Raw genomic sequence first — 53,381 nt, 5'->3', positions numbered from 1 at the left:
TTAAAGAGGCAGATTGGCAAAATGTGTCAGGAAGCTTTCTTAAAATGGCCTTGCTATGAGTTAGAGTACAGCCCCAAACTAACCTGAAGGTGAGCCTATATGAACTGATGTTTGGGAGATCACATTCTGCTGCAGCTTTCTCTGCATCTGAGGAACAAATTGGGACTTGGGAAATAGAACAATATTTAATTTTATAGGGAAACCCTTGAATGAACAAAAAAGGTTTGTCATTCTCTCAGAACCTCTTACCCTAGAAACCCCAGTTCACTCATTTCAGCCTGGGGATCACATACCCATGCAGATCTGGAAACCTGAGCCACTTCAGGAGCAGTGGAAAGGATCTTCTCTGGTTCTGTTGACTACAAGACCAGCTGTGAAAGTGAAAGGAAGTAACTCCTGGATACATTACTCCCAAATTAAGAGGACTCCTGACTCAGACTAAATTGTGGAAAACACCGGAGCCTTGCAGCTGAAAATGTTGAAGACATCTGTAAAGGAGCAGCAAAATGTATAGACTAATATTTATGGGAATTATTTTATCTTTAGGTGGAGATAAAAGAATTTTAAAATTATTTTTAAATGATTTTTAAATTATTTTAAATTTTTAAATAAAAAAATAAATTATTATGATTTTTTTTCTGAAGAAAATTTGAAGAAAATTTAGTTTGAAAGAAAATGAAGAAGAAAATTTAATATTGACTTGAATCCAAGGGTTTGGTAAGATGCACAATCTGTCCAGCATTACAGCCTGCCTCCCTATACCCAGTTCAGCAGGGGAACCTATTCCTTGGGGAATTATCCCTGTAAATCTGTCAATGGTGATTCAATATGATAATCTGACATTACAAAACAGAATGCCCTTAGATTTATTGCTGGTCAAAGAACAAGGGGGTTGTGGATATTTAAAATTGGGTAGAGAACATTGTGTGTACACATCCGAAATGTAACATAAGATCTCCAGAGACCACAAAATGTGGGCAGTTGCTGAGGGTAGCAAAGCTATCCTGAAACTGATTGGTTCAATAAAATTCTTCAAGGAGTAGTGTGATGGTCCCTGAAAGGAGGGCTGGCTGCAATACTGGAAATCAGCATAATTGTAATTGTAGTTGTAATAATTATCAGTACTGCTATTGGCTGTGTTTGCAAAATGATCACTCATATCAGGGGCACTTGTGGGAATATACGTGACTATAGATAGAAATTGAGTTGGAAATTATCAAATGGCCTTGAGAAATTTGAGATGTTTCAAAGGGGGGAATTGATACCAAAAGGGTTAATCCAATTTCTGCTGTGCCTTTGTACTTTTAGCAAAAAGAAACAGGGTATGCAGGAGCTGCTTTCTCAGCAAGGACCAACTGAATTCCTAAAACATCTGGCTTAGGAATGCAGCTACAGCCAAAACAAGGCTATAAAAAAACCTGAACTCTGGGAGCATGGGGAGGGTTTTATGGTAATGGACACTTAAAATATACATGTGGTGATTGTATATAAGCAATGCACTTGTAGAGAATTGTGTGCACATTAGATGGAGCTTATTCTGTAATAAATGATGCCTCTTCTTAACGCTACATTGGTGTTAAGGAGTTTTATTTTACTCAGTTTTCGGTGAGTTTCAATGACAGAACAAGGGGCTGATGGTTCTGCAGCCCAGTGATGTCTCAGTGTGGGGCTGCTTTCCACTTGAAGTTGCCACACACTATTTCAGAATTATGTTCTACTTATTTATATACTCAACAGTCACATCTAATTTGCAGAAGCCAAACTTCTGCACTCCTGTTTTTCATGCAGGTGCACACATGTGCTCTCTTAGTACCTGCAATCTAAAAAAACCAATTTCAGCACAACCTGACAGCTGTGCTCCTGCATCTAATGGCCACTGTGTGGTGACAGCCAGCTTGGAGGCACATAATTGTGGATGAATCCATGGAAAGATGGATGAATTCTGCTGTGGGAATCATTTCCCTGCCTTTGCATACATGTTGTAAAGTCAACGCTGCGCTGTTTGCTCTATGCAAACAATGCTCATGTTGTACCACACAAACTGTTTGCAGAAGAGCTTCCTTTTTGTTTTGTTTTTAAAAGATCTGCAGTAAAAATAAATACCAAGGACATTCATCCAGTCCAGAAACATAAATAAAACACTAGAGCAAACCTAGCCCAAAAATTGAAGCAACTGACTTAACTTTAAACATTTCTTTCCAACTCCACTGCCAGCAAAGGGAACAGCAGATGTGTTGAAATAACTTCTCTGGGAAAGCCACAGTGCAGCACCATCACCCTGTGCCTGGGAAGGGAGGAAAAGTCCTACCTGGCTCCTCCTGAGCAACTCACAAGGGTGTGGGGAAAGCCCCGTGGCTGAGTGGTGCTTCCTATGGACACATCAGGACATGACATGAGCTACTTTCTGCAGATAAGGGGTGCTTGGCAGCAAACAAAAGGATTTTTAGTGAGTGTTTTTCAGACTAGACTAAACTGCTCAGCCACCTCATCATCTCTTAACAACTTCACCCAACCCCAGGTAAATCCCTCCTGCCATGCACTTAGGGAGCACTTTGTCCAAAATGATTAACTGCCTGCCTAATTGCCACAACTCCAAGTCTGGTAGTTACAGAGCACTGCCCCAAACCAATAATCACCCCAGAGCAGGGTGAGGAAGGCTGGCAGCAAACTCACCTGCTGGGCACCTGATTGATGCTCCTGCTTTCAGCCAGCCGAGGGAAGCAGAGCCAAGGCACAGAGGGGCTGTTCCAAAGAGCTGGGACCTGAGGATTCCTGGGAGCTGCACTGCTCCAGGGCTCCCGGGCTGTGCTGGGACAGGAACCTCACCTGGCCATGCTCCTGTGCTTCAGGAGAGTTCCTCCAGGACCATGACAGCCCAGCTCCAGGGCCTTGCTGCTGATCCAGAGCAGCAGTTCTACCAAAGGAAACGGGCTGGGAGTGGATTCTCTGGGATGTGTGCAATGGTTCTCCCTGTTGTAAACCAACAGATTGCCCAGCATTGATCATGGCAGCTGAGATGGCCACAAACAGCAGCCAGAGGCCTGACAATAACCAGAGACCCTGCAGAGCCTGGGACAGAGCCTGGGCAGATCTCAGACTGGAAACCTGCTGTTACAGATTACTAATGCTGGGCACTACCTACCACTAGGAAGGTCATGGGAGCTGAGTGTGCTGAGCCTGCCAGACTGGGAACAGTTTCTTTCTGGAGCCCAGACTTCAAATTTGAGCTAGGCTATATGGAAATAGAGGCTATGCTGCTGGTCTGGTGGGTGAAGGAGGGGGAGAAAACCTCTACTTTCATGGATTATTTAGGATATGTTGGAGTTCCTGAATAGCATCAGCTAAAAGAGGCTTGGGAGAGGGGAAGGAGTAGCTGATATGAATAGAAAGTAATTTTCTCACCCCATAAACCCAGGGGATGCTCCACAATAGGGTGGATACTTGGGAAGAACATTTGGCATATGAGAATTTCTTGTTTCAGGAAGGACGGGGTGATGGAAGTTACACAGAGGAGTAACTTCTTTTTAGTTCACCTAAAGAAATAGCAAGTGCAGATTTTCCAGTACTGTTTGGTGGGACTGCACCCCTTTGGTGTTCAAGTCCCTTTTTAGAGGTGTCCAAATTACCAGGAAGCAAAGTCCCATTGGTTTTCAATTTTAAAGACAAATATTAAAAAATCTTTAAAAATACGGACTCACAGGCAGAAGGACACTTTAGGGGTTCAGTGCTGGGAGATCAGGGAGAGCAAGAGTCTGCAAAACCTGTGTGGATTGGGCTGCAGGGCATGGGATTGCATGGGGGAGGAGTAGCTGTGCCTTCAGCCACAGCCTGCAGAGACAACACAGCCACAGACACTCACTTGCTATATTTATTGCATGCAGAATGACCCAACTGGAAAACACTCTGGCTCTCCCCCCTTTGTGGGCACAGCCACATTTAACCTACTGCCTGTGAAGTTCTCACAATCAACCCCTCTCTGGGCTGATCAGGGAACAGCACCTGGGGGCTGTGGGGACCCCTCCGTGGCAGGCCATGACCACGTTTTCTTCCTTGCACGGCCGAGCTGTGTTGGGAGGCAGGTAGCTAAGAGAGAAGAGTAGGCAGCCCTAAATGCTAGATGCTCCATTGCTGTGAGCCTGCTGCCTCCATGGGGAGAGGTGTTCTGAAGGGATGAACTCCTGAAGGAACCAGCCCCAGTAAGTGCCTTGGTCCATTCAATGCCTGAACCGCGAGAGCCTGGGGGAACGGCTCGCCTGGTGGTACCGCTGATACCCCTCCGACGCGGCTGGAAGCAGCAGCAGGTGGCTCAGAGAATCCTTCTGGCAGAGGGCCATGGCCTCCTTGTAATTTATCTTCTCTTTAGTGACAGGGTCAATGAGATCTTTTTCATAGTTGGACTCATCCTGGAGCCTATTGGCGAGGTTGCTCGTTATCATCCCTGTCTGGACAGCTTCCAGCACAGGGATGCGACCAGTTTTCTTGGGATCAATCAGCCCTCCAGTTAGATGCTGGACTTGCAGGTAGGGGAAAGCACTGTCCTTGGTCATCCAACCCTTCTGAACTGCTTCCCCCACAGACAGCCTTCGCTTGGTCACTGGGTCCTCAATGCCTGTGAAAGCTTTCTGGGCATTGAGGAGTCTCTGCATGTAGGTCCTGTCAATCAGCCCCCTCTCAATCGCCTTATGGACCGAGAACCGGTCCCTGGAAATGAGGTCTATGATTCCCCCTGTGGCAGCCTGGGCTTCCAGGAGCTTCTGAGCTGTCATGGGATCGAGCAGCTTCTTCGCAACGGCAGTCTTGATGTTGTACTTGGTGTTGGTGGTGGTGTCGTACACCCCAGCGATGGGGGATGTGTCATCACATATTCCCTTCTGTGAGGCTGGGGGGAAAAAGGTTTGGGTTTGGTGAGTGGTGGGTGATGTGAGTGGGGATTTGGAGATGATGGAGCCAATTGAGAGAGATGAGGGAGGCTTGGTTTCCCCAGCCACTAGCAAGGCAAATTCAGAGATGGGAATCTTGCCATCCCGGTACAGCTGATACTCCTCCTTTGTGATCCTCCTCAGCCTTAGAGCATCATCGATGGAATACTGCTTTCCACTTTTCTTGTCAAGGAGAAGTGAGATCTCCCCATTTGGGCCCAAGGTGGTGACTTCTTCCCAGTCACACTCCAGCTCTTGCAGCTGGATGTACTGGCCTCTGTCTATGATACCTCGCTTATAGGCTTCGTATGGGGACATGTCCTTCCCCGTGTCAGGGTCCAAGATAGAGATCTTGGTGGAGAGGTTTGTCTCTCTCATCTGGGTCTCATGATTGATTTCTTCACGGTTGACCTTTGACTGGAGATCCCGAATGAACCTCTCCTTGTTGTAGATCTGGTCCTTCTCCCTAAGGATGTCTGCCTCCAGCAGGGAAACCTCATGTTCCAGCTGCTTCTTCTTCTGCCTGTCATTCTCAGTCCGTTGGCTGAGCAGTTTGGATTCCTCCCGAAGGAAGAGAACTTTCTGCTGCTTCTGCCTCTCCAGCTCCCGCAGTTCACTCTCCAAGTTGGCTCTCTCCTGGATGGCCAGGTTCCTGGCTTTCTGCAACTCCGTCTCTTCACGAGCCCAAGTCCTCTTCATGCCTTCAGCTCTCTCGATCTTCTCCCGGAGCCGCCGTACCTCTTCTTCTACCTTTTGCCTGGCTGCCCTCTCCCTGCTCAGCAGCTCCCAGATGCGTGCACGTTCACTCTCCAGAGCTCTGTCCTTTTCCACTCGAATCACCTCCTTGTAGATGGTCTTCTCCTGGGATTTTGTTTTCTGCAGGACATCGACTTGCACCTGCAGGTTCTTGCATTCTCTCTGCAAGTTCAGCACCTCCATCTTCTCCCGGTCCAGCTCCAAGCGCAGGTTGCTGGCAGACTGTTCCAGGACTGGATCCTTCTCCAGCTTGACCACTTCTTCCATAATGATCTTTTCTTGCACTGGGGCTGGGCTCTCCTCCAGCTCCTTTATTCTCAGTGTAATTTGTCTCATCTCTTTCTCCAGTGCAAGCCTCTTGCTTCGATCCTCCTGAAAGTTGAGCAACTTCTCTTGCTCTTCCACCAGCACACGAACCTGCTGCACGTCGCGTTCCAGGCGACGCCTGTTGCTCACCTCTTCATCCAGACTGCGTCTCAGCCTGCTGTGCTCATCTCGGAGCTTTGGATCCTTTTGGGTAAGTATCACCTCTTGAACAACCACTTTCTCCTCTGGCTTCCGCCTCTCCAGCAGCATGTATTTGTTCTGCAGGTCATAGATGGCATCCTCTGCAGCTCTCCTCTTCTGGGACATGTTACGCACCTCCTGACGCAGGCGATCGGCTTCTTTTTCCAAGAGTGGATCATTCTCATATCGGATGACTTCCTTGTTGACCAGCTTGGTTTCCACCTTGGATCTCTCCCTCCTCCATTCATCCCTTTCCCCCTGCAGCCTAATGAGCTGCTCCTGGGTCCTGCCATTGGTGTTCACAAGTTCATTGAGCTGCTCTTTCAGCCTGTCAATTTCTCTGAGAATCTCTGGACTCTTTTCATGTTTCACCACCTCCTCTATGACCTCCTTAAACTCCACCTCTGGTTTTTGTGACCTGAGGACTTTGAGCTCTGCTAAGGCCTCTTCCAACTCACTGTCAATCTTTGTCCTTTTCAGAGTGACTTCCTGCAGCTCCCTTTTCAGGTGTGCAATCTGCCTCTCTGTTTCAGGGTCCACCAGGAAGATCTCGTTGACCCTCTCTTTTACCTCTATCCTGGGCTTTTGCTTCTCTGCGATGCTGTACTGGGTCTGCAGCTCTCCCAGCTCACCTGTCAGCATCAAGTTTTTGCTCCTCTCCTCCTCAATCAGAGTTTTCAGCTTGGAAGTCTCTTTCAATAACTCTGGGTCCTGCTCTACCTGTTTCACCTCCTTAACAATAATTTTGGGTTCTGTTGTTTCAATCAGTCTTTCCACCTCCTCAATCTTGTTCTTCACTTTCACTATCGCTTCTTCTGCAGACTTCCTTTTGAAGGATTCCTCATCGATTTGTAACTGCAGGGTCCTAACAGACTTGAGCATTTCTGGGTTTTTCTCCAGTTTGATGAGCTCCTTCACCACCACTTTCTCTCGGATGTTGGGCTGCTTTCGCTCCAGCATGTGCAGCTCCCTCTTAAGCTGCTCAAGTTCCGAAGCAGCAGCCAAGCTTTCCTCCTGGAGATGCTTGATCTCCTGACGAAGACTGGCTGCTTGGCCATCCAGGCTTGGATCCTTCTCAATTTTTGTGATCTCTTTGGTGAGGAGCTGGGCAGGAGCGACCTTCTTCTCGCTCTCCATCTGGGCAAGCTTACGGTTCATCACATCAATGTCTTCTTGCAGGCTCTGCCTCTTTCTGCCTTCCTCTTCAATCTGCTGTACCATCCTAGACAGGTTGCTCTCCACCTGTGGGTCTCTGTAGTATTCAATCACCTCTTTTTCTTCCACTCTTTCAATGGGCTTCTGAGTTTTCAACATCAGCAGCTTGTTTCTATGTTCCTCCAGGTCCTCTTCAATCCTGGCCACTTTCCTCCTTTCCTCCTCCAGCTGTGATTTCAACCCCTCAGATTCCCTGCTTGTTGTGGCTTTGTTTTCAGCTTTCTGGGCTTGCTCATGAACAGCTTCAATGTCCTCATGCACTTCCTTCTGCAAGGTAAAAAATAAAAAAGAATTTAAAAAAGGCAGGCAAACCAACCCACTCTTTTAAGGTGACTCAGAGGTTTTCTAAATGACATTGCATGGTGGGAGACAAAACTGGCTCAGAATCCTCAGGCAGTCTTCAAATAAGGCTGTTTGTAAATGGAAAGTGAAGACACAATCCCATCACCTCAAGCAACTGAGTTGGTGGTGTGGGAAATTAATTTGTAGAAATTGGGTCTTCTCCTTCAGATGGAGGTGCTGCAGCAGCCCACAGAGGTGCTTTGTGCTGCCTTCCTGTATCTGCAGCCAAGGGAGAGTATCACAGCCAGCCCCCAGCTTAATCTCTCGTGCTTCCTGAACCCAAAGTCACCTGGTCCTGAGATCTTTCCTACAGGTGGTTCAAACCTTAGAAAAGTATAAAAATCCTATTGCTTTGAAGTGCTTTCAGAAGGTTGTGAGCACTAAATTCCAGCCACACCCACAAACAAATCTGAAATTCTCAGCCTGTGATCACTGATTACCTATGGCTAGGAGTACTGGACTTAAAAGCCCTATTTTTTTTTCCAAGCATAAACTACAGCTTCAGTAATGAGCTGAGGGCCACCAGATGTGATGGGAGTCACAACCCAAGATCAGTGTCAGTGAAACTGTGGTTTCTTGTGGTCTTTTACTCAGAGGGGTTTCCATTCCTGTCCTTCCTCACACCTGGATGTGGAGACACAGGGAGGGGTGGGGGAGGCCCAGGTGAGCAGATTTGAACCCCAGTCTAGAGCACCCCAATCTTGCAGTGAGCTCTAAGCTGGTACCTTCTCCACGATCTTCTTGGCAAACTCCAGCCGGCTGAGCTGCTGTTTATTTTCTGCTGCCAGCTCCATGTAGAGCTTGGTGACATCATTTTCCTGCAAAAGAAAGAGTGGTGAGAGCCTTGTGCCCTCATCCAGACACAGCTCTGTTGCATGGCAGACTCTGCCACACCTCTTTTCACCTGGACCACTTTTGTGTATGTCATAGTTCTAGAGATTAGTGTCTTCCCATCTGACTCCGTAGAGAGACAGTGTCTAAGGACTCCTGTAGGAGATCCTGTCCCTGTTATTTGAATGTCTGTTAGATGCCTGCAGGCCTACACAGGGCCCAGTCTTCCAAATTCACAGATGGCAAAAGCCTCAAGGTGATGCAGAGCTGGGGTGTAACTGAGAAGAGCACAGAGGAGCTCTGGCTTCTTTCTCTCCCCCACACGCCTACCCTGTAAGTTTTATCTTCATACACAATGTGGTGAGGAGGCAACATCAGCAATCTCAACCAAAGGTGCCAGGCACAGCCCTAATTCAGGATCTCACATTCAGGATCTGTCCCTGCTGCTTTGGCCCAGGGACAAAGGGATCCCCAAGGACTCTGACTCTGGGATTAGGACCATAATCAGTGGTGGCTGTAAGAGTGGATTAAGGCCTTGCAGAGGACATTGGGGCATGGGTAATGAGCTGGACAATGGTTTCTGTGTCTTCATGTTAACATTTTACCTGGGCCTGGATGCTTTCCTGCAGGGGGGTCACCCGCAGCCTCTTTGCAGCAGAGTCGGTCAGGGAAGGGTCCAGAGAAGAGCTGTATTTGCCAGCTTCAAGCTCATAGTCCTGTTCAGAGCAGACACACAAGAATCAGGTGGGATCTCTTGGGCGAAATGCTAAGGGAGTGACAAATGGGAGAACCCATCCTTACATTGAGTGTGGACTGCACATTCTGGGACAGCCTGATCAGGGCGTTCTTCTCAGGCTCCTTGCTCTGGATCTCCTCCACCAGCCTCTGCAGAAGACACACGTGGTGTTAAGGACACTCTGAAATCCAGCTCCCCAGTAATACTCCTGCAGCCTAGAGAATCAGCTCAGCTGAGGGAATGGTGGCAACAGGAAGACATTTAGGAAGAGTCTACAGGGTTTTAGGGTATCTCAGCTGTGCTATAACTTGCCTAGGACTTCTCACACTGATTTATCACAAATAAGATAAATAACAGCCAACACAGAAACCTCCACAACTCCTTGCCTGAGCTAGTGAGCATACAGTCTGAAAAGAAAAGAGAGAAAAATTAAGGACTTGGATACAACATCTCAGCCTGAGATGCAATGTTTCTGGATCTGAAAGTGTCCTCTCCAGGGAAAAGACTTCAACCTGGTGGTGACTGGCACAGATGAGGACACCAGCACTGTAGATAAACCCAGCAAGGTGAGATCCACCAGGTAACACCATCTGTGAGCTGCAATCCTTCTCTAGGTCATTCACTGTGGTGAGGAGCACAGCTAGGAGCTGGCTGGTACTATTTTGCATGTGCTGTTCACAAGCAAATTGCCCCATCCCTGTAAAGTTACAGGCTGTTCTTGCCCTGGAACACACCTTCTGTGCCTGCAGCTTGTAATTGATCTGGCTTGGCCCATCAGTGGTCTTCACTTGGTGCTTGGGTAGGTTGTTCATCCAGAACATCAGGTTCTCATTGGAGTTTTGGAACTGCTGGTAGGTGAGGCTGATGTTCCTGAGGGTCTTCTCTCTGCACAGCACAAAAGTGGACAGGAACATTAAGGGGAAGGGCAAAGAGTCATGTCCAAGTTCCTAGGAAGGAAGGTGAAAGGTGAAAATGTCACCACAACAAACCCCAAGATAACAAAATCGAGGAGGTGACAGCTGATGCCTGAGTGGGGAGCACAACTCTGGAAGCTCAAAGCCTGTGCTGTGAATAGGAAGGTGGCAACTGCACAGAAGGACACACCTGGTCCTCAGTATTACAGGACTGGGGTCAGGATCAGGGTCCTGCAATGCAGAACATACTCAGGTCTCTGACCCTGCCCCATTGCACCTTAGCCAAAGGAGCAGAGATGCCCCAGGGGTGCTCACCTCTGGTCCAGCTGGTCGGCCACAGCGTGGTAGCGGTCATTGAGGAGCTGCACCTCCCGCTTCTGCCGGGGCAGGTCGGGGCAGTACTCCTGGAAGTTGTTCTGCACAGCACTGCAGCTGTGCTCAGCATCCTTGAGCCCCCTGTTGAGCCTCAGCACACAGTCCTCCTGGGCCACCAGGTCCCGCCTCATCTTCTGCAGGGCAGGAAAAAAGACACCTTGTGTTTGCATCAGTCAGAGCAGCACCCAAACACCCTCCTTAATGTGCCACTGACTGGGTGGCACTGGGGGTTGGCCAGGCTCTCCAAGTGAGGTGGAAGAGGTGGAGCAGTGAGGCTTATTCACCAGGGAAGCTGGGGAGCAAGGTGGCTTGGACAGTGCACTGGGAAGTTTTGGGGAAGGCAAAACATCAGGTCACTGTGGGTGCCAAGGATGGGGCAAGGAGATTGGGAGCAGGAAAGATTAGGGAGAGGTGTGAAGCAGAGCAACAGGGATTGGATGCTAAGGGGGTCATGATGCATTTTAGGGACCACAAAGGGAGGGACAGAGGGACAGAGTGTTTTGCTGTCCAGTGAGAGCAGGTCAGCCTGCAACACCAACATTAAACCTTCAAGGAAAAAGTCCTCAAAAAGGCTTCATTGCTGTGCCTCAAGGTGCTCTATTGAATCCAGCTCCTCCCACTCTGGTCCCTGAGCTCAGGGATCTCCCCCCCTAAGGAGAAGCCTCATGTTCCCCTACCTGCAGGTCATTGGCCCGATCCTGCAGGGCATTGGGGGATGCAGGAATGATGCTGTCCTGAGCCAGCTTGGCCTCAAACGTGCTGACAATCTTGTCTGTGTTCTCAATCTGAGTCTCCAGGTTCAGGGCAGCCTTAGCCCTGGGAAAGGGGAAAATGAAGGACAAGGTTAGTTACAGAAACCCCACTCTTCTTCTCTTCTCCCTTTGATGTTTAACCTTACTTAAAATTAGAGCTTCTGCAGTCAGAGAACAAGCAATGTGCACTGACAGCCCTGTCATGCTGCTCACAAGTCAGATATGTTGCAGTTCACCACAAGCAGAGCTGGGACACACACCCATTGTGGTGGATTTTCCGTGGTGAGGGGATCTCCTCACAAATTACCCACAGGAACTCCTTCAGAGGAGTCCTTTGATGATGATGGGAGGTTTCCAACTTGTGCTGGATCACAACCAACACTCATATAGATCAAAAGCATTTTCTGTCATGCTTCTGTGTTGGCACACCTGTGCAAAGACATTTCCTTCCCTCATCCCCATCACTCACTTCTCGTTGTACAGGCTGGAGAGCATTTTGACATCGCTGTATTTGCTCCTGAGGGCGTTCAGAGTGACAGGGAGCTGGGAAGCTGAGGTGCTGCTGGGTTTCTTGGAAAGGTAGGTCTCACACTCCTTTTGCAAGGCATCCTTGGCTGCCCCCAGGTTCTCAAGTTTCTTTGTTGTTTCCTGGCACACCAGATGGAAGCACAGTCACCCAACACAGCCAGAACAGCGCTGCTGTGAGTGGAAATGTGTTTCCCTCAGGGGCAGATTCGGCTGTGGGGCTCAGGGTGTGGTGCCCCTCCAGTAAGGAGCTGCCCCTTGGGGCACAGCCTCATCCAGACTGTGGCTGTCTGGCAGCAGCAGGGTGTGGGAAAGAGATCCACATAGACAGATGGAAAAAACCTGGAAAAAACCTGCCTGCCTGAGCCCATCCTGCTGCCAGAGCCAGGTAAACACCCACAGATGAAGATGTAACAAGCTGAAATACTGCAAACCCAGACCTTGACCCAGAGGAAAGGAGGGGGCTCCAGGGCACTGCCTCTTTTCCTGTCTCACTGACATTTACAGGTCTGTACTTCCCATCAGGTGAGACAAAGCTGGCCCTTGGATTAATTCCCTTTATCCTTTAGTCTCTTTGTGACAGACCTGAGAGTGTAGGGTGACACCATTCCCGGGACTGCACCTGGACCACAGCTCTGAAATGATTGGACCCTCTTGCTCCAGAGCCAAGGAAAGATCCTGCATTTCCTGAGGGTTTCAGTTGGTCCCATTTCAAGGGTTCAAGCCAGCCTGAAACCCTCAAATCTGCAGCGTGGTTTTCTCCTTTGGAGCACCAGCTGTCCTCTCCAGTGTTATTTCCATGCTGTCCTGCTTTGGGCCAAGGACACAGAGCTACCAAACTGCTCCTGCCCCAGCTCACCTGCTGCTGCTTGATCCTCCTGCCAAGGTCATCTGTAGGGTCACTGTAGTTCACAGGAGACCTCACTCGGTTCAAGACCTCCTTCTCTACCTGGACCAGGTCCTTGCCCACACGATCCAGGCTGCTGAGGAGCTGGTCAGCTTGGGGATCATCCTGGACTGCTGGAGGGCTCCTGGACAGAGCTGCAGTGAGAAATAGCTTAGGTTAATCCCCAGGTTTTAGCTGTGCCATGGTGAGCCACAGCTCCAAAGGAGGGACAAAGCCAAGTGCTGCCATGCAGACACATCCCTTCTCAGCTTTGCCTTTGAACTGCAGCTGTGGGAATAGCACAGATAACCCAGGGCTGGGATTTAGCCACGGCTGCCTGCTCATCCCACAGCCCCCAGCTAGGGAAGAGAACTGCAAGGGACCCAGATTACAAAGCAGGTTTAATTAAAGTTTCTGGATAGGCACATCCCCCTGAAATCCTAAATACCCTCCAGCTGTTGATGGAGCTCAGAGGCTTGAGAAGGGCAGCAGACCTTAAGTGAATTGCTGAGACAGGAGTCAGGTTATCTTTGCCATGGAGGAGAAGGCATCCTCCCACAGGGACCTCTGCAAGTGGCTGTGTGTGAGCTGCAGGTGCTCTGCCCACCCTGGGTGGGTGCTCTGCTTCCAGAGCTGCCTCTGGAGAGCGCTGGACTATCCAGGTGACAAACCTTGCTGGCTGGGCTGCACCTGCTCCTTGTGGCTGCGTCTCAGGGTGCTCTGAACCGCTGCTCGCTTCTGCTTCACCGTGTTCAATTCTCCTTCCAGCCTGTGAGCAGGGAAAGGCATCATCAGCCACTGACAGAGCCCTGCACAGCAGCAGCAGCAGCTCCATGGCTGTGCTGGGGAGGTGTCCCCAAAGGCAAGGCAAGGCGTCCTCAAAGACTGGGAGCCTGCAGCCTGCTGTAACTCAGAGATGTCCCTTAGGAAAGGGAACAGCAGCAAGAGCAGCTGGGTGGTTTGAGCAGCTGAGTTCTCTAAAGGGAGCCAGTGTTTCCAGCTCTCAGCAGAAGCTATCAAAGCTGGAAATGTGTTTGATATGGTTGTAGTGCTTTGCAGCCTTGCAGGAAACAAGGACAAGTGGCTGCTGCACTAGAAATGCCATGTCTCACTTGTAAGGATGGTTCCTGCCTAATGAAACTAGGGCTGGGTTCTGCCAGAGCTGGAAGGACCAAAAAATATTTCTGGGTGAGAAAGGACTCCTGGAAGCAGGAGGAGGGGGAACAGGAAGGACCAGGCTGGTTCTCATCCCTGCTGTGGACTGTTCCAGCTAAACACTGTGTGCTAAAACCAGCAATTCCCAGCTTGCCTGGCTGCTGTCAAATGAGGGCTGTTCAGAGGGACTGAATTTGGGGTTTAAAACACTCATGAAACGCATAAATCCTAAGGACTCAGTAGTCTGGGATGTGTGAAGAGGGGTGCACACAATGAAGCAATCACACCTATGGCACTGGGGACCCAAGCCCCCATTTTGGGCATGCCTGCATAGCTCTGAGTCTGGGCTGTGGCCTTTCCTCAGCACTTGAGCAGCCCTGATTTGCCCAAACACCCGGGGCCATGATTAGAGAGGCAGTGCCAAGCTCCCTGCACCCCACCCCATCCTGTGGGAACGGCAGGAGCTGACAGAGCAGGCAGCAAACCCACAGAGAGGCTCAGGGAGCACTGCTCAGTCTCAGCTGGGGCTGGCTGAGAGCAGATTCCACAGATAACTCTGTCCTGTTTGGCAAGTCCCAAGCTCCAGACTGATTCTGCAATGAATTTAGTCAAACCTATGCAAGTCACATGTTTGGGTGAAGAAATCAAGCCTGATTGCCAGAAAACTCATTGACAGTGAGGTCTGTGCAGTGTGCAGGGATGTTGAGGAATGGTAGACACCTGGATAAGACACTTGGGTGCAGGCAAAAATCCCCCTCCAGGAGGGATTTAGTACTAGATAGTCAAGAGGCCTGTCAGATGCTGTTTCTCTGCAGTCAGGCTGGTTATGACCCAAGAGAGTCCAAAATATCTCTCTGGGTCAGGGTCTCTGCTGCAGACTCACCTATTGACCTTGTCTATGGACTCAGGGTCAGGAGGAGGGATGGAGAAACAAGCAGAAGGTGCCTCCTGGACCACACCAGTGCTGCTCTGGATCACCCACATCTCTGGGTTGCTGTTGTCCTTCAGAGTGTACTTGTCCCCTCTGGTCAGCTGCACCTGGGAGGGGACACAAAACCCGGTGAAAGGCTTGGCTTTCTGGCCCGAGGACAATTCCTCACACCACAGAGCCAAGATCTGGAGCAACCAGAGAAGAATCCAGTTCTCTGTCCTTTCTGAGGGTGCTGCTGGTCCAGCCTCACCTCCCCAGCATCCCAGTCACAGAGGGTGTCCAGGGTGAGGGGCTGAGAGGGACGTGTCCTGCGCAGTTTCAGGGGGCTGATCTCTTTGCTCCTTCTCTTCAGGTCAGTGATGCTCTTCTCTGCCTGCTTCAACACCTTCTCCTCGTTCTAGACAAAACAGGGGAGACAGAGCTTGTGGCCAGGTTTGGGTAAGAAGGAAGGGGAGGGTCCCACTACAGCAGCTATGATGGGAACAATTATATGGGACTCTTTGTGGGGTGGAATTGGGAGTTTCTCCATTCTCAATCCCTCCATGTCCCTCCTACCCCTTTCCATTCCCAACACTCTCCTCAGTTTCCTTTGCTCACAGATCTGCCATTGAGCCTGGGTTAACCTTAGGTGAACCCACACTTGCATATCAAATATCCTGCAGGAGTTTTCCTTTTCAGAAATGGAACACCTGCCAAGAGGTGGCTGCATTCCAGTGTCAGAAAGTACCAAGATTCCAGCATCTCATGAGAGCCAAATGTGTTGCATACTTGGGAAGATACCATGGTGAACGTGTCCCTTCCCTCTCTCCAGGGCAAATCTTCCTTTCCTATCTACATCTCACCCCTGAGGTCAGATCTCTTTATTCCCTCCCTTGCCCTTGGCTGATGAGAGTGCTGAGGAGATGGGAGGATCTTTCCCTGTGGGATGCCAGGCCCTCTAATCCAAGTGTCTTGTGTTAGGGACAGCACATGGCTTCTCCCTGCACTTCTCCTTTACTCTGATGGTGACCTGGGGCCTGGCTGTGTGTCACTGATGGGGACAGTGCCATCTCAGGGCAGTGTGAGCAGCATGGATCCCCTCCCTAGCACAGAGCTGGGCTGAGCTCTCCCTGTAGGATTATTCCCCCACTTCTTCCCCTTCCCCTCTGTCATTTATTGGGGAGTTTTTAACTTTGGATTTAACTGAGGTCTGGCTGGTGCCACCAGCCCTGAAGGCCCCACCTCCAGCTGAAGCAGCAGATCTGACACCACCCCAGGGCTGTCTTTGCTGAATTTGCTGTATTTGGTGTCCAGGTCAGAGCTCATCTTCTTCAGGGAGCGGCTCACAGCCTCAGCATCATCCTGGAACTGGAGGTATGGGTAGGGAAACAGTCAGGCATGGGGGGACATCACTGTCCCCAAGTCCAGCGGGGTCTCTCAGTTCCCAGCACCTCTAAAAGATTCTATTTTGAGGGGCATTTCCCCAAAATACCTTTACTAGGTGCAAGCAAAGGGCCTCCCATCCTCACCCCTCTGCTGTCTCTCCTCCCAGCCTGCCCACTCTGGCCTGACCTGCAGAGCCATGGCCCATGAATTTGCTTTTTACCTTCTTATAACTCTCCACACTTTTCAGTTGGCTCTCCTGGCAAATGCAGAGATTCAGGAAATTTTGCCACTCGTTCTTCAAGGCTTCCTGGTGAGCCTGTGGTGGGACAGAGTACATCTCACTGGGTTCCAGCTGGTCCTGCCTCCCCCATCACAGGTCTCCTTTCCTATCCCAGAGATCAGAGGAAGAGCAGAGACAAAGCTGTGCCCAGGCACTGCCTGATGCTGAGCCTGAGTGAGGACACCTCCTGAGAAGGACCTGGCTCACACAGAGCAGCCATCACTTCTCAAGTGGTCTCAACTCCAGTGGTGTTGGGCACTGAGAGCCCACCACAGCCTGGCACTGCATCTGCAGGCTTGGAAATCCAGCCTTGGAGGATGGGAGCTGCTTTCATGTGGGAGAAGTCACACCATGTCAAAGCTGGAACTTCCCAACGGTGTGAGGGTGGCTGCACTGATGTGTGTGAGCACCTGGGTGAGAGCTGGTCCCAGCACAAGATGTTGGCCACAATCTCCTGGACATTTTGGAAAGGGTGGAGGCCCTGTACTTCCCTCAGCTTCTCTGTAGGGCTGGAGCAGGCAGAAGGATGCTGCAGTGCAGCCAGTGCAGTGTGGAAGGAAGGAGTGACATAGCTGCAGGGAGAGGTGAAGGGGTCTCCTCTGCCCCACCACCTGAGGCACAGAAACACTCTCATTGTCCCACAGGGCTGGGAAGGACCCCCTCTCCCCACCTGGATAGGTTTGATGGCTGGGTGCTTCAGCTCAATCATCCTGTCCCCATCGTCCTGGAGGTGGTTCACAAACTCCTCCTGGCTGAGCAGCTCATTGGACTTGAAATCCTGGAGGGGGAAAGAAACTCTCTGACCTTGGGAGCATGCAGGGAGCACAGAGGGGTCTCCTGGGGCACCAAACATAGCAGAGGTGAGGCTCCCAAAGCACAGACATCCTTGTCTGTTTGTTTGTTTTTTAAAACAGAAGAGGCTAGGCAGAGCTAAAACAAATTAGACACATTTGGGCCTCAGAGAGCATCAGGGCATTCGTTCAAAGCATTTTCCTATGAAATTATCCCTCTCATTTTCAGTGTCCCAGCACATGGCAGCCACTGGGTGTTGTACTGTGGCTACTGAGACTGATGTGGCACTGAGCCCTTCCCTTCTGTCAGACCATGGAAAGCCTCCCTGGCAGCTCTCCAATGACTCCATGTGCCAGCTCAGGAGACAGGAGGGGTCCCACAGAGCGGCTCGTTCCTAATTCCAGCACCCTGGGGGTCTCTTCCCCCTCTGTTTTGGAAAGCCTCATGCTCAGGGCTGGTGGTGGCTGTGCAGGAGGCTGGGATGCAGATCCCCTGTGCCAGGCACCCTGCAGATTCCCTGTGCCAGGCCTGGCCAGCCTTCCATGGGCAGGACATGCTGGCAGCCCTGAGGGCTCACCTCGTACTCACGCCGCACGCTCTGGACATCCATCATTTGGTCACTCCAGTCCTGCTTCAGGATCTTGGTCTGCTGCTCTGTCAGGTAGCCCAGCTCCTTGGTGCAGCCCTGCAGGTGGTGGTAGAGGCTGCCAAGGCTCTGCCCTCGCCAGATGGAAGCTTTCTGCCCACACACAGGACAGAGACAGTGTCAGTGCTCAGCCTGGGGAGTCCCTTTCCCCTCCTCCTCTTCCTCCCCAGGACCACGCTCCCGTTGCACATCCAGCAGAAGATTCCCAGAAACCTTGGTGAGAAATCTGCCACCACTGGCTCTTATCTGATAGGGCTGCTGCTCCCTTTCCCTCCTCACAGACAAGATGTGTTTGTCTAACCAGAATCCCAGGTGTGGGCTGGTGCCTGGGGCAGTCTCAGAGCTGGCCCAGCTCTGCTGAATTTCCCACAAATCCCATTTTCAGCATCAGCTTCATGGGCCCAGCTGGGTAAATCCACAACTTTCTTCCTGGTCACCTCTTTGCCCTGGGTGCTCATTTCCTATCTGGAACCCTTGTTAGGGATCAGGGCAAGCCTCCACATTTGCAATCCTGATTTGGAACAGTGTGTGGGCTGGGCTGCATTTCCTGGTGCCTTCTGGTCCCTGTGCTCATGGACACATAGGAAACTGCAGGTCCGTGACCCACGAAGAGGAGAGACATGGATCTCACCCTCTGCACTGCCCTGAGGACAGAGAGTTCTTTCAATTTACACCTATCCCAAGGAGGGAAGGAAATGGGGAGATGATATGAGGGGCACCACTTTACTGTGCAAGCCCAAGGGTGGCTCCTGCTCTGAACTGGGTGTTCCCTGCCCATCAGGGATGGTGTTACTCTGCTGTAAGACCCCATCTGCTCAGAAAACCACCTAGAACCTTACCAGCAAGTCCTTGTACTGGCTTTTTAAATCTGCCACATCCTGGGTTTCACCACAGCCAAGACCATGGAGGTGAACAAAAAAAAAAAAAGATAAAGAAAAGCTGTTAGCAAAACATGTGGAGAATGCTGATGAACAGATTTATGGAATGTGCTTTAGAAATCATCCAGGAGCCACCTCCCAGGCCCTCTGCAGAACAAGGGTGGACATTCCCTGTGTGGAGGAGCAGATGGGACACAGGGCCAGCAGTGACACAGCCAGCAGGTCCCCAGTGCAGTGACAGGACAGAGGGGACAGAGGGGCCTTACCCCGGAGCGCAGGTTCTTGATCTGGAGCCCGTAGGCCTCGATCTCCTTCTGCAGGATGTTGTGCTCAGCGATTTGCTTCTCCAGCTCCGACATGCCGGGGCCATACTGCCCTGCATTGACTTGTTTCTGTGCAAAGGAGGCAGGGCAGACACTAAAGCCAAGGCTTCATCTCAGGGAGAAACCCCAGGCAGTGCTGGCGGGGCATGGAAAGATCTGGTACCTGATAGGGGCCCAGCAGGAAGGGAGGGGATTTTTTTGTTGTTTCCCATCCTTGCTGTTGGTTGCCATTTCCCCAGCCATACACAGGGGCAAAAATAACCAGACACACAGCCCTGGGCTACAGACCTGAGCTGAGCCTGCCCCCTGCCACGGTGACAGGCATGGGATGCACTTAAAAACCATCCAGCTTTCAGGGGAATACAAACTGCCTCCAGTCTGGGAACTCCACATACCCAAACCTTGCAGTGTGAAACCCTGAAAGGTAGGGCTGTAAAATCCTAGGAGACATCACCTTCTCCATCCCTTCATCCCACAGCAGGACTCTCTACCTGATCTCCCTCTGGTAACTCTTAACCTGGAGAGGTTAATTCAGAGGGTGCTCCAGAGGGTTTTAAGAGGTAGAAGGAGAGTCTGTCTTTCACTTAGAATTATTATTATCTTATTAATTCTATTTATTTATATTATTATTTTTATATTATTATTTTAATATTATATTATTTTGTTGTATTATTACTGAGTTATTACCACCACCTCCAACATCCTTGCATTATGCTGAGCATATATATATTATTTATGTTTATTTTTATTATTTAAATTATTATTTTTATATTATTATATTATTTCTAATATTATTACTGAATTATTCCCACCACCTCCAACATCCCTGCATTATGCTGAGCATGCATATATTATTTATGTTTATTTATATTATTTATATTTATTATTTTTATATTATTACATTATATTTTTCTATTATTACTTAATTATTCCCAGCACCTCCAACATATCTGCATTATGCTGAGCATGCATATATAATTTATGTTTATTTTTATTATTTATATTTATTTTTTACATTATTATTTTTCTATTATTATATTATTTTTATATTATTACTGTATTATTCCCACCACCTCCAACATCCCTGCATTATGCGGAGCATGCATATATAATTTATGTTTATTTATATTATTTCTATTTATTGTTTTATATTATTATTTTTATATCACTATATTAATTTTTATATTATTACTGAATTATTCCCACTACTTCCAATATCCCTGCATTATGCTGAGCATGCATATATTGTTTATATTTTATATTATTTATATTTATTATTTTATATTATTATTTTAATATTATTATAGTATTTTTTATATTATTACTGAATGATTCCCACCACCTCCAACATCCCAGCATTATGCTGAGCATGCAGTGGCTGGCACAGCCCTAGAGACAACAGCACCATTGTCTGGCCTGGCAGGAGATGGAGAGAACACCCAGCCCCAGGTGCTGTTACCATTTTCTGGTCCAGGATTCTGGCCCAGTCCAGCCTGGGCCCCAGCTCGGGGAGGTTCAGCTGCTCGTAGAGGGCGCGGTACTCGGCACAGAGCTGTGTCACTCGCTCGTGGAGCTGCTGGATGCTGCAGGGGAGAGGCAGAGGTCCCCGTGTCACTCAGGGTGCAGGAGAGCCAAGGTGGAGCCCAAATTTCACCCCCAAGGCTCAGGTGCTGTCCCTCTGTGGCACTGGCCTCCTTCAGCATGTCCAGCCCTTGTCCTGCTGTTCTCCATCTCCAGGGATGCCTCAGGAATTGCTGCCCTCAGGATGCTGCAGGGAGCTCAGGGCTGCCCTTCCCAACTGGGGAACTTCCCTCCTGATTTCTGAATAAAGGGCTGGAAGTGAGGGGAACAAAGCACCAGAAGCCAACCAAGTTATTCTCCCACTCCAACACACACCTCTGGCTCTGTGCTTGCCCCAAATTAAAGATATTTATTTTAGGGAAGGCAGAGGAAAAGGGGATTTGCCCTGAGAGTGGGGCCACATTTTAGCTCTGCATTTCTCTAGTATCTTTTATAAGGGCTCCCAAAAGACTGGGGCTTCTTGGGCAATCACTCTGGCATCCACCCTGCATACCAATATCTTTATAATAAACTCGCAGAAAAAAATGATTTCAAGGCTAAACTCTGTGGGAAGAAGAGTGAAACTGCCACTGATGGCAAGGAGTGGAGCTCATTCCATGTCCTGAGGAGGGTCCCAATTGCTCAGTGCCCTCATCACACCTGTCCCTCCACTGTACTCACTCTTTCTCTATCTCAGGAGCCTGTGGGTGTTTCAGCCTCTTGGCACGGTCCACATCCAGGAAGAGATCCTTCAGCAGAGTCTCAGCTTCCTTCAAGTTCCTGGCATTCTCTGTCTGGAACTCAAAAGCCTTGTTCTTCTGGTGATTGCTGGAGTCCTGGAGGCCAGGAAGACAGAGGAGAGAGCCTGGTTGGACCACAGGGACCTCCCCACACTTTCCTTGGCCAGCACAGAGGCTCTGCATCCTCCACAGAGCAGCCACAGAGGAGCCCTGGTGCCTGGGCTCCTGCCCCAGCCTCTCCTGCCAGGGGCTTTGTGGGTCATGCTGGCAGCCCCTGGGGCTGTGCTGCCACAGCTGAGACAGCCCTGGCTGTGCAAAGCCTCAGGCATTGAGCTGAAAGAATCTGAGAAGCCTCAGGATGTTGCCCCAGGGGCTGGGAGGCTCTCTGGGGTGTCTGTTCCTCCCCAGCCTCAAGCCAGCCCCCAAACCTGCAGCAGCACACACAGAGCAGACACCTGACCTGCTGGAGTCCTGCATGCTGAGCGTTTGGGACTTTCTGTGCTGACAGACTCTGACCCCCAGGAGAACGCTGCATTTGACCTGAGGCACTGGAGAAGGCTTCCAAAAATGATTGATAGCACTGGGATTATGGGTGTGGAGTTTGATTAGAGGTGTGCAATATCACAGGGTAGAAAATTTAGAGTTTAAGGTCTTAGAATATAGTAATATATATAAAGCAAGATGGAGGTTTTAGGGTGGAGGCTGGTTCCTTCTTCTCCACCTTCTTCTCAATGGGTTTGTGTGGTGTCCTGCACACTGCATTTCTAGGCAAATCCTTTCACCTCCCACCACCCCCTGCCACGAGTGACCTGCTTGAGTCTGGACTGAGTCTCCAGGATGTCCTTCTCCACCTGGTCAGCATTTGTCTGCATGCGGGAGATGAGCACGGCCAGCTCGTTTGTGGAGGACCTAGAGAGGGAACAGCAAAGCAAAGGGTGGGTAAAGGTTCAGCCCCTCCATCCCTGCCCAGGACCTGCCCCAGGCCTTCCCCCATGCCCCCTGGGTCTCTCAGGAAAGAGCCTGAGCTGTGGCCAAGGGCATGGGCACACACAGGTGTCAGTGCCTGCTGCTGCCCTCAGAGCTGCTGTGCTCAGAGTCTGGGGGTGGGATTTTACCACCACCCATCCCCTCTGCACAACTCCTTGCTGCAGATGCTCCAAACTTTGTGTAGATTCAAAAAAACATCAGAGTGGGGAAAACAATAGGGAAAAAAGGGGAAAAAACCTGCTGTAGGGTTCCCAAAAGCACCAGTATGGGGTTGGAAGACCCAAAGTGACAGAGGGCTGGAGGCCAGGGGAGGACCCTGCAGAGGCAGCACGACATGCTCACCCTCTTTGGGGGTGCTCCCCTGGGTGCCTGCCCTGGGTGCTGCTGGCACAGGTGGGCTCCAGCCCATCCCAGACCTGCCATCTTGTTCCTGCCCTTCAGCCCAGAGCTGCCATCCTGGTCCATGTGGAGCTCCCCACAGCTGGGCCCAGGGAGACACTGGAGAGCCCAGTGCCACCCCAGGACTGGGCTGCAGGGCACAAGGACTTGCTGTGCAGACCACAAGCCCCTCTGGGTGCTGTAGACTGCTGTGGTGTTTTCAGAGCTTGGGGAACAGCACAAAGCTGAGTCAGGACAGGTTTAGGTTGGATATCAGGAGAAGGTTTTGTACCCAGAGGGTGCTCAGGCACTGAACAGGCTCCCAGGGAAGTGGTCACAGCACTGAGCCTGTCTGAGCTCAAGGAGTGTTTGGACATGCTTTCAGCACATGGTGGGATTCTTGGGGTGTCCTGCACAGGGCCAGGAGTTGGACTCGATGATCCTGGTGGGTCCCTTCCAGCTCAGGATGGCCTGTGGTTCCAAGACTCCAATTTCCCAAGGCCGTGGCACAGCTACCAGCCCTCCTCACCCCAGTGGAGCTCCACTGAAGGTTCCCAACAACCATTCCCTACTGCTGTCACCTCAGTGCCACCACACATCCCATCATAGTGCCATCACAGCCCTTGTCCCACCCTAGGGAACGAGCAGCCCTGCTGGAACAGCTGGATCCAAAGGCTCAGCCAGGCACAGGTTGGCTCCCAAGGCTCCCTGGGGACAAGGAAGCACAAACCTCAGTGCCACCTTTGTCCCCGTGTCCTGTTGTTTCTGACAGCATCTGCCCTTGGGGACAGCGCTGGCCCTGCCCTGCAGGCAGGGAGAGCACAGCCCTGCAGGAGAGTGGGCAGGGACAGCATCACCAGGGATGGAGCCTCGGAATGCTGCTCAGGGGACAAAGTTCAGCAGAGCTGAGTGCATTGGGTGCTGAGAGCAGGAAAGAGTCTGAGCAGCAACAATGGGACATCACCAGGGGTCAGATGGAGTGGGGGACACTTCTTCAGGGCAGGTTGGTGCCTCTTGGGTGGAAGAAGAAGGTAGGAGAAAGGTGATGTCCTGCAGCAGAGCCACCACATCTGCCCTTTAGCCGTGTGCTCTCCTTCCAAGCCCCTGAATCCACAAAGGATGGGGGAAATGATTCCCTTAATGGCTCTGTCATTGCTCCAGCTCCTACTCGTGGCTCCAGCTGTCCCACAGTTCATTCCAAAGGCTGGGACAGATGCTGGGATCTTCATTTTTACAGCCCCAAATGACTGTAACATGCCTGAGAGTGCTATGGTCATCCCAAGCCAAGCACTTGGGTGCCACAGCTCCTGTTTGAAGCGAGCTGAGCACAGCACACTGAGTGTGGCTCCAGAGGAGGCACAGCCCCAGTGCTCCTGCTCACAGCATCCTGCTGTCCCCTTTCCCCAGCCTCTCCCGTGTTTTTAATTTCCCAAGCTCTCAGCTGCCCCAGCTTTGGGGCTGGCCGTGCCTGCAGTGCTCATCAGAAGGCGAAAGGGAACTGCTGAGCAGGGCAGCGCCGCTCTCCGTGTCTAATTCCAGGGACTGTGGAGCCCAAGCAGCGCATCCATCACCACCAAAGCATCATTCCCTGCTGCAGCCCGTGTTTAACATCCCGTCAACCATCCCTCCTACTCCATCCTTGCCCTTTCCCGGTGTAACCTGCAGTGTCCAGGGAGATGCACAGGGTGGGTGGGAGCAGCACAGGGCTCGGTCCCTGCGAGCCTGAGCGTGCAGCAGGCTGGAGCTCCCGGAGGTGCCCCCTCCCCAGGGGTTACACAACCTCCCACTCATCCCTGACACGCCTGGAATGAGGTGGTGTCCCATGAGCAAATACTTGAGCACCACCCAAATTTCCTGCCCGGGCTCTCTGCGCAGGGAGGGGATGTGAGTCACGGGCTGGGCTGGGCTGGGCCGGGCCCGGGGCCGGAGCTTCTCCCAGAGCCCAGGAACAGCACCGGCCCCCCAGCAGCTCTGCCTGAATCCAGCTCCTGCCTAAACACCTGGATGGGGTGTCCTGTTTGAGCCCATGTGGCTATGGATAACTCTGTGCTGCTCCAAGAGGGGAGAAGTGAGGATCCATCCTCTCTAGGATGGTAGATCATCAACAAAATCCTGCTTATTCCTGCTGGCACTCCCCTTCTGGTTGAAGGAAACACTAGGGCACTCCATCCCTTAGTTCCTAAGGCTGGGCACAGGAACCTGCTTTATTTAGGCTGAGCCATAACAAAACCATGGCCAGAAAAGATGTCAGGAACCTCATGGTCACAGGGACTCAGCCCATCCCAGCCTGTGCTGCACAGAGCACCTGAGGCTGGAGGCCAGGATGCTGCTGCCAACAGCCTGGTTTTCAGAAAGGGGGGATGATTCCTGGAGAGCATCATCTCAGGAGGAGCAGGGGTGTGCTGAGGGGAGTCTGTGCAAACACCCACCCACCCAGCCCGTGGATGCATCCCTGTCCCTCCTCGGGGTGTCCCCCTGCCCATCCCTGCTGCCCCTGGGCAGGAGCTCTCACTCAGCCAGAGCTGGGCCCTGCATTTCAGGCTGGACATGCTGACACCTGGGCTGCAGAGAGGCAGCCTGGCATCAGGTGGGATAGAGGCAGCCATTAGGTGATGTTGGACACCCCTCAGCCCCCCGAAATTCGGGCCCAGCCCCACACAAAGAGCATGGGACGGCCACAGCCCCGGGATGGCTGAGGGCAAGCTGGGCACAGCTCCTCTTGCTCCTCCTCCTCAGCAGCCAGGGCAGCCTCCTCCCTAGGGCCATCTCATGCCTAGGAGAGGCACAGCACTATTATTAGCATTATTAATTGGTTCATTTCTCCTGCCACTTTCTGCCTCCTGGACAGTCCAGCTGCACAGAAGGGATGGTGTCTCCCAGCAGCAGCAGGACTGTCCCCCACTCCTGGTCACCCCTGCCAGGGCACTTTGGGCAGCACCACAGCTCCATCCACGGCAGTCCCTGACCCGTCTGTCCCTTCCTCATGCGGTGAAAAGGGCCCAAAGCTGGGTCTGCTCTCCCTGACACACACAGAAGTCCTGGCACATTTTGGTTTGCCAGCAGATCCCAGCAGAGCACCCCTGATTCCCTGCCAGCTCTGGGTCAGTACCTGAGCCCCTGCCAGCTCTGGGTCAGTACCTGAGCCCCTGCCAGTCCTGGGTCAGTACCTGAGCCCCTGCCAGCTCTGGGTCAGTACCTGAGCCCCTGCCAGTCCTGGGTCAGTACCTGATCCCCTGCCAGCTCTGGGTCAGTACCTGAGCCCCTGCCAGTCCTGGGTCAGTACCTGATCCCCTGCCAGCTCTGGGTCAGTACCTGAGCCCCTGCCAGTCCTGGGTCAGTACCTGATCCCCTGCCAGCTCTGGGTCAGTACCTGAGCCCCTGCCAGCTCTGGGTCAGTACCTGAGCCCCTGCCTGTCCCCACACTGCTCCAGGCTGATGGGAGCAGCAGAGGGAGATGGTGGGAAAAGCAGAAGTCCCAGGAGACACTTAAATCCCAGGGGATTACTTGCCATCCACCTCCTTTTTCAGAATCACACCCAGTCACAGCCAGTCCAGCCGGATCCAATCCAATTCCACCTTCCCAAGAGTTTTCCCTTTCAGCCCTGCAGTGCCTCCACCTGGAGCAGGGCACATCCAGGAAGCTCCCTGGGCACAAACCTGTGCTGCTGATGCTTCCCTGGGGTGCATCCACCAAGGTGAGACAGCAAAGGGCCCTGGCAGGAGGCTCAACACCACAGCCCCAGGGACCAAGAGCCCTCTGTGGGGGTCCAGCTGCTCACTGTGAACCCCAGAGACAGGGAAACTCAGCTGCTGCTGAGGCTCTGGCCTTGGGGCCACCAAGAGAAGCTGTGGGACACCAACATTTTCTTGGGGCCATCTGCAGAGTGTGTGCTGGTGGCTGCTCCCAAGACAACTCATCCACCTTCATTTTCTCAGCTACTTTGGGCCCTGACTCAGCCCCAGGCCATGGCCAAGCAAATGAGGCTGTGTCTGATGGTTGGTGCCTCCTGAAACAAGCACAGCTCAGGAATTGCTGTGTTGCTGGCTCCAGCCTCCATCCTGCAGGGGAAGAGCTGTGAGATCTTGCTGGGATGCAGCTCCAGTTATTCTGGGAGGTTCATGCTGGGGCAGAGCCTGCCCAAACCCTCTGCAGCTCCTGAGAAATCCCCAGCCTGCTCTGGGAGATGGCTGGGGAGGTGCAGAGATTGCATTAGTGAGGCTGAATAAAGCAGAGCCTCACACAGCTCCAGGCTGCTGGGGAGGTGCCTCACTGCAGCCAGGCCCCAGGCAAAGCTGGGTGCTCAGAGAGCCCCCAGAGCTGCCTTTGAGATGAGTTTGTGCATGCTCAGCTCCACTGAAGGTTCCCATGGCAGGGGTCCAGCTCCTGACATCCCCCCAGGCAGCCCCAACCTTTGAGGGGTCACCTTGTCCCCAGGCCCTGCTGCCCTGCCCAGCTCCCCCTCCGCAGTGGCTGCTGGCTCACCTGGGGTTTGGCCCCAAAACAGCACATTTGGGGGCCAGCACTGTGCTGCGAGCCCCCAGGTGTCCCCACACACACACACACTGTCCTGGAGTGCTGCTGGTGGCCCCAGAGATGTGGCCAGCACCCCCTTCACCCTGCATGTCCCCTTTCCTCAGCACAGCCCCCATGGCTGCTTCCTCAGCTTCCAGCAGTGGCAGGGCAGAGAATTCCCATGGCATCAACCAACCCTACAACATGCAAAATTGCTGAGGAAGGTGGAAAACAGTCCTGATTTAACAAGAGCAGCTGGAGGGAGGGCTGAGATCTCCCTGCAGGAGTTCCTCCTCCCAGAGGAGTCCCTGATCCTTGGGAAGCATCACACATCTCATTCCCTCAGAACTGAGGGACTCTTCATAAAATCACAGAATGGTTTGGGTGGAAGGGACCTAAAAGACATGGCCAGGGACACCTTCCACCAGAGCAGGGTGTTCCAAACAGGTCTGAAAGAGGCAAACTCAGCAATGAGACCCAGCCTGTCCCAGGCTGGGTTAGAGCAGCTACCAACAAACCCAACCCTCCATGTCCTTCCCCTGAGCAGCAGCAGGCTCAGCATCCTTCTCCAGGGGTCCAGGGCAGCATCCCAGAGCCTCACACAGCCAGGGAATCCCGGGATCCCAGAGCCTCACACAGCCAGGGAATCCCGGGATCCCAGAGCCTCACACAGCCAGGGAATCCCGGGATCCCAGAGCCTCACACAGCCAGGGAATCCCGGGATCCCAGAGCCTCACACAGCCAGGGAATCCCGGGATCCCAGAGCCTCACACAGCCAGGGAATCCCAGGATCCCAGAGCCTCACACAGCCAGGGAATCCCAGGATCTCAGACCCAGCTTGGGATCTGCATCAGCATCGAGCACACCCCATTCCACCCAAGCAGAGGCTGCTTTTATCCTGCCCCTGCCTGCCCAAAAAGGGCTTTTTTTGCACCTCCCTGCTCAATGTCCACAGCTCTGAGCACATCCCAGGGGCTGCAGACACTGCTGGGAAGGAGCATGAAGCCCACCAGAGACCAGGAGAGCAGCCAGGCAGCACATTTTGGTATCAGCTCCCAGCAAACCCCAACCTTCTGCTGCTCCACAAGGGGATGGCACTTAGGGTGGCTTAAAAGCCACGGACCACCCATCCCTTGTCATCCCTCAGGGTCACACAACACAGACAGAGAGGGGTCACAGCACAGACAGGGGTCACACAGCAGTGACACAGACAAGGGTCACACAGCACAGAGAGGGGTCACACAGACACAGAGAGGGTCACACAGCACAGACACACAGAGGGGTCACACAGACACAGAGAGGGTCACACAGCACAAACAGAGGGGTCACACTTACTTGCTCGGTTTGACAGGGGAACCTCTGCTGGGGGAACTTCTGCTCGGGGAGCTTTTGCCCACCCCCTTGAACATGTTGGCCAGGTCCCAGCTGCTGTCCCGGGCTCGGCACGGCTCTGGTGGCTCCCTGCTCCCTGCTCTGCTGTGTGGGATGGAAGGACAGCGCTCGGCGGCGCATAAAGAGCAGCTCCTGGGAGGCTCCTCCCTGAACGCAGGTGAGCAGCAGCAGCGGAGATGGAGGCACCTCTGAAAAAATGACTCGAAAAACCAGTTTAGGGTGGAAAGAGCAGAGCCCCAGAGGGAGAACGGGAGACCTCGCCCTGGCTCGGAGAGTGTTCGGGCTCACACAGCCCCAGCCGAGCAGCAGCTTCCCAGCAGAGGGACAGAGAGCACTGTGCAGGCAGGAGAAGCCTGGGAACGCCACTTGCAGGGAGTGCACTGCAGCCATTGAGGCACATTTTAAAGCATCTCCTTGCAGCATCTGTTTAAAATGCTACAGAACAGCAGAATCCCCACAAACAAAGCCAGCCAAGCGTTTCCTGAGGTGGCAGCAGCAGTTTGGGAATCAGCAACTCTCAGAGCATTTTCAGTCCAGCATTTTCAGTCCAGCATTTCATTCGGTCTAACATTTTCTCAGAACATTTCTCAGTCCAGCAAACTTTTGGCCCAGGCTCAGCACAAGGTGGCCCTGGCTCCCAGTAAAACACCGAAGGCTCAGGGCAGGGGGGAGGTCAGCATCTCCACACAGCATCCCAGGAGCCCCAGACAACAGGATTCAGGCTCTGGGATAAACCCAGCTCCAAAGATCTGGGTCTGAGGCTCTGCCCAGCCACCCTGTCTGCACCAGGGGCAGCTCTTTCCCCTCTCTTTCAGAGTCCCAAGTGGCTCCCACTGAGCCCAGCAGCACCCTGGCATCTCTGTGGCTCCTGGGGATGCCATCCAGGCTCAGAGGGGCTGCCCAGCCCCAGGGCTCTCCTGAGCCACACCAGGGCTGCTTTCAGACAAAGCCAAGTTCAAAGATCCCCACAAACCAGGAACCCTGATCCAGCACAGATCCCACAGCAACACAGGATCTTAGCAGTGCAGGACCAGGGAGGGAGGGGACAGGAGAAGATGGGGGTCACAGCCCCCACATAAACACCAGTGACACACCAGTGATGCCAACACAGGCTTGTGGCTGTTCTTCACCTGTTTTGTGAGGTCCAAGGATAACCCAGGACCAGAGGAAAAGGCCCAGGATCCATTGTCCCTTCCTGGGTGACCTCTTTGTCCTCTTTAAATTTAAATCACACTTGTCTCAGGAGAGAGGGGAAGACACAGACAGGATGGAAAATGGTTGCTGAGAGATCACCCCTTTGCCATTGACATGCCACTGACTGATGCCAGCAGTGATGCTCTGTGACCAGAGCCAGTCCTGTCACTGGCATTCAAAAGCTTTGAGTGACCCAAAGACTTGCCAGAGATAAAACCATTTGATTCCACACAGATCTGATTTTGTGCCCACACAAAACAGGAGCATGGGACAAGCTCTTCTGTGGGGGGCTGCTGTTTGCATGGGTCAGGAGGGGATTCATTCCCTGTAGAGTCACAGGAAACTAAATTGGACAAGATCAACTGTCTGTAATCCCCTGGAGACGTGGAGGAAGTTGTAAGGATTAGCAGCAAGAGTAAACCCAGCACATACCACCCAGCCCTCTGCACAGCCTCTTCCCCAGCCATCCATCACCTGGAGCAGCCTGGAGCCCTGGCTGGGCTCCTCCCTTGCACAGCTCCAGCCCAGCACCTTCCTCTCCTCTCCTCTCCTCTGTGTAACCAGACACTGCTGGGATCCTTCCCCTGTGTCCCTGCCTGTGAGGATCCCTCTGCAGGACAGAGCATTCCAGAGGCGATGGTCCCTGCTGTCAGCCTGTGCACACACTGACACACGCCCTGGCAGGCAGCAGCAGCCACACAGACAGGACAGACAAACAGGGGATCATCTCTGCCAGGAGAGCAGCCTCCTTGGCAGCCTCACACAGACCGTGTGAGGCACCAGCTGGGAAGCCAGGCCAGCTCCTAAACCCCATCCAAGAGTGATGCTGAGCTCCCAGCCTGCTTCCAGCTGCCTCTCCCTCGCTCAGCCAGACAGGGAGGAGGACAGAGTCCACGCCAGGGGCAGCTCCTGGCTGCCTGCTCATCCCAGGAGAAGCAGGGCTTGCTCAGCCCTCAGCAAAGCCCCATCCCAGCCTTGGGAGAAAAGGCTGGCAGGGGAAGCCAGAGGATGGCTCTGGGGTGTGGGTCTTGCCAGCCCAGCAGCCCTGGCACAACACCCTGCCCAACCTGTGGCACACAAGGAACGTTCTGCTGCTGCCAGCTCGGGCTCCCCTGCTCTGTGATGGACACCAGGATCTGCTCAGGGGAAGGGGAAGGTGCTGCAGGAATCCTCAGGGGATTATGGCAGACACTCACACTGGTGACAGGCGCTGCTGGACTGAGCCCAGCTCACTCCACATCCCCGTGGGTTTTGCCCAGACTGGCCCGAGCCGTGCCAGGGCAGAGCTCGGTGGTTAACCCAGACCCTGCAAGAAGCAACAGGCAGGGAGACCAGTTCAACCAGTTCTGCAGCCCAGCCTCCCCCACAGCTGCACCTGGCACTGGGAGCTGGGCAGGACCCACCTGCCCCAGTGCAGCTGAGGCCTGGGCACAGCCCTGGGAGCATTGCCAAGGGTCCCCTTCTCCAGAGCACCCCAGTCTGGCAGCCCCATCTCCAACAGGATCACTCTGTGCTGCCATGGGGACCAAGCTCTCTCCTGCCAAGCTGGCAGAGCTGCTGTCCCCACACTGGGGCAGGGCTGGGCAGCTTCTCCTCATCCCAGGTGTTCCAGCCTGGAAATGCTGCCACTGAACCAGAGCTGCAAAGCCAACCCCAGAGCAGGTTGTGCCTTGCCCAGGCTCATTCCCAGCTGGGCTCCAGCTCTGTTTGGGGGCTCAGACATTTGTCCTGGGGGAAGAGACCTGGGGCTGGCTGCTCCTGCAGGGCTCCAGACACAACAGGTGGTGGTATGGGAAGTCACAATCACTTCACTCGTTTTCCAGAGCAGGATTTCTCCCCGTGGCTGGGAGCTGTGCCAGGATGCAGATTCCTGGTTTTCCAGGGCAGTCACACAAAAGCAGCTGCCTCTTGCTGCTCTCCCAGCTGAGTGGTTGCCTGCAGGGACAGATAGCAGGACAGCTGCCATGGGGATCTCGGTGAGCACAGAACTTTTCAGGGAAGGAAGATTTCAGAACCATCCTGGGCTCACCTGAGAGGCTGGCAGAGGCTGCAGGATGGGTGCTGTCCTTATCAGATCTCTGCTGGGTTTTACAGAGGGGATAACAGGTGAACATGGCCCATAAATTATTTCCTGTTACCTGTGAAGACCATTTGCATTCTTGGATGACAATGAACTTGCCTCCTCTGAGCCTCTCTCTCCTGAACACCTCTGCACACCATTCCTTGGGATCAGTTTTCCTTCCATTTCACCTCCTTGCTTTTGAACTCCTTCATTCTTGAACTCTTCTCCCTGGAATGTGATGCAACAAAATCAAAGCACTGCACAAACCTCCCATGTCATCACACACCCAGAGCTGCTTCTGGCCAGACACTGCAGGGGAAATTCCACTTTTGAGGTCCTAAATGACTCTGTAGAGTAGTGGGTGCCACAGCAGAACAAGAGAAAGACCTTTACAACAATTTTAACCATTGGGAAGTAGGAGGAGAAACACAGGAACAACCAGTGAGCACAGATGCAGTGGGGGTTTGGGGTTTGGTCTCCAATTGTTTGGCACCTGGAAACAGCCTAGAGCTGTTTATAAAATACCTATGGAAAAGCAGTTTGTGCATCTCCTCACCCTGTAAGGCCCCTGCTCACAATGACCCATATTTACACCCAATAAAACCAACCCACCTCACCAGCAGCTCCCACCACCCCATCCCCAGGGAGCCTCTGCACCCACGAGGGATGCTCTGCTCTCTGGAGATGCTCCTTGTTTGGCAACAGGACCAGCAGGCCCAGGCAGCCCAGGCCAAGGCTTACAAAGGATACCTGATCTTTGCAGCTGGAGACTGAGCCTGCAACACTTGAGCTGACCTCAGCCACAGGAAAACCCTTCTGAGTGCTTCCAAAGCCATGGAGAGCAGTGGAGCATGAAAGCAGGGCCCCCACACCACCTTGGGAGGGATCAGAGCCTGGCTGCCCACACTCATCAGCCTCTGTTTGCCTTGCAGACACCAAGGCCAGCACATTTTCATACAATTCCCATTCCAGCCCTTTTCCCCCTTGTGGAGCAGTTTTCATACTCCACAAGCCAAAGTGAATCTCCAGAGCCTCAGAACAGCCCAGCTGAAAAAACTGCCTCACCACTGGGATAATGGGACACTTGATACTCTGGAGTCTAAAATTACTGGGTCCTCAAACCTTGTTTTGCTTTGCCTTATCTTTGCCAACTGATAAGCAGAGGGGAAGTGCAAAGGCCCTGGGATCCTCCCTCCAGGTGGAATTAAGCCCCATTAAAGCTCCCCAGACTGGGGCAGGCTCAGCACCCTGCCAGGGTCTGTAGGGTCAGGGGGCTCTGGATGCAGAGCCAGCTCAGCTCCAGGGATCTTTTCACAGGAGCCAGAGGTGGCCCAGGCCAGCACAGCACAGATGGGCAGCCCTTGTCCTGCTCCTTTGGATCTCTCTAAGTACAGGGGACATTCCCACCACGCCATCTCCTTAACAGCCCAGTCCCAGGGCTGTTGTAGACTACTCATCCTCAGACCCTTCAGACATCAAAAGGAGCTGCCTGCTTCCCACCCCACGGCCTCTCCAGCCTCATTCCAGCATCCTGCAGCTCCTTGAGTTCAAGCCCCAGAGCTAAGGAGCAGGACATAAGGACAATTCCCTGCAGCAGTTAACGCCTTAGCCTCATTTTCCTCTCCCCAGAGGATTAGCAAGGCTGTAATAGCACTAAATAAATTCACTAATGGCAGATTCTCAGGACACTTTGTCTGGAAAACTTGCTTGTAACTTACAGGATGCAGCCTGCAAATTTGGCTTTATTATCCAGTGACACAGCTGAGGAGCTGCTCCCTGAAAGAGTGATTGGATCTGAACAAGATGTGTCCTAGATCATTAACGAGGCAATGAGGTAATTAAACACCTGCCTGGAGAGGCGGCCTTCACACACACGGCACAGCTGGCGAAGGAACCCATGGAATCAGGGTGGGAGAGCAGAGCTTTTGGAGTGTTTCTTTCAAAGCTGCTTTGCCTAAACAGGAGTGCCCTGGAGAAGGGACCATGACCTGCAAATGCTGGGATGAAGCACCCAGCAGCCAGTCTGTGCTGGGTGATGGAAAGTGAAATATGAGGGCAGGTTTGCTCCCCACACTCAGGTGCAAGGCAAAGGCCCTGCAATGTGCAGAATACCTGCAGGATGGTGGATTGCAGGTGGTGGCCAACTGAAATACATGCTTGGAGCAGCTCACAGATGTTCCTGCTTGGGAGAACAACCTCAACAAAGAGCTGGCTGAAGCAGCAGGCATTCAGAGGAGCCTAGGCTGGAGCAGCCCATCCAGCAAGAACTATAGGCCTTTAGGGAGGAGGGTGCTCACACCAGCTAGGAAGGATCAGACACCCTCCAAACCAAACCAAGCTCCTGGAAGGGCTCTGCTTACACCACAGGGCTATCAGGGAGAGGAGACAAACCCTTCCAGGGTGACTAAGGCAGGGCACAGAACGGTGACAGTCCCTGCAAAACACCTCCCAACCCATCTGTGAGGGCAGAGGGTGCAGCAGCCAAGAACATTTGAGCCAAGGGGGCTCATACCCAAAACTGCATCTTCCAGCCCAGAGCCCCAAATTTCAACCACACATAAACCTCCTGCAAAGCTCCAATTGTGAGCTGCTGTTGCCTGATTCAGCAGCAAGTGCTTCTGTGTCACAGGCAGGGACCAGAGCAGGATGAATGTGTCTGCCACAGCTAATTCTCCATGGCCAGACCTCACCTTCCCCGACTTAATTTGATGCTCTGAGAAAATTAAACGCTCTCCTGCTTGTGTGGAAAAAGGCAAGCACTGAAGGTAATTCAGAGGCTTTGATGCTGCTCTTTAGTCATTCGGGCACCACAGCCCCAGCACGGCTCCCTGGACTGACCACGGGCAGGGACGGGAGTCACTAATCCTCATGCACAGCGTGTGAGCCTGGGGCAAAGCGCCGAGTCTGTGCTGGGCACGGCCAGCGACGTCCTGCAGCGCAGCGAGGCAGGGACACGATCGTTCCCACAGCAAGAATTTTGACTTTAATATCGGCAGCACCTGGGGTGCTCAGCAGCGGAGGGGTTTGATGAAGATCCGGCGTGGCAGTGCCTGGAAATGCCAAGTGCACTCTCGGAGCTGGAGCGATGCATCCATTCTGGATGTGAATGGACGGCACTGGGGAACATGAAAGCTGCGCCCAGGGCCGCCCGCGCACAACAGACATGTAAATAACACCCTTTGAAAGGGTTTTCAACCTTCCCTCTGAGCCATTACTGCGTTTTAGGCCAGAGGCGGGAAGGTTTTCACCACAGGTCCCTCGCAGCAGCCCACGGAGGGGCAGGGGATGGACACAGCCTCCTCCCTCGCGGGCGGAGTCTGCATTTGGGCTCAGCTCTGGCGCTGGCACCGAGCTGCTGGTCACAAAGCAAATCCCCAAAGCACACAGAGGGTGAGCATACTGCGAGGTGGATGCTCCCGAACAAGGAATTCCCTGCTTTGGCCCACCCGAACCCCACGGTGATCCCCTCCCCGTGGGCCGAGGGGCAGCCGCCGTGGCTCCCCCTGGGCCGTGGCTCGGCAGGAGCGGGCCCTGCTCAGGCCCAAAGCAGCGCGGCCAGGCCCGGAGCGCTCGCCCACAGGACAGGGGCAGGGAGGGGCTGCATTCCCACAGCTGCTCACCCTCGGTGTGGTTCGTGGGCCCAGCACGAAGCTCGGCTGCTGGTGGGGCCTGCGGGAGCAGCTCCGGGGAGGTCATCGCGCACCGAGCCCTGAGAGTGCCAGCGCTGAGGGCACGGTCCCAGGGGGCACGGGGATCGGGCAGAGACCCCGGGAGCTCAGCTGGGCCGGGCGGGCAGCTGCAGTTCAGCACCTCCTCAGCCCGGAGCAGGGAGGGAGGAGAGGGCAGAGCAGCCGGGCAGCTCCGAACGCTGCCCCAGGACAGCCCGAGCACAGCGGCTGCTCCCAGCCCGCTCTGCGGGGGTCCCACCACGCATCCCTCCCTCCCACCCGGGTCTTTTCCTTGGCAGGAAAACCGACCTCCAGCTGCTCCTGTTTGAAAACAGCAATCCCATCCTGAAGAAAGAGGAGCAGCCACAGAGTATCACATCAAATCACTCCTTAAGTGAGCAAACACCTCAATCATCCCCGGCTGCAGCCCACAGGGTACAGGGTAGTTCACAGGAGCTGTGAGGGAGCACAGGAACCCCTCAGCACATGCATCTTCTCCCAAGGATGAAGTCTAGTCCCACAGCAGTTGGAAGGGACTTCCCACTCCTCAGTTCAGCCCCTGCCAGCCTACAACCTGCTGCTCCAAAGACACAGCCAGAGGCCACAGAGAACTCCTGACAGTGCCCACCTGGGGTGACCCACAGCTGGAGCAGCTTGGATTAGGCAACAATTTTCTAGCAACACAATCCCTTCTTTAAAACACCCCCAACCCATTTTTCAAAGGAGGCAGACACTGTTATTTAGGAGCTCCCAGGCCACTGTTGCAATCCCATGTGCCACCTTTCAGTTCTTTCACTGCCCAGCTTGCCTCATGCTCTGTCCCCCATGAGTCCCTCGAGACCCATCCAGTGTCCCCAGACCCCTCAGAGTGCACAACCAGAAATAAATATTGCTCAGACACAGGTCTATCACTGGTGGTGGAGTGAGGGCCGTGATGAACATCTCATTCCTATTTTAATAGATGCAATGGTACCAGACATGGCTAGCTCAGCCTGTAATTAAAATTCCAGTGCTAATCCCAAAGATACTCCATAGGAAAAGTTGATTGAAAGCAATCCTCTTGACCATTCTGCTGGAGTTTCCTGTTTTGAGGGCAATCACGTGGCCTCCTCGCCAATTAATTCATGGGAAGAGCACAAGCACTTTAAAGGAGCAGCGATGAAAGAGCAGGGCAATGAGGATGTTTCCAAGCCCCACAACGTGCTCTGAACCTTGCCCTGGCTGTTCCAGGCCCAACACCTGGGCAGGCCCAGGGGAAGTGGTTTGTTCTGCACATCAGACACTTCACCTGCCTGCCCTGTGCCCCTGCAGCTCCGTGAGCCTCCTCTGAGCCAGCCCAGGCTCCACTGCAGGGCTAAAAGCCTTGGTTTTGTCAGTCTGGTTTGGTCTGCATCGTAGAGGTGACTTCAATAACAATTTCCCCCATTTCCCCCCCCCCCCCCTTACATCTTTAGGTTTCTTTTCCTAAGCCTCATCAGCACCTTCCATAATTTAAACCACACCACTGCTCACAAACCCCACTCCATTCACTTTCCACTAACATTACACCAAAACAAACAAGCCAAGTCACCTCGGAGTGGTGTTATCTGAGCCGTGGGGCAGAAGAGCCTCCTCCAGAGCTAAGTGGCCATTCCCCAGGGGCTCAGCAGCCCCAGGTGATGGTGTGACCTCGATCTTCTGAGTGCTGGGGAGGCAAAGAGTGCTCAGTGCTCCTAATACAAACTACACGCCTCAGAGGTCAGGAAGAAAAGTTTATTGTTTTCAAATTCCTTATCTGCGTTCAACTCATCAGTTCCCTGTCAAAAGACATTTGGCAGAAGGAGGCCAATTGCTCTTAGGTTTTTGTAACTGTAACTAGAAAGTGGCCACAGGAGTTTCCCTGGAATCAATCCAGGCACAACACAGAGCCGTGGAAGGAAAGCAGAGTTTGGTACAAACCAAAGGAGAACACTCCTGTGATTTTATCCAAAAGCTGAGAAGAGCAGCTCAGCTGGACACAGGGACCAGGTGAGCCTGGTCATTGTGGGCCTTTCCTTGCCTAAAAGGAAATGGGCTGTAAGGGGAAGAGAAAGCTGCCAGTCAAGACCAAGTTTTACAGAAATTGCAATCTGATGAATAATCTTCCCACATTTCTTTCACCTGTACACCTCCCTTTCTTCTGTAAAATGCCCCTGGAATCCAGAGGCAAAGGGAACTGGCTACAACACCAGAAATTCCCATTTTGTTTCCACGTTGCAAAAATTAAACACAAACAAGAGGTTCCTCCTCCCACTCCCACCTCTTTCTGAGCACACAGTTCTTCTGTACTTTGAGAACTCACAGATCAAATTGAACAAAGTGAACATTCATATTAAAATAATGGGAATTGTTATTTTCCCCCATTCATCTGACATGCACCTTGCAAAGAAAATTCCCGTTACAACAAAAGCCCAATAATTCAAAATGGTCCTTGTTTCCAACCTTTACTCCAATGGCTACAAAAGGAGAAAAAACACAAAGTCCAGACAACCAGAACAAACTCTTGCTTCACCTGCCAGGACAGGCTGAGTGAAAACCCACACAGTGCTGGTGGAATCTTCCAAATGCTTTATTTAGGAACAGTTCTGCCCATGTGTTGTGGGTTTTTTCCCTACTGAATTGATCACAATTATGAAATTATCTGCACTTTCAAAGTGCCCATCCCCGTGGCACCTGGGTGCTTTATAAAAAACGCTGTCTGGCACGACAGAGATGAATTATCACTCACAAACCTACTGGTCTGCTGTTCCTTATCCCTCATTTCATGTGTAGCTACTGACCAGGGACAAGAAACAAAGCAACAGATGAACTCCAGAAAAAGATCATCTTGTTTTCAGGCAAGGTTTAGATCAGAGACAAAACAAACACCAAGAGATCCAACTTCCCAAGAAGAGCAAGTAGCTATTTCTAAAGCCACCCATGAAGCTATTTTCCCAGGAAAATACTTTCAGGAATAGGTTCTATACTGTATGTAGGTATTTAATGAGGTGTGTGTATGAATAAAGAAGGGTGCTATTGGCCCAGAATACAAATTCACCACCACAGCAGGAATAACCATCAATATTTGATGTTTGCCATCCTTATTGATAAGGAAAGAGGCTCTATTTTGTCATTTCAGAATGTTACATTCTTTAAAAATATAGAGACTTCTGGGTTGAAAGGGAAGGAGAAGTTGCTGCCTTGGCTACTGTTCCACAGCCATTGTGTGGAAGCCTCACCTTGCTGGTTTAGCTCTGCATCTACTTCTGCCTCTATTACCCAATTACACCCCAATTTCTAGATCAAAAAACCAAATAATAGTGTAAAATTATGGGACAGAGGCAGGAATCAAATTGTATCTATGCCCTGGTCCGTGGTGAGTAAATGTGTACCAACCCTGGACAGGTCACTGATCACAAAACTTCTCCAAGCAGAAAGGAATTTCTCTGTGCTCCAGGTTATTTTCAGCTATTTATAGTGTATGTTTGTTTCTGAGTAATTGTTTGTCTTTAATACACTGGGAGAGAATGTGTGTGCACAGACATGAACACAGGACACAGGGGAGAAGATGGTAAAACTTCCCTCTCTTGGTTTCAGGTGCAGGTATTTGTGTCCTAGAACCTCTTGGAGCTTCTCCTTCAATACAGAATAAAACCTCTGTTCCTCTGGGGGTCCTGGTTAACTTTTGAATCCAAAAATGCCCTTTATATATCCTGTGAGGCCACTCTTGGCCTTCTGCTCCACCTTGTCCTCCAGAGGTGGGAAAGCAACATGGTTAAGGGCCAGGTCAAAGAACAAGGGTTTGCATGGAATGGGCTGGAATCCTGGTGGGAAGTGCACGAGGCTGACTTGCTTGCTGACCAGGGAAGGATCCAGGCAGAAAGTCTCAAACCGTTCTGAGAGAGGCTGCAAGAGACCAAGGCAGGGGCACAAATTAAATCCCAGTCACATCAAAAGGGTCAAACATCAAACAGGACTGGGCAGCAACTGAGACAAGAGAAGTTCAAGCTCCCTTGTGAGGCCTCTGGGGACTCTGAAAAGGATTTAACCTCCTGTCAAAGCACAGCTGCAGGATCTCTGGAAAACCCTCCCATGTGCAGAGAGAAAGCCAAATAAAGCAAGCTGCCTCTCAGCTCCTACCCCACTGTGTGAGCTACCTTCAGCACCAAGCCTAATAAAATCTCCTAAATACACCAGTCATGACCAAATCTTGGTCAATGTGACATTTCTTGTGTTGTGAGGACACTCAGGTAACAGGATAAAGGTGACAGTCATTAAGAGCACAGCTGAGCTCTTGGCTCTTACCTTGCCATCCTTGACCTGAGATGGAGACTCAGTCTCATGAGGATCATTTGCATCTGCAAAATTGAACAAAAAGGGGTAAGAATAACAGGCTTGACCTTGGTGTAGAGTAAGATTGTCTCAGGAAGCAGCTGTGCCCCAAGCTTAGCCATGATCCTTGCTCTCTGGGATACACAGGACAATATTTTCAGCAGAATCAACTTGATTTCTTGATTTCCAGAGCAAGCACCACACACACTCATCTACAGCCAACACAGCCCTGCAGTGGGGGAGCTTCTCCTTCACACCGTCATGAGAAGGTCTGGAGAGCAGCACAGACTTTGAGTGAAGCACACAACAAAAGATGATGACAACACCCTCGGGGGGGGGTCAGTTAAAGCAACATTAAGGCAATAAAGGAGGCAACACACTCCTTGTCCTGGATTCCCAGCAGCAGGCACAGCAAAAACAACAGCCCAAGAAATCACAAAGTTCATCCACCCCCCCGAGTTCTGTGGGCCAGGCTGACACTGACAGAGAGAACATCACTGCTCTCCTCTTCTTAGTTCACCCAACCAGGCAAAACTGGGACAAATAAGGCCAAGGTGTCTGCAACAAAAAATGAAACATTGAACTGTTCTGTGCAGGCTCCCAAAACAGGTGCACATCCCCAGGAAGGGTTTTAATATCTCTAGGCAGGGAGCAAGATGCCAATGTCCAGCCACTGCCTGCTGACCTGCACTACACACAGACAGGAGCAGCTAGAACTGGGGGAAAAGTACTTTTCCAAAGCGTGAGTGAATGGTGATGGAGAAACCTTTGGAACTTCAGAAATGAAATAAAGGGAATGAAATAGCTGCAGGGACTTTAGTCAAGATACATTAGAGCAGAGTTCTAGTATAGCTGTGTGTTACTCACCTAAAATAGCTGCTGCTTGCAAGGAATACTTCTCTGCATTGACTTGAGTGATGAGATCCTGAACATCAGGCAGCTCCTAGAGCATTAAAGAAAATTATTTGAGAGCCTGAAATGTGCCAGTCTAAGAGTCAGAGCAAAGGTAAAACCAGAGAGTAAGAACTAAGAAAAATTAACTCTAATGTTGATAAGCTTTCCTAGAAGGGGAAAAGCCACAGCATTGTGCTTCAGGCACGACAGAAGTTGTATAAGAGAAAATGCACAGGTGAGAAAAAGTGATAAATTGTTTTGGAGTTGGTGCAAGTCTGTCCCTCCTCCAAGTGGGGAGCTGAACTGTTCCCATGTCACTACAAGGCCTCTGCTATAATGAACATTACCCTTCTCCCTAGTCAGAGATCAGTCTTGAATTATAATGGCCTGGTATCTAATTAACAATTAACAGTGGGACAGAGCTGCTTCATAAAACTTCAGCTTCAGGACTGGGCTCCTACCTTGAGGCTGTTCCTGTGAGCTCCAGCTCCCGACTGAACCTCGCAGGCGTATTTCAGCACCCTCTCGTACAGCACGAGGGCTTCACTCCACTTCTTTACCAGGACATAGGACTGGGCAATGAAGAAACACCTGCAACAGTCAAGAGAGCATTCCTGATGTGTTTGTTGTCCACACCTTTTGCCAACTGAAATGACTGGCAATAGGAGATATCCTTAAGTAGCAGTGGGCAGTTTCCCTTTAGGAACTGTCTCAGAGGACAGAGGAACCTGCATCAAAGGCCTGCATAGCACACAGAGCTGTGGAATTAAACTTCTGAAAGTGTCACGTGTGCTGAAGAAAACTTGGCTGTTTCTCAATCACCTGTAAGCTTTGTACACAAGAGTCTTCAATCCAATCTCCTTTTGGAAGTTCTTGTCCTCTTCTAGGCCAGGAAGCTGTGTCAGTTCCACAAGGTTCTGTGCAAAAGAGAGTCAGAATAACAAATGCAGGCATTGCCTTCCTCTGGAATCTGCTGGTCTAAGAGAAAGCTGACCCTCCTGACAAGTCAACAGAACACTCCCAGAGAAATAGTTTCCAGTTTTTTAATCATCAGTTTTCCAGCCTTGTGAAGGACTCTCATTGAAACTTGTGCAAGTTGCCCTCAGGACAGACTTCCTGACACAAACAGGAATTAGGACAAAGACTCCTTAAATTTCACATAAACTAGTTCTTCCATAAGGCATTTCCCTCTCCCATTCACAACTGCTTCAGTCACAGCTCCCTCAGTTAACTGCAAAATTATGGGAGAAATGGAGAACCTGCTTATGAAGAACAAGTATTTTTAGCTGCTACTTTCCCTGGCCAGCAGAAACTGAGGCAGCTCCAAGGATGCTGCACAAGAGTCAGACTATTTTAAAACTTTATTAGAGTGCACAACAAAGGACACCCATTCAAGCAGCAGGTTCTGCTCATAACTGAAAGGGGTTTTTTGTGTTTCATGCAGATGTTGAACATCTTTGAGGTACTTGAAGGTACTCAGCTACTCTTCAGACTTCACGGTAGCTCACTTACAGTGCTGTATTTCTGCAATAACCTTTTGTAACACTCAGGTTTCCTACCCATGCACATCCTGTTTATCCTAAGCACACAGAGTTCTCAGGCTGGGCCGGAGAGCTGGATGTGTTTTCTCAGCAGTACCTGCAGGATGATGTCGTAGAGACGGATGAGGTCCTGCGGCCGCGGCGAGCGCTTGCCGTCCTCGTCAGAGCGCTGCTGCTGCAGCAGGGCCTTCTGCAGGGACTTGGCCATGCTCTCATTGCGCTTGATGGCTGTGGACAGCTTGATGTAGGTCAAATAACTGCCAGAATAAAAAGAGAAATCCCATCAGCACTGTCAGAGCTACTCAGATATTACTCTGGGTTCTGAACTGGTGGCGGAAAAACATCTGGGAGGTCAACGTGAGAGTCTGGAGTGAAATGTTTACAAAGCTCCCTGAATCAGATCCTTATCTGTACAGTCATCCTTTGGGATCCCAAAGGCCCAGAACAAAAACCCATAAAACAAAACCAAACAAAATAAAATCTTGACATAAGAACATGGCTTCTTCACACTAGCACTGGCAGCAATGTTTGCCTATTACCTGTGTAAGTACTGGATGTTGGACACCTTCCCAGAATCGTTTTCCAGAGAGTGTTCTCGTTGCTTCTGTGGGCAATGGAGACAAAACACTGCATGATTTACTTAAAACTGGCAGCCAAGGGATGAAAAACACAGAACAACTCAGGGTTTGAGTAAGTCATGGAAGTAACAGACTTCTAGGCAAAAGAGAGAGGGCTTTTCCACTGCTATTCCCCCACTCCAGTTCTGGAGAGAATAAATTCAAATTCAGCAGCTCTTTATTCAAGAAATCCCAGCAAGCTGAACACTAAACCACTCCCAAGGAAACATGGTGCCATTGGAAGTAGAAACTGGTGTTTGCTGCTTACCTGGTCAGGTTTCAATTCTTCCCGAACTGCCTGAATGGCATCTCTGCACTCACTGAGTAAAGACTCAAACAAACGTTCCTTTGTCTCCTCATTTTCTGCCTAAGAGCAAAGGAGATTCAAGAAATCAGAATTTTTTGTACAATGCATGAATTAACTGAGGAGATTAAATGAAGTTTCTCCCAAATTATGCCTTTAAGATCCATGGGTAGTTAGAACTCCAATCTGTGCCTGTCTGCAACATATTCTTGGGGGAAATCTGGCAGAAATCTTGGGGAATGGGGTTGGTGCTGAGAACTGAACAGCAGTGAAGGCCTAGCAGACAGCTCATGGCTTCATTCCTGCACCAGTTACCTTCCTTCCCAGCAACTCCATTCCCTCCTGGATGGCACCTGCACTGCCCCCTGAGCTGAGGCTGGACTGCACTGTGGGAAAGGCCCAGCAACACAAGAGCTGAGCAGTCCTGAACTGGCAAACTACCAATGCAGACAGCTCTTGTTATGCTGATTTATGTTCCCATGTGGTAAGAATATGCAGATGATTATCTTTTCTCCACTCCCACTCCAGCAATGTTCACAGTGGCAATAACTTGCTTGTTTGAAGCATCTTTCACAGTAACCCTACATTTCAGCAGCAGGAGTGACTGAGTGCTTTTCTGCTGTCACCATAAGTTTTGTTAAAAAAAAAAAAAAGTGAAGCAGCTTTTGGCCTTCTGCCCCAAAACCAGAACTTGAAAACAACTTTTAAAAAACAAGTTGAAGCCTGATCTCTGCCTAATTTATTGGCATATCGTGTACCCAATTAAACAAGCTCCCAAACCGAAACTCAGCCTTTATTCAGATGCTGAGAAGGAAACCAGGTGGAGATTGAAAGACTTTCAATGATTCAGTAAGAAAAAACTACTCAGAAGCAAACCTCAGCCTCAGTGATTGAAGGAAAACTCAAGAGCACCAGCACCATGTTGTGCCACTCCCATCTCATGTAACAGTGTAAGATGAGCTTTGCTGCAATAAATTTGCAATTGTCAAAATTAATAAAAAAATTGGTGTAAAACCATGCTCACTTGTTAATCTACTGCACAGCTCTACAGTCTCTGCCTCTCCACTTCCCATGTCCACAAACCCAATCAGGAATGTTATTTTTACTCCTTCACAAAGCCTCAGGTATCCTGCGATGGAGGCGGTTTTTTGGGTTTGGGATTTTTTTGTTTTTAATTTAAGATTTGCTCTGAGAATTTTTAAGGTGGGACTGGCTCCTGAGAATAACCAGAGACGAGTCTGACTGCATTCTCAACCTCACCCAGAGCAGCACAGCAATTTCACCGTAAGCACAAAAATGAAAACAGACACAGCCAGATCATCATTCAGGCACAAACAGGGCAAGGGCTGGGCCCTGCAACGAAACAAAGGCTTTCCTTTCCAAGCAAAAACTCCTTGAGCTGATTCTATGCATAAATACACATATTCTGATTTGAGAGATATCAGATCACAGGACTGAGACACAAGTGCTACAGCTGGTGATTCAACTGTCCTGACAGAACTGCACAGGTTCATCTTAGAGGGTTCATGGAAACCAATCCCATTGAACCCAATCCCAAAAATGTGGAGTGCTCAGCTGTCAGATTTTCTTTGGTCTAAACCACTGTGTAACATCTCTGACACTTATTACCACCCATTTTTGCTGCAATCTAGAGATGAGCACAGAGTCCCTGAGGTAATACCAGCTAGGAGCACATCTGTGTCATGCTGCCCTGCAGCTCTGTCACTTCTACCTGGTGAGAGCCAGTAGGCCCTCACAGTCACACCTTCCAATCCACAAAAGGACTGACACAAGCAATTTCAAACCTGGATTCCTATTTCAGTTTGGCTTATTTGTTCTGTTCCTCCCATTACCAATAAGGCACCAAAGGCAACAGAATAATTGCATTGGGAGACTCCATTTTTACACAAAACAGACTGGTTTTACTTCTAATTAAACCCTGCAGAGCACTGCTGTTATGTCAGGGTTTCAGCTCAGTGAAGATGAGCAGAAAGGTGCCAAAGATCCCAGGAAGCACAATTCATTCACCTGAAGCTGGGTGCCCATCACAGCTGACACAACTGCAGAACTGCTGCCAAAAAGGCAAGTTTTATCCCTCTGGGAATGCAAACAGTGCTGCTGCAATGCTCAGCTCTCACCAGTCCACTCAACTCTGTTTAGCCAGAGCTTCCCAGGAATGCAAAGCAAGATTAGAACAAATTCAGGCTGTTCTGCCACTACTTTAAAGAGCAACTGAACTGACAAAGTCCAACTGTTAGCTGCCAGAATGGAAGTTAAATGAGGGAACTCTTGAGCTGTACTTCCACCTGCTGGCCACACTTATGTGCTTCCTGAAACCAAATCCATTCAGCAACATCCAGTTCCTAATATCATGGGTAACACTCAGGTTTCCCACCCAGCCACATCCTGTTTATCCTTAATCACACTCCTCTCACCACTGCTCCCTGCTCTGGTCTTAAACCTCTGCAGGGTTTTTGTTTTATCATTTCTGGTTTTATTTATCATTATTATTCTCCTGGTGATAAAAGGTTTTTAATGCTTCAAAATCCCCATTTTTAGTGGCAAGAGTTATTACTGAAGATCCTTTCAAACTCTGAGTGTATATGCAGCCACTGAAAAGCAGGATACCTCCTCTGGTCACCACTTCCAAGGAAAAAACTGCAAGTGGAAAACTTGACTACAATACTAAAGACATGAATTGTATATGCCACTGCAAGTTCCAGTGAGCTGGACTTTGATGATCCTTGTGAGTCCTTTCCAACTCAGGATATTCCATGATTCTATAAAGTGTTTCAGAACCATAACATGTGAAATTGATTTACATCCTGGCATTTATTAATCCACTTCCTGCTTTTGAAGATTTCCATAAGTCAATAAGAGAATGGAATAGATCTCATAGTACCTGCTACACCTGGCAAATGGCTATTTGTTGCTGAAGAAAACATGGTCAATATGTATTTTCATTTTGGCTACTCTGAAGTTGAAGCATTTGAGCAAGATGCTTAAAAAAATTAGAAGAGTAATTCAAAACCAGTTACTCTTAAAAATGTAACCTTCATTTCCAAGTGATGCACTAATAATAATGGTTATCACCCTGCTACTGGAAGATAGCCCAGAATGCTCCAAGGAGCAGGAATACTCAGAACAGATATCCCAGACTACTCCACTCTGTGAGAGCAATCCCCAGCTGACACTTCAGCTCTGGGTTATAATCAGTATTCCCCCACTATTACCTTCAGCTTTCCAGCCCCAAGTTTGAAAAAAAATGAGAATACTCAAAAGCTTTTAGTTCAGGTACCAGGTACTGCACAGAAGGCAAGAGGATGGTTCGAAGGGCAGGATGGAGAGGGCTGCTGGGTTACCTGAGCAATTGCTGCCTCGTTGTCAGCCAGCCCCAGCAGGAAGATCCTCACTTTGTCAATCTTCACTGGGACAGTTCTCCCTCTCCACTCCACCTCACTCATCGTGGCTGCCTGCTTTGCCCGAGTCTGGGTGATCAGTGCCTGCACAGAACACACTGAGCTTAGGAGCTTGAATTTACAGAGATGCAAAACTGAACCTCCTGAATTCGTGTTTGATTGACTACTTTGAAATCAAAGGGCTTTTTGGGAAAGTGTTGTTTCCCAAAGAGCCTAGGCTTGCTTGCTCACTTCTGTTCCATTCTGGCTCTTGAATTGTTTGCTGGAGCAATATTCACACTCAGCACAGTAATAATGAATATTTCAAGCTGAGGCATGCAAATAAATTACCTCCAGTTTTTCTGCAAGAAGACCTTCAGTGCCACCAGACCTCAGTCTCATCTGCATCAACTCATTCATGGCAGATTGGTCACCTGAGAGAATCAACAAATTGAGATCACATTTCCATTTGACTTCAAAATCATTTTCATGTAAAAAAACTAATCATTAAATTTTACACTGGCAGTTTAGCTTGCAATTTTATTCTGACTTCATAGGCAAGCTACCACAAACTGTTATTCTGTCTTTCTACACATAACCACAAGTGCTGTTGCAAAATGAGGCCCTTTCTGCATTGCTAAACTGTCCCAATACATGAGCAGAATTTGCCAAAAATATTATGGCCTCAGTGTCACTTAGACCAGGGTTTAACTAAAAATGAATATTGCTTTCCTAGGAACAGATGAGACCCCCCCTTCCCTTACCAATGTTGTAGGCACAGTAGCGGATGTTGGGTGAGATCTCCTCCACACGCTGGTTATACAGCACAGCCTGTTCTTCTGTGAAAGCATTGGCCAGCTTCTCATAGATGGTCCTACAGCAAAGGACAAATATTAGCACTGCAGTGTGTGTCACTTGTGAGGTGCTATCCTAAGGGAACAGTTTGTGTCTGTGCTCTGGAGGATGCCATTTCTTCAGCAGCACCTCCCAGTTAAGCACAATTAACAATGCCCAGAGTTAGTTATGTTAGTTTAGTTATGTACATAACTAAAGTGATCCAGCACTACTTCCTGAAGGAAGCTGGTGAAGGGAGGGACTCACTTGCATTTGTTGAAAGCCTCCATTGCTGCCTTCCACTCCTGGTGCTCGAAGCGAAGCATGCCGGTGAGATAAGCCATGTACGCCTGCACACAGAGCGAGGGCAAGGTCACTTCCCCCCATCAGCAGCATGACTGGGGCCACCTTCAGCAGGAAGGCTGCTATGACTCCTGCAGGGGGTGACTAAGCCTTGTCCTTTTCACTGGGGCTTCCCACAGAAGACAACTGATTTGGATGACAGGTTACAGCTACCTACCTCTTCTCCTTTAACTGACTCTGCTGCATTTCTAAGGAACCACAGAATCATAAAATGGAATCACAGAATGGATTGGAAAGGAGCTTAAAAATTATCTAGTTCCAACCCCTCTGCCATGACAGGGACCCCTTCCACTAGACAAGGTCACCCAGAAATTAAAGATATTTCTTGTGTGTTATGCAATGGCCCACTAATGTCACACAGTTTTTTTCCCCAGCAATATGCTATACAATAGCAGTTTAATTAAATGAGCACAGCACTGCTGTTCAAAGATTTCACAAGAGTTGTTTCCTGTTTTCCAGGAACTGAACCCCCAAATCTTGCATTCTTGGTGGCTACTTCAGCACATTTAACAAAAAGGTAACTCAGTAGATAAGCAGTTTCTTAGGCTGTGTTGCATCATCTTAGCTGCCCTCAATTCTTTGTACTTTTATTATCTATTGAGAGATAGTAATTATTTCTTCACCCCAAATTCCAAAGGTTTCTTGTTCAGCCCTTGCAGTACAACAAGATGAAAGTATCGGTGGTTACCTGAGCTTCCAGCTTAGTCTTGGCATCCACCCTGTTGCTCTCACAGAGCCTCTCCAGCTCCTCGGCGTGTTTCACAGCCTTGCGCAGCCGCGACAGCAAATGGAAGCGCTTGCGGGGCTCCGTGTTGGCCTCCTGCTTCAGCTGCATGGCATAGCTCCAGGCCCTCTCTGCATCCATCAGGATCAGCAGCAAATACCTGCAGGGCACAGGAGGGTGCAAGGGACAAGAATGACACTCAGACAAGAGTTGCATCACCACCAGCTCTTTGCCATTTGGTCTGCCAAGTTCAGTAGCAGAAGTGCAGCTTGGTTAGTAAGAGGCAGATGCTTTTATTTCTTAAAGTTCTAAGCACACAAAGTCTTGTTATTCCTGACTAGTTTCTGCTGTGTTTCTCACTCAGAAGTGTAACTACCCCACTGAGGAAAATAATTAGGGATCATTCTGTAGTACCACAGACACTACAAAGATGAGGGATTCATCATTTTAGGCCACTCTTCAAACTGGTTCAAAATGTTCTTAAAAACACAGGTGAATGCATCATCATGTATTGTTTTCCCACAAGAAAAGACAAGACAGGAAGCATTTCAAGTATTCCTAAAAGATGGCAAGTGAACCCAAAATCCTGGCTACTCTCCACGTATTTTGTCAGACGAGCATTCTGTCAAATTTAGAAGATTCAAGGAAAAATTGCAGTGCAATATTTCTGTTCAAACAGAAGGGATTGCATCTCTAACCTCAACCTGCTGGCTACATTCACATTACCAGCATTCCCATGGTTACTTTGCAACAGACCTGAATAAGCATTTCCTCTTCAATGTCACAGGAATTTACTGATTATGAGAAGAATCCATTTTAGCCACTATGAGGGAAGAGAAGGAACAGGCTGCTGCTGCTCCTTCTTGTCCCACTGGATCTGAGCAGTGTCTCTTGCACCTGCACTACAGCCTGAACTTTTATTAATATCAACAACACACATCTCTGAAAAGAAATGTTTTGGATGATATTGCACAAAGTAGTTTTCCACCTGAAACAGAAATCACTGAAAGGAAACTCTTCAGCACCATACTGAATTCTCAATTCCACCCAGTCCCTGTACCTGTTGTCTGAGAGAATCTCTTCAGTTACTTTCTTCCCAGTGAACTTGTGTCTGTTGCCCATCTTGAAGTTGAGAGTTTTGCGGAGCCGCCTCAGTCTGCGGGAGCAATAACCCCTAAAAAAAGACAACCAGAGTCAGAGTTTGGCCAAAGGAGAACTCTGCTTCTGCATACTGCTCTATCCAAATAGGAAAAAAAAAATTAAGGCTGTACCAGGCAATGTTTTAACAATTAAAACACCATGTGTGACATATGGTAGCTCAAAAACGACCTGTAATGCAGCAATTAATAGAAAACAAGGTAAGAAGACATGTAGTTATTGATAATCTTAAAAAATCAGGGTAATGTGGTCATTACCAACTGCTTTATGTGTGTTTATTGAACACTGAGCTCTGGAGGAGTACAGTGCCTACCAGGGAGCTGTGAACACAAGCTCCTATGGGCAGTGGAGATGCAAGAGCCAGCACAGCCCCAGCACAGTACAGCCAAGGGAGATCAGCACACAGGGCCCCATGTGGAACAGCCTGTCAGGGGTTTCCACCTGGCAGATGGGTTTTGCTGCCTGCTACAGGGGGTTACAATTTAAATGAAGTGAAGCCAAGCCCCAGGAGCAGCCCCCAACACTCACCTGTACCTCTGGAAGTCCCCATGCCTCAGGCCATGCTGCTGCTGCGACTCCTTCACGATCTGCAGGACTGCGGCTGGCGTTAAGGGACACTCACAGTGCAGCGGCACCAGCTCCTCCTTCCACCCCAAAGTAACAGCAGGGAACCCACAGACCCCATCAGACAAACACACTTTGAACACTGGGGCACCCCAAAACCTCCTAAAAGCAGAGAGATGATGGCTCTAAAGCACCTCATGAGCCCAGAGCTCCTGCCTGTCAGCAGAGACCGAGACAAACCTCAAGCACCTCCTCCAGACACCCACAGGAGTGCTGCTGTCACCAGAGCTCCTTTAGGGATAAGGACCCATCCAGGATAACACACCTGACTACAGGACCTCCCCAGCCACAACTGTGACACAGATTTATAGGAAAAGCTGAGGGAGAGAAGCTTTCCTGCCCAGGAATGTCCCCTCACTCAAGAAAAGAACAGAATCACTGCTGCCTGCCCAGCACAAACAAACAAGCAAACAAAGTGCCTTCTGAGCACAGAACCTCATAAAAAGAGTTTTTGGAAATAACTCCAGGGTTGATTTTCTCAATTTTTCAGCACCTTTCTTGTCTTGCTGCAACAAATATCAGTGACACAAAGCACTGCCCTGTGACCTAGGGCACCATCACTCCATCAGTTCCATCCAGCCTCTGCATCCTTCAGTGTATTGGCAGAGCTCCTACACTTCCTTTATTCCCTCGGTTATTCCTGCCAAATAAAACCATGCCACATTCTAGTAAATCTCATGTTTTTCATTCAGTTTACAAGGCAGGTTATTTTGTGAAATAAAATCTCCACCACACACAAAAAATCTCTGTGCTATATATATTCATACCCCAAAATTTCCCTTTTAAGCTTTACCAAGAAGCCTCTAAAGAAAACCCACAATAGAAAACCAGACTGTACAACCCCAACCAAAGAAAAAACTACAACTACAACTACAACTACACCTAAAGAAACCACCAAACATTTGAAGTTTAAAATGCCAGATGTCTAGCAAATTGTTTTCTTGGGACTACACCTGAAAGAAACTTTCTGAAGTACTAAAACCTTGCACCAATAGTTATTACACTGAATTATTCTACATTTGCAGAACAACCAAGTCCAACTGCAATGTCTCAACACAGCCCTCCTCATCCCTACTGTCTACCCAAGATTTTTTCCAAACTCTCTTTTATCCTGCACAGTTACTTGCTGAATTCACGCCCTCTGAACTTTTTTTTTATTTTTTCACTGACTTAGGCATTCCCAACACTCCCAGGGCAATTGCTGTGTCTGCACCTTACTCCACACTTACTGACTACACAACACCTGCCATATGCCACGTGGAAAACTGCAACCTGATTTCCCCCGGGCTTCCCTCTGACCCAGAAGATAAAACTCAGCTCTATCACAGCTGTGCAGCTGGACTGGTTTCACGTGGAAGTTTCACCTACAAAACCTCCATGAGTTTTATACGCAGAGATTTCAGGCGCACCAAATCTGCACGAGCCAGTCTGCCTCTTCAGCACACTTGTTAAGATTTTTTAATGTATTATTGCTCACTTCAAGCTGCAGTATCACCACGAGCAGCTCACGGGTGCCCTGCTAAGGCTTTTTTATGTATTATTGCTCACTTCAAGCCGCAATATGGCCCGGAGCAGCTCACGGGTGTCCTGCTCGCACACAGCCCCGCTGTGGAGACTGACGCCAGCTGTCCCGGGGTTCGGAAGGAGACGCAGCCCAGGCAGAGCGCGATTCCATAAATCAGGAAAGCCAGATGGCCTTTTATCCAAACCAAACCCTCACAGGCCCAGGCCAGCACCGCCCGCAGCTGCGGGGTGTCCCTGTCCCCGCCGTCCCTGCCCGCCCCGGCCCTGCGAGCCCCGCGCTGCCGCCACGTCCCCCCGCCGCCCACGGGGCCGGGCCTGCCACGTCCCCCCGCCGCCGCCGCGCAGGATGCTCTCCAGGCCCAGGCTATCGCCGAGGCCGCCGGGCTGCGGCCCCGCCGGCCGCTCGTTCTCCTTGTTGTCCTTGCCGTCCTTGTGCTCCTTGTTCTCCTCCGCACCGGCCCCGCGGCCGCCGCCGCCTCCCTGACGCTCCGCCGCCATCTTGCACCGGGGCCGCGGCCGCAGAGCATCACGGGCCGGGAACGGCCGCGCGCGGGCCGCCGGGAACGGGGAGGACCCGGGGGGAGCCGGGACGGGGAACGGGATTGGGAACGGGGAAACCGGGACAGGGAACGGGATCGGGGGAACCGGGACAGGGATCGGGAACGGGACAGGGAACGGGGGAAACTCGGGACAGGGAACGGGATCGGGACTGGGGGAACCCGGGACAGGGAACGGGACTGGGGGAACCCCAGGACAGGGAACGGGAGATCAGGATTGGGATCAGGGGATCCGGGATAGGGAACGGGGGGAGCCTGGGACAGGGGTCGGGAACGGGATTGGGATCGGGAGATCCGGGACAGGGATCGGGGGGTCCCGGCGGCCTCCCGGGGCCGGGCCCCACGCAGGCTGCGGGTACGTCCCCGCCCGGCCCCTCCTGCCCGTGTCCCGCTCCTCCATCCCGGACTGAGCCCCCCGCTCCGTCACAGTGCTCTGCCCCAGGCCACCCCAATGCTGAACCCAAAATCAGCCCCAGCAACCCTGCCCCGCTCACCCACCCCAGAACTGACGCCAGAAATTACCCCAAAATCAGCCCCCAGGGTGACCCCACTCCTGGCCATGCTGTTGCTGCTGTTGCTGCGGCAGTCCCGGGGGAGCCTCTCCCTCCATCCCTCTGCCCCTTCCCGGGACACTGCGAGCCTGCTGCTCTGGGCAGCCCTAGAGGAGAGGGGCTTTAAATTCCCCCCGGGCTGAGCACTAAAATCAAATCTTCCCACCTCCAGCAGCCTTAACCCCTCGGGCAGTGCAGCTGGGAAAGGAGAGACCGCCCTGATCTCACCTCACCTCACCCCGGAGCTACTTCATGCTGTTAGCACTAAAGACCAGGTCCTTTGCACGTGGGGCTGAATATCTCATTTGGGACAAGCACCAAATTTATTTGAGCACCTAATG

General features: G+C 51.0%; 2 protein-coding genes across 2 annotated transcripts; both read right to left on the bottom strand.

Annotated features, from left to right (window-relative positions):
* Nucleotides 1-4,092: 4,092 nt before the first annotated feature.
* EVPL (envoplakin) lies at nucleotides 4,093-28,715 on the bottom strand. The gene is made up of 23 exons (XM_066565696.1): nucleotides 28,646-28,715; nucleotides 22,962-22,992; nucleotides 22,238-22,337; nucleotides 21,370-21,524; nucleotides 20,588-20,711; nucleotides 19,072-19,197; nucleotides 18,767-18,805; nucleotides 17,859-18,020; nucleotides 17,160-17,267; nucleotides 16,430-16,525; nucleotides 16,066-16,191; nucleotides 15,095-15,241; nucleotides 14,797-14,951; nucleotides 13,430-13,527; nucleotides 12,732-12,913; nucleotides 11,817-11,995; nucleotides 11,273-11,411; nucleotides 10,536-10,729; nucleotides 10,041-10,191; nucleotides 9,372-9,455; nucleotides 9,176-9,286; nucleotides 8,465-8,557; nucleotides 4,093-7,664 (listed from the first exon to the last, which is right to left on the bottom strand). Exons 1-23 carry the CDS (start codon nucleotides 28,713-28,715, stop codon nucleotides 4,215-4,217), a joined length of 6,120 nt encoding a protein of 2,039 aa, XP_066421793.1. The 3' UTR covers nucleotides 4,093-4,214.
* A 9,473-nt stretch (nucleotides 28,716-38,188) lies between these two features.
* On the bottom strand, nucleotides 38,189-52,442 carry SRP68 (signal recognition particle 68). Its single transcript, XM_066565692.1, has 16 exons — nucleotides 52,283-52,442; nucleotides 50,313-50,379; nucleotides 49,687-49,800; nucleotides 48,591-48,786; nucleotides 47,807-47,889; nucleotides 47,470-47,579; nucleotides 47,057-47,139; nucleotides 46,670-46,810; nucleotides 43,272-43,370; nucleotides 42,926-42,990; nucleotides 42,484-42,643; nucleotides 41,668-41,762; nucleotides 41,307-41,436; nucleotides 40,819-40,894; nucleotides 39,925-39,977; nucleotides 38,189-39,525 (listed from the first exon to the last, which is right to left on the bottom strand). The coding sequence occupies exons 1-16, from the start codon at nucleotides 52,428-52,430 to the stop codon at nucleotides 39,298-39,300; spliced, it is 1,848 nt and encodes a 615-aa protein (XP_066421789.1). The 5' UTR covers nucleotides 52,431-52,442; the 3' UTR covers nucleotides 38,189-39,297.
* Between the last annotated feature and the right edge of the window lie 939 nt (nucleotides 52,443-53,381).

This window comes from Molothrus aeneus, chromosome 25 (assembly GCF_037042795.1).
Source record: "Molothrus aeneus isolate 106 chromosome 25, BPBGC_Maene_1.0, whole genome shotgun sequence".
NCBI classification, from domain to species: Eukaryota; Metazoa; Chordata; class Aves; order Passeriformes; family Icteridae; genus Molothrus; species Molothrus aeneus.
The sequence above is the reverse complement of the archived record's forward strand: the minus strand, read 5'-3'. Positions and strand labels throughout refer to the sequence as shown.

Bases quoted from the DNA above. Each gene is read 5' to 3' on its own strand.
- EVPL (XM_066565696.1), bottom strand. From the start codon at position 28,715: ATGTTCAAGGGGGTGGGCAAAAGCTCCCCGAGCAGAAGTTCCCCCAGC. The intron at 12,914-13,429 runs GTTTGTCACCTG...TTCTCACTGCAG, and splicing joins GGTGCAGCCCAGCCAGCAAG to CTCTGTCCAGGAGCCCTCCA. The intron at 9,456-10,040 runs GTGTGTTCCAGG...TGTCTTCTGCAG, and splicing joins ACAAGCTGCAGGCACAGAAG to AGGCTGGTGGAGGAGATCCA.
- SRP68 (XM_066565692.1), bottom strand. From the start codon at position 52,430: ATGGCGGCGGAGCGTCAGGGAGGCGGCGGCGGCCGCGGGGCCGGTGCG. The intron at 42,991-43,271 runs GTAAGCAGCAAA...CATTGCCCACAG, and splicing joins AAGAATTGAAACCTGACCAG to AAGCAACGAGAACACTCTCT. The intron at 39,526-39,924 runs GTAAGAGCCAAG...GGTCTCTTGCAG, and splicing joins CTCAGGTCAAGGATGGCAAG to CCTCTCTCAGAACGGTTTGA.